Source organism: Spermophilus citellus, assembly GCF_964194105.1.
Source record: "Spermophilus citellus genome assembly, chromosome: 17".
NCBI classification, from domain to species: domain Eukaryota; kingdom Metazoa; phylum Chordata; class Mammalia; order Rodentia; family Sciuridae; genus Spermophilus; species Spermophilus citellus.
The window spans coordinates 76,214,505-76,283,512 of record NC_138199.1 but is presented as its reverse complement, the minus strand read 5'-3'; the positions used below and the strand labels follow the sequence as shown (position 1 = coordinate 76,283,512).

General features: G+C 54.8%; 3 protein-coding genes across 3 annotated transcripts in view; 2 read left to right on the top strand and 1 right to left on the bottom strand.

Annotated features, from left to right (window-relative positions):
• Positions 1–330, top strand: part of CBX4 (chromobox 4) — a 5,979-nt gene extending 5,649 nt beyond the window's left edge. Inside the window, exon 5 of the mRNA XM_081270510.1 lies at positions 1–330. This exon is cut by the window's left edge and continues 1,867 nt beyond it. The gene's annotated coding sequence lies outside the window, so the exon portion shown is untranslated.
• Positions 331–32,742: 32,412 nt separating this feature from the next.
• Positions 32,743–37,419, top strand: CBX8 (chromobox 8). Its single transcript, XM_081272809.1, has 5 exons — positions 32,743–32,951; positions 33,372–33,415; positions 33,597–33,662; positions 33,789–33,855; positions 34,301–37,419. Exons 1-5 carry the CDS (start codon positions 32,883–32,885, stop codon positions 35,192–35,194), a joined length of 1,140 nt encoding a protein of 379 aa, XP_081128935.1. The 5' UTR covers positions 32,743–32,882; the 3' UTR covers positions 35,195–37,419.
• A 4,381-nt stretch (positions 37,420–41,800) lies between these two features.
• Positions 41,801–50,698, bottom strand: CBX2 (chromobox 2). Its single transcript, XM_081271810.1, has 5 exons — positions 50,568–50,698; positions 50,449–50,492; positions 49,435–49,500; positions 47,168–47,273; positions 41,801–45,598 (listed from the first exon to the last, which is right to left on the bottom strand). Exons 1-5 carry the CDS (start codon positions 50,637–50,639, stop codon positions 44,288–44,290), a joined length of 1,599 nt encoding a protein of 532 aa, XP_081127936.1. The 5' UTR covers positions 50,640–50,698; the 3' UTR covers positions 41,801–44,287.
• Between the last annotated feature and the right edge of the window lie 18,310 nt (positions 50,699–69,008).

Genomic DNA, 69,008 nt, shown 5'->3' with positions numbered 1-69,008 from the left:
TTATATATTGAAATATAAAAACCTAGATTTATGGAGTTTTCCCTAGATCATGTTATATTCTATATCAGACAAACTATTTTCTGTTGACCTTTCTTGCCCTTCATTCAGTATTTCTGTTGATTTCATTTCCTCCCTCCAGGAACTGCAATACCAGGAACCTTGGTATATATTTTTTGATACTGTACACATGGATGTGTTGTTTCTATGTGCAAAAAAAAAAAAAAAAAAAGTTTGTTAAAAGGCTAAACGAGCTCTCTAGAACCTGCTGCTACTAGAAATGTCTAAACTATAAGCTTCCAATTATTACCTGCTTGAATGTAAATATTAAATGGAGATGTTGAAGGTGCATTTTTGTAGTTTTGAGGGGATGTCCAAGGTTGGGGGAAGCGGCTGGGCCTTAGTCTGGGAAGGAAACTGTCCAGTCCTGCGCTAAACCTTTGAACTATCAGAACGGACTAGTTTCGCTGCAGTGCTGCTGGCCCAGGATCCTGACCCCATTCCTGGGGAAGCAGGCGCTCAACTGGAAAGGGGAATTCCTGCCGGGGTATGCCAGAGCTATCCCTGTTCCCAGGACTTTCTGGCCGGCGGTTCCCCAGGAGCTGAGTAGCAGAGAAGGGGATGCAGCGGTGAGCGGCACGGGTGGGGCCAGCCCCTGTGCCATGCCTGCGGGCAACTGTTGACCTTTGTCCCCCAGAAACCCCTGGGGCGCCACATACCCAGCCGCAGCCGCAGGCCCAGACCGGCCAGCAATATTGTCTGTTAGTACTCCCCACTGGTAGGGCAGGTTTCGCGGGGAGGGAGCCTTACCCTCTCACTCCACTGGCATGGTCCGCCACACCGAGGAAGCCGCTGAGACTTCCTCTGCCAGGCTCTGTCCCCGAAACCACCAGGCCAGAGCCCCGACTGCAGACGAGCGAGCGAGCGCTGCCTCGGAGGGGGCGGGGGGGGGCTTCCTGCGGGATGGATGGGGGGGTGGTCGGGGACCAGGCGAGCAGGGCCTGCCACCCCAGTGCCTTAGTGAGCGGAGTGAGCTGGCACTCGTCTCCCATCCCCCTTGGGTGGCAAGGCCGAGGCGCTTGACGTCGCGAGGAAGGAAGGGGTTAAGGTCCCTGAGGGGGCGAAGGGTGCGGCTCGGCTGGCCGGGAAGCCGCGACCCGGGAATGCGGCGGTGGTGGCCGATTTTCTGCAGACACAGCGATCTTGCTCCTGGTCGGGATGCCCGGCAAGGCCGGGGACCGGGGGCCTGGTGGGCGAGGGGCTGCTCCGGGCCTCCAAGAAACCCCGTCGTCCCCCCTGGGACCGAGCGGGTGCGGGGAACCAAGGCTGAAGAAAACGTGCTTCCGAATGCAGGGTGGGGGGCGAGGTGGTAGAGGGGCAGAGTTGAGAAGGCAGGGGAGGAGATGGAGAGGAAGGCTGGGAGGGCGGGAGCCTGGATGCGCAGAGAGTGGCCAGTGTTGGCTGCAGGCCACCAGCGACTAGGGGTGGGGGAGGGGTGCCCAGGGGGGGAGGGGAGGAGGGAAGGGAAGCGCTTAAAAAAAAAAAAACCCTCAGGAGTTTCTAGCCCTGGCTTTTGTGGATTGTCCCTCCCACCACCCCCATCACCCCAAGCCCCCTTTGGAGTGAGTTAAACACCCCTCCCCCTCTGTGTAATGAAGGCCCTTTGCCACCCTGCGAGTGGAGGAGGGCGATCAGTTGCTGGCAAACTGCCTGCTCCACACTAGAATTGGGCCTGTCCTTCACTGGCTGGTACACAAAGGCCCATGCCAGGCAGGGACCTGGACTCCCTGTTCTTCAGCTGAGGAGAACTGAAACCTCCAGAATGTGAGGCAGCCCCTGTGCAAGTCTGCACAGTCGCCCTGGGGAGTGAGCCTGGCCCTGGGGGGTGACCTGTGCTGGACTAGGCATAGGGGAGGGGAGGTGGAGGATGGCACCTCCTGAGGGCAGGGAAAACAGCAGTTCTCCACCATTCCTGAAAAGAAGGCCTACTAGTGGCCTGAGACCTGGAAACCAGCCTGGTAGCAGGGCCTTTGGGGGTCGTCCTGGGCAGAGCCTGGAGTTGGAGGTGAGGTGACAGACAATGCAGCAGAGGCCATGCATCATCCAGAGCAGCTGCTGAGGTGGGGGTGAGCAGCCTGCTGCCCTAGAACACCCCCTCCCAAAAGAGACAGGAGCTGTGGTTTTACTGAGGTCCTCAGATATGTCAGGCGGCATTTGAACATCTTGTCCTGTTCATTCCCCCGGGGGGGGGGGGGGGGGGGCACTGAGCTTCCCCATGGGAGGAGTCTGAGGTCCTGATGGACAGACAGCTTGTCCAGGGTGCAGAAATAAGGTCATGGGCCCAAGCACTGGGACAAGAGAGTTTGTCTTCAAGGGCCTTTGAGATGGGAGGATCCACAAGCCCTAGCTCTCCTGGGTGTAGACAGCTCATGCGGGGGCACTTCACAAGCAAAGGGTCATAAACCCTGTCTTTGAGCCCAAGTTCAGGTAAGAGAAGAAAGGCAGTGAGTAGATGTCTTATCCCTGCACATTGGAACCCAAATTTCTTTGTTTTTTCTCCAAATGACCTTAATTTGGGGCTGAGCCTCTGGCATAGAGTCTAGAGCTGCCCTAGTACAAATGTACCCACCCTCCAGAGCCAGCCCCTCCAGCACCAGCCTATCCCTGATGGCAGCTCTAGGCTCCTTGTAGCCTGCCCCCTCTCCAGCTTGCTTTCAAAAGAGCCATTGAGGGCTGGGGATGTGGCTCAAGTGGTAGCACGCTCGCCTGGCATGCGTGCAACCCGGGTTCCATCCTCAGCACCACATACAAACAAATGTTGTGTCCGCCGAAAACTAAAAAATAAATATTAAAATTCTCTCTCTCTCTCTCTCTCTCTCTCTTTAAAAAAAAAAAAAAAAAAAAGAGCCATTGAGCCCTTCAGTGTCATTCCTGGACACCCCTGGAGGTGAGGTGGGTGGAGATCCACAATCCAGGGTGCTTTGTACACTAAGCAAATAAAAACTTAGGATGCCCAGTGAAGTTTGACTTTCAAATGTATAATCATGATTTTTAGTCTATGTAAGTCCCATAACATATTTGAGAAATACTTCTACTAAAAAAAGAAAAAGAATGCATTGTTTAGGTGAAGTTCAAAGGTAGCCAGACATCCTGAATTTTGTCTTGAGACTCTGTTTTGATCCTGAATTGTCAGTCCCTGCCCACTGGGACATTTTAGTCCAACAGAAGAGAGAGGACATAGAAAGCTGAAAATCACCTACCTGTAAGTCTGGCTATGTAGTCAAATAAAATACAGCAGTCGCTGGGTGACCTGGAGCACTGACCTGTGATTTAGTGTTGGGGGGGATTGGAGTTCTCTGGGCATGTGACACATTGAAACAAAGAGGTGGGGGGAGGCCAGAATGGACTCTGTCTTTTAGCATACTTTGGGCTCCCAAATTGAATCTCCTCTCCACTCCCAGCTACACCAAACAGGAAACTTCTAGAACGTACAAGGAAGACATCTGGTTGTGGTGCCCACTCCCCTTTCCAGAAATCTTTATCATTCTTTTTTTTTTTTTTTTTTTTTTTTAGAGTCATGGCACTATTTTTTTTTAAAGAGAGAGAGAGAGAAATTTTTTTAAATATTTATTTTTTAGTTCTCGGCAGATACAACATCTTTGTTTTTTGTATGTGGTGCTGAGGATCGAACCCAGGCCGCACACATGCCAGGCGAGCGCGCTACCGCAAGAGCCACATCCCCAGCCCATCTTTATCATTCTTATGCCTGTGTTTTTGGTTCCCTTGAAAACAGTCAAGATGAACCAAGTCAGGAGATACCCTGGAGCCCTTCTGGAAAACTCCCTACATAAACACACAGGTTATTATTATTATTTTTTTTAAATTAAACATGACAAGTCAGATGCAAATGTCTTCCATGGACTTCTGGCCTTCAGCCTTGGCTAGACCAAGGGACAGATGCACAGTGGTGTTTACCTCCAAATGACCATCCTGGCCACCACCCTTCTCTGCCCCGTCCTTGCTGGGTGGATTGTCTATGTCCCTGGGACCTCAGCCTCGGCCTCTCCTTGAATGGCTGGGCATGGCTTTGAGACAGGACAGCCTGCACTGGAACAAAACCAGATCCTCATGCTTTTTGAAACCAGCTTATTCTGTGTTCTGTTTGCTGCTCTTCGGAGAAGGTGAGGACTCTGAGGAGGAGATCCTTGGAAGGCTGTTATTCTTGGATACAAGTGCCTACTTCCTGTAGCCTCTGGTTCAGAAATCCACCCCTCCCCCACACTTCCCCCTCCTTGCCTCTTTCCTTCGCAGCTAATGATAATAGTTAACATTGATTGAGTGCGTATTATGTGCCAGGCACTTTAGGGGAATTATCTCATTTAATTCTCTCAGCTCTAGGAGGCAGTTCTCTTGGTGGCAAAATGAAGGTGTGGTGGCTAACCCTGCCCCAGGTCAAAGACAAGTTAAAGGGGAGACAGGAGTTCACAGTTAGCAATGTCTGTCTCCAGGGGACCTGCTCTCAGTTTCCAGGATTTGGTGGGGGTGGGCCCTCTCCCTGAGGCTGCTCTAAATCCTCAAAGCCTCTACAGGGGCCTGCCCCAGGAACTGCTGCAGTACTTGCAGATCCGCCCCACTTGTCCCCACTCCTGGCTGTCAGTCAGTGGCGCACTGCAGCGCACTTATTCCCCCTGGCCTGACCCTGAGCTCCTGGGAGGGCAGGGGCATGTTGGGGGCATCTTTGCCCTCCCAGAGCTGTGCACAGTCCCTCAGTAGAGACCTGGGGATCTGATATCTTGTGTGCACATCTGTGCATCTGTGTACCAAGTAGGTGGGGTGTGTGTGTGTGTGTGTGTGTGTGTGTGTGTGTGTGTGTGCGTGCAGGGCTTTCCGGCTCCAGCACTCAGGCATCATCCACAAACCAGGGGCCTGGCACTGCCCCAGGATCCCAGTGTTCAGGTGGCTGAGCTCCCTGAGACCAGGAGGCTGTTCTCCCCGACAAGGGCAGAGAGCAGACATGTGGCTCACCTGATCTGGGGTCCTGCACCCCTCATTCCTCACCTGATCTGTTTGTGGGAATTTCAAGAGACTCTAGTTAATTCTGTAGTAATTGGATGGAGGGAAACGGACCCTAAGGATAATCCTGGTGTTAGGAATCCCTCTGTCCCTCTGTCCAGGAAGACAGAGTTTCTGTGTTTAGCAGGTGAAATGTATTCCACATTTCCTGATGGGAGGGCACTGCCTCGGCCCCCAGACACAGTTTTCCTGTGTGGCTTAAGATGGGAGAGATGCTGGCATGCATGTGGCCCAACACACACACACACACACACACACACACACACACACACTTTTTTTCTTGGATTTGGTCTTGACACGAGCTGTGTAGATAGCCAGACACATGGGAAGAGCCCACTCAGTATGGGCTGTGATTACTTCTCTTGTCTGCAGGTTTTCAAATCTAGGCAGGGGCAGAGGGCTGGTGAAAGAAAGGATGTTCCCGGCGTGTGTCTCTGTGTGTGCATTTAGGGCTGCCACCGCCTGGGCTGGTGGGAACACCTCTCACTTACTGCCTGAGTGAAGTGCCAGGAATTTAATATTGCCAATAACTGGCCACAGATCCTTTCAGCCTACACCAGGTGTCCTGTAAACCTCCCAGGATTTCCTCTCTTTCCTGTTTCATCTGAGAAATTCTTCACTAATTCCACGGTATCTGGTTTCTCATTGTTTCTCTCTGCCTTAGACAGCCTGCTGGGGTAGGTTTTGGAAAGGTGTGCTTAGTGCTCCGGGGCCTTCCAAAGTGACACTGGCTACATACTCACTCCTGTCACCATCCAAAGAAACCTCTTCAAAGTGTCTGCATGATCCTCAGGACCCTGTTGGTCACAGCATCCTGGGGAAATGAGCAAAAACCTATCCCACAGTCTGATAATGGTCTTGGGAGGTACTTGCACTCTGGCAAAGCTCTTCCAAACCCAGAAGAGCAGGACAATCATGGATATAATGCTGCAATTAAGTGAAGGTCACAAAATAATGGTGTGCCATCCATGCTTTGTTAGGATGTGGGCTGTGGGGAGTTGAAGGGACAATGCAGGCTGTGGGAGGAGGTCTGAGTCCCTGGAGGAGGTGGGGTGACCTAGGAAAGTTGGGGGTGGGGAGAAAAGAGATCGGCCAGCAAATCCTTCCTATGGACAGCAGAAGAGAGAAACCTGATGGCCATTTCCTGCTTTGTTTATAGTCTCCCCAAACCTCCCAGCAGCTCAGGGAGGGAGAGGAAGGAGCCAGCGGTGCGGGCGGAGGCTCCCTCAGCCTTTCATGCGTCTTCCCACCGTCTCCTCTCCTGGCACTGAAAATTATTTATGTTTGCAAATTGCTTTTGACTCACATGAGTTATTCCTCTTGCCTGCCAACAGGTCTGGGGATGGGAGTTATCGAGCTGCAAGCTGAGAATCCAAGGGAGACAGATGAAGGAGCAGCGGAGTGGAAGTCCTGAGCCTTGGGAATCGGTCGCTGCCCTGCCGCTGCTCTGGCCATTACCGTCCCTGCCTGGGCCTGGGGCTGCTCATCTGCAAAACCAGAAGGCTCTCCCTGCTTCGTGGCTCTCATGTCCCCAGTGCCTGTGTCACTCAAAGAGGCACAGCAGAGGTTGGCACTGCCTCCTGGCTGCTCCCCAGCCTGCACCCCGCAAACCCTGCTGCCAAGGAGCTGGGGGCTGGTGAGGGCTGCCCAGCCCTGGTCCAGGAGGAAGAAGGCCCAGAGTGGCCAGGGTTGTCGCTCCTCTTCTTTGTCTTCTCCTTCAGGTGGTCCTCACTGATGCCTCATTCCGTAGATGAAAGCCAATGTCTGTGGAGGAACCGGAAGGGCGGAAAGTCCCTGGGCTGGTCCCGGGAGGGAAACACACACAAACACAGGAGGGCGGATGGAGCCACCTGTGCCTCTGTGGGGAGAGGGCTGGCCCTTGGTGGTGGCATCCTGGGCTCCTGGAAGTTCAGCGGGAAGGGCATCGTGGGGTTTCTATCCCAAGTCCTAGGAAAACTGAGCCCCCCGAAAGCAAAGCCACCTCAAGGTGGATGACTGACGCCATGCCGCAGGCCGCTCTCTGTGCATGAGTGGGCACCTGGGTCCCAGCCAGGAGCAGTGCTTACCAGGGCGCCCACTATAAAACTGGCTCTATTAGTAGGAGAGATGACCATATAATTCGGAGTCCCATGCCATGGGCGAGAGTGAGTGACCACGTGTGGCTGGTGGAGGGCCCTGGTCTGGCTTCTATTCTCTTGACTGTGGTTTGGGGCCTCCTCCAGGGAGCAGACGTGAGGGTCTGGGCTGCCTCCAATCCACTGACCACCAAGTGGAAACGAAGGCCCCTGTGGGTCCAGGTCTCTGAGGTGACGAAAAACCTGCTGACCTCAGAGCTTTGTGCTGGCTCCACCTTGGCAGAAAGACAGTATTTGCTCAGCTCTGGCCAAGCCACAGTGAGCCTCAGCTGTGGGTCTAGAGGGGAGTTTGGGGTCTGTGCACCCTCCCGAGGGAGAGGGCTTATGGGTGGGATGGAAGATGCTGGAGAACGCAGACAGGAGCTTTCCTGCACAGTACCTTTCCCCTGAAGCCTGGGCCTAGAGATGAGGTCCTGGTGTGGGAGACCCCACTAGGGCAGAGGTGATGCTCTCAAGGTCATGTCCTCAGAGGACACTCTTCTGAGGTCTCTTTGGCACCTTCCAGGAAAGGAATTATGCCAGGGTGCATCTGGTAGGACAGCTACCTGTGGGTTAGCTGCAGGGGGGTCCAGGGGCTCTTGCACTTGGGGGCAATTCAGTGATTTAGAGAGAGAGTGGGAAGGGGTCAGATGAGACCCCAAAGAAGGGAGGAGGCAGAGGACAGGGACAAGGAAGGGAGTGTGATCTAACAGAGACATAAAAGCAGGTGAGGAGAGAGACCAAAAAAGATAGGTCAGGAGATAGAGAGCCAAACCCGACTGGAAGAAATGGAGGATTAAACGCTGTCAGAGCCTGGTGCAGTGGCACACCTGTAATACCAGTGGTTCAGGAGGTTAAGGCAGGAGGATAGTGAGTTCAAAGCCAGCCTCAGCAATGGCGAGGGTCTTAGCAACTCAGCAAGACCCTGCCTCTAAATAAAATATAAAAAGGAGCTGGGGATGTGGCTCGATGGTTAAGTGCCCCTGGGTTCAATTCCTGGTCCCCTCCCCTCCAAAAAAAAAAAAAAAAAAAAAAAGTTGGAAGAGATCAAAGCAAACATTACCACTGACCGTCCTGGGACTCCTGATACCATGCACTGAGAAGATAATGGCCCCACAATGGGATTCCTGCCAAAAATGCAGAGCCGGATGCAGGGTATGGTGGCACATGTCTGCAATCCCACCAACTCAGAGGTTGAGGCCGGGGAAGCAGGGCTCAGGGTGTAGCTCAGTAATAGAGCCCCTATACCAAAAATACCCAGTGCAAAACAAAACAAAATGCAGAGCCTGAAGTGACCATGAAGAAATGTCAAATGTGTGCTCTTCAAATGTCAAGGAGCACAGAAAGAGGCTGAGAATCTGCCCCTGTGTCAAGGAGTCTAGAGAGAAGATGCTGGGTACCATTCATCGCCCTGGGTTGACTCTTGGAACAGGGGTGGGGGGCTAGTTATGAGGAGCATTATTGAGGAAATGGGCAAAAGTTCTAAAAGTGCTGTGGGTGAGAAAACCACATTGGATGGACGTAGAAGGCCTGATCCTGAGAACTGTACTGTGTGTAAGAAGGTATTTGTTCCTGGGACAACAGTTTCCTAAAGTATTTATGTGTGAAAGGGAACAAGGTCTCCAACTTACTCTGAAATAGTTCAGGAAAAACAGTATGGGGAAAATATAGAGAGAGAATGATGATATGGACAGGGCCAGTGTAAACCACCGCAGACTCTAAAGAGCACATGCAAGTGTCCTTATCAACCCTGCAACTTTTCTATAAATTGGCAAAAAAAAAAAAAAAAAAAAAAAGCTGAATTGGGATTTTAAAAGAGGTCCTTGGAGCTGCCCTGTGGGGTTGGAGTTAGGTGCCAGCCCTGGAGCCTCCTGGGTGGATCTGGGAAGGACCTCAAGAGCCTGCTCAGGTGGGCAAAGCCCAGAGCCTAGAACTCTGGCAGCTGTGCATAGGTGGGTTCAGCTGAACAGCTCTGTGCGCACTCGCAAACTCTAATCTGTACTCTGACACAGAGGAATGGGGGTCCCAGAGGGTGGGGGCAAAGGAGCCCTGACGACCCCCTCTTTAGCCTGTCCCTCCCACCACCACACTGGAAGCCCAGTCTTACCCTTTTGCCAAGGAAGGATGTGGCAGGAACCCAAGGACTGGTGAGCTGGGCAAGCCTGGCTGCATGTTCTAGCTTCTCTGCCCTTACCAGTTCTGTGCCCTGGGGCCAGTGGGGGTGGCCCCAGAGCTCCCCTTCTTCAGCCTCCACCCTGCCTTTTTTTTTTTTGGTACTGTGCATTGAACTCAGGGGCTCCCCACCGCTGAGCTACATGCCCAGCCATCTTTATTCATTTATTTACCTTTTTTAGATAGGCTGGCCTCAAACTTGTGATCCTCCTGCCTCCGTCTCCCAAGTTGCTAGGACAACAGGCATGCGCCGCTCGCTACCTGCGCCTGGCTCATTCTTGCTGTCTTCTCCACACTAACTGCTGAGAGAAGCCACCCCTGACCATTTGTCCAAAGCAAACTCTTATTACCCTGTTTTTCTTCTTAAGGAGCCAGAGTCAACTGAAATGATTTTGTTTACTTGTCTGCTTCCCCAGCAGAAAGTAAGCACGAAGAGAACAAGTCCTCAGGGTGCCGTTCTCAGCAACAAGCTGCTCAGGTGCCGTTCTCAGCAACCGGAACTTGATGGGTGCTCCAGAGGCACTTGATGATGGAGGGAAAGGAGAGAGGGAGGAAGGAAGGGAAAGGGACGGCGGGAGGAGAAAGGGAGGAACTCCCTGACTCTCTCACCAGTAAATGGAGACGATAATTCCCAGTGCAGAGCCTGATGGAGGTGGGCTGAAGAACACCCCACGGAGGCAGCGTGGGCCAGGAGTGATGGGCGGTGAGGGGCAGCCAGGACCACGATGGCCAAGCCTGCCTCAGCCCTTTCCAGGGCTGGTGCCGCCAGCAGCCCCCTGCTTGGCGATTCAGTCATTAGCCTGGCTACCCGGCGGTCGGTCATTTTTACCTCATCTGGGAAGGACAGATTAGAGAGTGTGAACCGTTTTGTTGTGATGGGGATGAGTGTGGTGCCCAGAGATACTCAGTCACACACCTGGTGAAGAAATTCTAAAACTGAGCAGCCCTGGCCTGCAGCTCGCCCTCCTCAGGCTGGCCGCTGGGTCTCCAGGCTGATGGTGGGCCTCTCTGTTCCCTGCCTGCCTCCTGGAATGGGAAGACCAAGATGAACAGGCACAGTGGGAGAGCTGCCAGGCCAGCTCAGGTGCTGAGGGGCCAAGTCACTCCGGTGGTTTGGGTCAGGGTGGCTCACAGTTTGGTTTGTCCCTGGTACACGTAGCACTTTGGAATCACTGGACAGTCCCCCTTCTGGGCCTGCCCTTGGTCTCCCTGGGAAGCTGGTATTAGGAGGGCTGCAGCACACCAAGCTTGCTAGAGGGGACATCTCCAATGAAACTGGTCCCTTCCCCAACTCAATTATGACCCAAGGGGAAAAGCATATTGAAACTCTGCCCAGGAATTCACCAGAGGTGCAAGAGAGAGACTTCGAGACAACGCTCACTCAGTCCCTGCACCACCCTCCACTGCTGGAGGGTCGGAAGGTCTAAAGCCACACGTAGGTCACATGCTAGCCATTTTCACCCACCAACTCTTGGGTGTCAGCCAGTAAGAACCATTATCAACACTGGAAACACCAGAGGTGGTCTGGGCTTCTCTGCCCACTGCCACATCGGATTCAGCAGGGTCCCCTGCAGGCGAATCACCTCTTTGTGTGGCCCATCCTTGTGCAGCAGGTGTGGAATTGTCATGCTGAGCAGGTTGCTGACAAAGGAAGACAGTGACTTGTGTCCTGATTTCCTGTCCTCAAGATGAGAGTGGCCAATGGACCTACAAATACTGCTTTCCAGGGAAGCCCTTCCTGCACCTGGCAGGCTCGGGGGCCTGGTGGTGGGTTCTGCTGCTGCAAGAAAACCCGTCGCTCTTCCCCAGCCTCTGGAAGCCCACAGTGGAAGAGCTGTCCTCTGCTCTGCACATCGAAGAATGAGGGTGCCCCCTTCAGCAGCCACCACACGATTCTCATCCTTCATCAGTCCCCACAGCCAGACTTTGGTGCAAAAGAGCTCTGAGTCGGCAGGGGGCGGGGTCAGATGCCCAGTTCACCTCACAAGGGTGAAGAGCTTCTGCCAAGCAACTGGAATGTGTCCAGGACTCCAGACCAAGGCTGTGCACTGGGATTCCCTGCAGGGATCCCTGGCCTGCCTCCCCACTCAGGGCACCTCTCTCCCTCAGAGACTGCGGACCAAAGGCCTCCCTCTCACCAGCAGGGGCTCCTTTCCCAGCACAGCCAGGCACAAGGTGTGGGAGGCCTGGGTAAATATTGATTGAATGAATGAGTTCTGTTGACAAGGTCTCTGTCCCAGCAGCTGCCTCAGGAAAGAGGAGAAACCCTGGGGGATCCTGACCACCGGAGGCTGATCTGGCCAGGGCTCCTGCACACGCCTGCTCAGGGGCCGTCCATCATTTTCCTTTGGTGGGTCTCATTTTCCTCCTGCTCTCTCTCTCCATGTCTGTGCCTTGTTGTTGAGCTTGGTCTTTATTCTTTACTCTCCATTCATTTATGAAATCAAGATTGCTTTTGTCACAGCTTGTAGGGTGTTGTGTTCTCTGTCTCTGATGATCACCGTCATCGGCTTGAATTTAGGAGACCCCAGAGTAGCACCAGCCCCTGGATCTGCACCAATGCCTGGGGTTCCTCTGCCCTCTTCCTCATGCTCAGCCACATGTGCAGCCTGCTCACGGAGCCAGCCGTGGTGCAAGAGTCCTTACAGGCGTTCTCTTGCGATAACTTGAAGTTGTGTGTATCACTGCTCCACCCCTGAGGAAATGGATGCTTTGAGAGGTCAAGTAGCTGGTCTGGGGGTTACACAAGCGTGAATGGTGGAGCTGGGCTTTAGGCCATAGTGCCATGTCACTGCCATCACAAGTCTGGATGGGAAGAGTGTGCCGGCCAGGCTGCCTCCCTGGCAGAAGGGGTGGCACAGCCACAACCACCTACCATTGGAGGCATCTGCTATGAACCAAGATGAACTCCATGAAGAAAAGGCCTTATAAGACCACAGAGTCACCACAAGGGGTGGAACTTGATGGAGTCTCGGTGAGGCTCTGGGATACCTCCCCATTTTGCAGGGGAAAGCACTGAGCCTGGTGTTCCATGCTCAGTCCATAGGGCACAGTATGGGGGTCCCCGAGGCTCCTCTTGGGGTCCACACTCAGTGTGGATGGTTGAGGCAGCCAGCTAGAGTAAATCTACTGAAGTCCCAGCTGAGACCCAGCCTCCTTGGCTTGTTCCAGAACTGGCTCAGCCTCCCACTCCTGGGGCCTCCCCAGGTGAGTCTGGCTCTAGGGTAGCCTCCGAGAGAGCCTGCTGGTTGCCACATCTGCTCAACAGAACCAGCTACTCCTTCTCTTCAACTCTGAGGTTTTGGGGTGCTGGGGATTGAATGCATGGTCTCTTGGATGTTAAGCTGCACCACAGCCCTATCCCTAAGTTTCTCTGCAGCCTTTTCTCTCCCAAAATCACCAGCTGCGGAGAAGGATGTCACTCACTGTCTTCACTTGGTGGTAGTTCTATTTCCATAGCTATTCTATAAGTGCTCCAGTTTTGGTCACATCCTGATGGCTAGAGCTGCCAGCTCTGCAAATCCTGAGACAGAAGCCCTAGATGGTTGGGCAGCCCCCAACTGGCCTTTCCTCCACCCCCAATCCCTGGGCAACCTCTTACATACACTCAACTGCACCCCATGCTTCCCTTCCTGGCACTTCTCAGGTTGCAAGTTATCTAATGTGTGTGACTTCTTCAGGAGTCTCCTCTTGTGCCAGCTGTAAGCTTCATGAGGACAGAAGCCAAGTCTGTTTTATTCATTAAAACACCCCTAACTAGTCCTGAGCACTGGCCAACACGGAGAAGGTTCCTAGAAGTCTGCTGGATGAATAGGGAGCGAGGGTGGGTGGGCAGATGGACAGATATTGGAGGAAGGAGTGGAGGAAGTGGGTGGGGGCAAAGGTCCACTCTTTCCTACTGTGGCTGCTGCCATGCTGCACTGGAGGGCCTCTTCTTCACACCCTCAATGCAGGGCCTAGCTCAGAGCCAGGAGCAGAGGAAGATCCAGAGCATGATAAGGAAGCTCTTCCATAACCCGGGGACACATCACAAGAACAGGGACACTGCTGGGGAAATGGAAGCCCTCTTCCCACACCCTGCTAGGGCTGCACCTGCTCAGTGCCACACAGGTGGTACTTCACCTGCACATTATGCAGACGGGGTAAGCAGAGACCTGGAGAAGCTAAGGCCCAGTGTGTGGACATGCTTCTATTTGGTTTGTTCCCTGGAGATCTCAAAAGTGGAGGCCACCCAGGAGGTGTTCCAGGTCACCTAGGCCACTCCCACCTAGGCCATTCCCGCCAGGATTTCCCAAGACCTAATAGGCCTGAGAGTCCTTAGGGTCTAACAGGCTCTCCCAGCCCAGGGAGGTCCCAGTTTTTGACTGCTCCTCCTAAACTACCTGGAACCCAACTTCCCTTAAGAGGCATCCCCAGAGCAGGGCTCCAAGCGCCCTGGGTGGCTGTGGTTGACAGAGCCTTGATAGAAGTGACTCCCCCCACCCCGTCCCTCATCCTGCCATGGCCTTTTCTACCTGGCCTGTACCCTCACCTTGGGCTCCAGTTCAACACCCCCACCCGACACTTTTGGAAGGAGACCAGCCTCTGCCCACTAAGAGTGAGAGAGCCGTGGCATTTCCTTGTTTGTCCCAATATCCCCCCACCCACCTGCTCTTTTAAAACCCTTCACCGTGCCCTAGAAGGAGTAAGCAAGCTGTTAGCCCCTCCTGGGGATGAGAATGGCCTCAAACAGTTCTCTCCACCTGCTCCCCAGGTTGAGGGAAGCCGAACTATACGGCAGCAGGGATAGAAGCCTGGAACCAATCGGAGGACTGGGCTGGCCCCAGAGGACCCGTGCACAACCCTGGGACTGCTCTCCTCTTGACACACCCCCACCACCAAGGAGCGCACTAGGCTGCTCCTCTGCTGGACTGACCCTGCAAGACTGGCCCCGTGGGTCTCAGCCTGGCACCCATAGACGTGCTCCCCCAGTGCTTGCCGTGGGGGTGGGGTGGGGCTGGCACCAGCAACTCTGGAGTCTGCCATCGGCTTCCCACCTGGGGGATTCCACCCCTTGGCCAGCACCCACCATCCTGTCTCAACCCAGGGCGGGTGGTTGGGTCCTCCCTGCCCTCTAGGGGATTCCCACAGACAGGGGCTCCTGCCCGACCCAGACGCTTTCTCTCAGCAACCCGGAGAATGCTGGGAGAAGCCTTTGAAACACTTGCAGGAGTGGGCTTCGGGGACACATGCCCACCCTCCCTGCACCGCCCGACGTCGGGCTGTTTCCCGCCACTCCAGCCTGGGGTCCGCTCCAGGCCGGTCCATCCGCATCCAGCAACATCTGTGCCGCCTTGTCACTCCGTTCTGGGTTCAACTCAGAGCGCCAGCCCGAATGTAAGCGCCCCCAGGGCAGCTGGCGCTCTGCGGGTGCCCACAGGACCGAGCGCAGAAGACCGCTCTGGTCGTCGTTGCGAGGCGATCCGGGAGGGGCTTACATCGGTTTTCGCTATGGGGATATCGGCGGGGAGTCGTCCTATTGCTCCCATCGTTCCGACGGAAGTGTCGGGAGTGTCGCTCGGACGCCAGCCTTCTGGGCAAACCCATTCAGCGCATGGAAGCCGAGGCGGCAGCCGAGCTCGGCTCACCCCACCCTGGGAGCCGGCCGCCCGCCGCCGAGGCTTGGGAAACGGGCGAAGTGGTCAGACTGGTTTCCGGAGCTGGTCTTGGAATCCACGAGGGCTGGCAGGCTTTGGTGGGAAGGACTGAACACCCGGCGGTGGTGGAGAGGGCACCCTTGGTGTTTTATTTCCGACCCTCGCAGGCGGCCCGGAGAGTTGAGGGGAGGGCAGGGGTGAGGTTGGGGAAACACAATTTCAGGTGTGGACCCACAGACTGGCCGACCCCCCCCCACCGCCCCCGCCACACCCATGCCCAGCCCCCTCCGGCCCAGAGCTCAGAATCTTGGCCAAGAGGACTGGGAGGGGTGAAGCACCAGGGCCTGCTGGGCTTTGATCTTGGGGGTGGAGGTGGGTGGGAAAGAGCTAGCTCTGCCTTAACTGGCCGAGTGACCTTAGGCCAGTCACCTGCATCTCCTGGTTTTTTTTTTTTTTTTTTTTAATCCACCACTGTCCTCTGCAGTAGGCAACTCCTGGGAGCCTAGGTGGAGAGGAGAGGGACGAACCTGGGTCGGTGGCCTGTGCTCTACCCGAGTTTGGTAGTCCCAAAAGGATGTTGGGAATCCTGGGTGATCCTATCCCATCAGCAGGCACTGGGGGATTGGGGGTAGGAAAATAGAGTCTGGGGGAGTAAATTGGCACTTAGCGCTTAGGCTGGCAGGCGCCAGGTTATTGGGTATTTCCGGGCTGAAGAAGGGGTGCCTCACCCCTCCCACACTCCACAGAGCCTAACTCTTGAGTTCCTGGGCAGGGACGTCGAGGGAAGGGGCTTAAGCAGGCGGGGGTGAGGCGAGAACTCCAGAAATGGAGTGCCAGATTTCTAGGTCTGCAGCGACGGAAGGGCACGGGGTGGGGGTGTGCCTCCAGAGCTGCCCTCGCCCATTTCAGTCTTAAGGATCTTTGTGGATTCTCCGTGAAAAAAACGGGGCGTGAGGTTGACATTACAAGTCGGCGGTGGGGACTCAGGACTAGTGACCCCCAACCCTTTCGGAAGAGAAGAACCCCCAACTAGAACAGTGTGCAGACCTCCTCTCTACCATGCCAGCAGGACCCCCTTTTATTCACGACCAGGGTGGGCTGGGGCGCGGTTCGTTCTGGCGAGTTGATGCAGAGGGCGATCCCCGTCTCCTCCGGGGCTGGGCGAGTGGCCATCGCCGTGGAGCCCCCTGAGGCGGGGCGCGCGGGCCCCCTGGGCGGGCAGGGTAGGGTGCGGGCCCCAGGGTCCCCCAGCGGCCCAGCCGGGGTGGGCTGGCGGGGCCCCGCCGGCCCGGGGCGGCTTTGTCTGCGCGGCTCGGCTCTGGGAAGGCGCCAGCCGGGGTACAAGATGGCGGGGAAAGGGTGGGATCGCGGTGCTCGCCACGCGGAGCCGCGCGCTCTGCCCGCACCGCGGTGGGGGCCAGCACCCGCGCCCCGAGCTCGGCGCCCCGCCACTGTCGCCCCTTCGTCCCCTGACCCCGCGCCCGCCGCTCGCCGCCCCTGTCCGCCCGGCGGCGGCCGCCCGCGCCTCGCTGCGCAGAGCCGGGGCCGAGGCAGCTGCAGAAAATGGCTGCCAAAGCGGCGCCAGTCGCCACGCTGCCACGGCGGGGGGAGCGCCGCAGCCCCGCGGCCCGCTCCCTCCCTTCGCCCTGGACTCTCCTCGCTCCCCGACATTCCCGTGCACCGGGGAGTGGGGGCTGCAGCGGGGGCGAGCGGGAGGGGGAGGGGCGGTTACCTGTGGGCGGAGGGCGCGCGGAGTGGGTGCGCACCGGGTGGGGGCGGCGGGTACAGTGCGGGAAGGGCGTATTCGATGGGTCCTCCACCCCATCCCGCCTGCCCGGTGCCTTTGCGAGATTCGGGCGCCGGGCTGGGGAAATACTAATGGGCTCTTGACCTCGGTGGCCGCATGCAACCGCACCCATCTAGATAACATTGCCCCCCGCCCCGGCACTGGAGACAGTGTGGGCACCTCTGATGCGCCCCACAAAAAAATTAAAAATTAAAAAAATAAAAATATAAACCTATGTGTGTGCCGACTACAGAACGATCCAAGCCCGGAACTCCGCCGAGAAGATCCGGGTGGATCCTCGGGCGCCATGAACCGCAGCCGAGGCGGCAACTCAGCAGGTGCCGAGCGCCAACCCTCCGCTCCGCAGGGAGCGGCTCCCGACCCCCACGTAGACCGGGTGTAGAGCCGCGGTGTCAAGGAGGTGCCTGCTCTAACCCCGCCGCTCCCCAGCCCACGGCCCCAAGCACTCTTCTCCGAGAGCCAAGGGGAACCCATAGCTCCGGGAGGGGTGTGTTGGGCGACCCGGAGACCCGAACCAGGCGTAGGCTCAGGGCACGGCCGGTGGCGCACCAGGGCGGAGAAGGGGTTGCCCCAGGAGCTGTAGGACTGAGGTTGCTGAGGAATAAACGAAAAGTGCGACCAAAGGATCCGTGGGTGGGGTCGGGCTCCGGAGTTGCGACCCCTTGGCATAGCCGCACGTATCCGTAGCTCCCTTTTCTCCCAGCCCGAAGGAACCCGGTAGGCACGGACAGAGAGAGGTGCGCCTGTAGCTTTGGGACGCCCCCCCCCCATGTGCAAGTTTCTCTATCACCCCTCCCGCCAGCCGCGTTCTTGACTCTTCTGGTGATTTCACCAGAATTGACTGGTAATTTCGAATTCCAGGAATAAGAGGACGGGGGCCAGGGACCAGGTGCCAACTGGACAAGAAAATGGGTTTCCAGATTCGGGAGCGGCTTCTGCTGCTGGGCTTTAAAAGTAGAGTGGAAGTCCACTTAAGGAAACACGTCCCTGTTGGGTGAGAACTGGGAGGACGTGTGGGTGTGGGGTTCCTCAGCCCACCAACATCTGGACGAAGATGTCTGTGTACCTAAGCACACAGGAACCTGAGGATGGGATTTAATATAAACGACCTCGCTAAATGGGCGTGAGGTGGGCGCGGGCCAGAGAAGGGTTATGTGTCCGGTCGCTAAGAGGCTGCATCCGGGCATCAACGGGTTTCCAGGGTTCGAAGACCTAGAAGGCAGAGGTCCGGCGCTGGGCACCGACCGGAGCAAACCCTCTGCCCTGAGAGCAACTCTGGTCCCTACTCAGGGGGGAAACTGTGCTTTCTGCTAAGCAAAATACCGAGGCAGCAAATCTCAGCCAAGGTCAGGGAGAGATACGTGCTGGCACCAAAGGCTGCTGCGGCCGCAGCGCTTCCTTCCGCAGACAGCGAGGAGGAGGAGGGGGCCCAAGCTAACTCGATCCCGCAGGCAGTGCCCTCCCCAATTTCGCACACGCGTACCCTGGCAGTGCCCGCTTCTGCCACCTTCCCCAGAGAGTGGCCAGATTCAAAAAAATTGAAATTTGGAGGGAAGAAAGGTGAAGGATTGGGCGGGGGAGGACGCCTGAGGCCCAAAAGAGGTCTTATGGGTCACCATGCCCTGGTCCCCTTCCCCCTCCCCAGCTGGCCCTCCCGATGACCCCCACCTGCGCAGAGTTCCAGGCACAGGCTGCCCAGTAGGGGGCATCGCTGGGCGACTCCAAAAGACCGCAGCCTTAGAGGCAAGCTCGGTCACAGGCAAAGTCTCCAGGGCGCTAGAGCGCCCATTGTCTTAGCTGTCACCTTTGGGTACCCTCGGGACAGGAGAGAGTCCCTGAAGGGTTGACTCCAGCCAGTGAGGCATCGCTATGAGAAAACAGGCGTCGGGATTGGAGACCGCCCCCCGGAGGGGTCAGCCGGACACCTGTGCGTGCGTGCGCGTGCGCGCACCTCTGCGCGTGGGGGAGGGGGTGAGACACCCCGGGATCCGCGCTGTCTATTCTGCCTGACTTTCAGGTGATTGAGAGTCTCATCTGCAGAGAAACAGCGACGGAGCGACGCCTTCTCTTTCCGCTGGCTCCCATCCCGCGGGTGGGCCCAGTGCCGGGCACCTGACCTGCATCCCGCAAGCATCACAAGCATCGCTCCACTGCATTCTGCCTGGAAACTCGAGTGGCTCTTCTGCAGCATTTTTCTCCCTGCACGCAGGGTTTCTTTTTTCTCAACAATTGGCAGGTTTTTAAAGTAACCTTTAAATGAGACATCGATTTATCATTATCATGATTGCATTCAGAAATCCAGCCCGAAGGGACACCCTGGGAGATGCTAATTTGATCGTACCTAGGGCTGTTGTGGTTTAGCACATCCCTAGCCCCGCTAGAGCATTTCTTCCGAAGCTCTGATTATCCGGGGGGTGGGGGGGAGAAGGTGAGTGCGTGGGGGAGGGGGTTCGGATTGTTCCCAGAGACCCGTGCGTGTGTATGTGCGTGGACCTGATGCTGCAGCAGCTATTGCGGCAGCGACACACACACACACACACACACACACACACACGGGTGCGCGCGCGCGCTCACTCGCCCCGCGCGCCCTCGCGCGCGCACACACACCAGCTCCCCTCCCGCATCCGGGCCTTCTCGTTCCTTCGCGTTGCTGGCTGGGTTTGAGGAGGGGGTGCGTGGGGTGGCAGTCTGCGCGGAGGGGGCGAGGACAGGCCGAGCTGCCACAGGAGGAGAATGACAACGAGGGGGAGGGGGAAGGGACGGCCGCGGGAAGAAAAATCGGGGAGAAGGTGCGGGTAAAAAGGGGAGTAAGCTAGGAAAGGGGCGCCAAGGCAAGAGGCGGGGAGACCAGGGGAGAAAGAAAGGGAGGGGGCGGGGAGCGGGCGGGGGCGGCTGGCTCGTTTCCACTCGTGAGAGCCGGTTGCCGAGAGACGCGCGGGCCAATGAGGGCGCACCAGCTCAGCCCGGCGCCCGCCGTGTGTCCTTATATGGTGCGGCCGCTCGGCGGGCGCTCGTGCACATCTCCATATAAGGGCAGGAACCTAAATACAGGCTATACCTTGTTCTCCGCTCTGGGCCGCGGCCCTGGCGATCGATGAACGCGCAGCCGAGTGGCAGCGGCGCGCGGGTTCTGGGAGTCGGCGGGGAGGGGGCCGCGGCGGCCACTACGCCTGGCCAGATGTGGTCGGCTCAGTGGCAGCCTGGCCAGCTGTGGCGCTCGGGAGATGTCAAACGTCTGGCTCCCCCCCCCCCCCCCGCCCCTTCTCTCCTGCTCCTCCCGCCCCTTTTCCGAGGTACAAATGCAAATGAACCAGGATTCAAATATAATTGCTTTTGTTTTTTTTTTTTAAAAGTGAGCTAATCTGTGTTAGGTTTGAGCAAAGGCTCAGGATCCCAGGAAGTGGAGCCAAATGCCTAAGGAGGAGGCGGAGGCCTAGTGTCTGATTCGTGGGTTCAGGGTCCCTCCAGTTGTCTCCTAAGGCCTGGCTGGTTCTGCTGTTATCTGAGTTCCAGAGCTCCAAATCCCGACCCCTTGGTTCCAGGCCTGGCCGTGGTCCCAGACAGGGTGCAAGGGTAGGGGCTGGGGCTGCGTGTGGCTTCCACAGTAAAGAGGCTGGGTGGGAATGGGAATGGTGGCCACAGAACCCCGGGAGGCACAGGCGTCCTGCAGCCGGCACCAGGAGTGTATGGGTGAATGGTGTTGCTGTTACACCTCTCTTCCCCGTGGTGGCTGTGTGCCTCTGCTTCCCCACAACCTGCTCTGGTGACAGGCAGGACTGGGCTGTGCCCAACTCAGGGATTGCTTCACCTGGGTAGGAGGATTAGGACTGCCTGAGAGGAGGAGGGGCCACAGGGGCTCTCTGCCAGAGATGCAGTTGGCCAGGATGAGCCTCTGGATATCCTCCTCGACTTTGTTCACGTGTCACCTCCCTTGCTGGTGACTCCACAGCCTGTCTCCAACTGGGGCTCCACTTGCTTTCTCCTTCCTCACTTCTGGCTGGTACTTCTGCTCACCTGAAGGGGAATTTGGGCTGCCCTGGGGGAAGGGTCTGAACATGAGAGTGGCCCCCAGCCGATGTCCAGGGACACTGTTTGAGGGGGGCTCTGGTGGGAGACAGTGATGTGGTAGCCCAGCTTCCCCAACCAGTCTGTTGCTCAGTGGCTCTTTGCAGTTCCCAAGACAACTTGTCAGTGGCCCACTGAGTGTAGACTGAGGCTTTTCTTTCCTATCCTTGGGTAAGAGAGACTCCAGGGGACCCCCCCAACGCTCCAGGCCCCACTGGTGGATGACCAAGGAAAAGCCTGTGGTACTGGGTCCAGTGACCTGAGAGATGCAGTGAACTGTCCCCTGGCACACTTCCCTGTGGCCCCTTAGGTGTCCCTCTCCATGCAATTTGAACTGCAGTGGTGTGGAACTTGCCTCTGCTTCCTAGTGTTTCCATATTGCCACCGGGAGAGCCTCACCCTCTGAAGCAACCATTTCCAGTAGCATGATGCCATCTATAGAATGTACCTGGAATTAGTCCCAGCTGCAGCTATACCATCAGCAGCGTGGAGCCTGAGGGAGAATTGCAGTTTGATAGGGCCCCCTCTGGGGTTGGGCCCAAAAAGGTAGTCTGGTCACCCAGAACTTCCTTCCGGACCCCTCCTTTTGCCATTTGGGGGTCTCTAGCTAGGTGTCCAGTGTCTCTGGGCTTGGCAGCATTGGAGAAACAGGCCAGCAGCTGGAACAAGAATCAGCTGCTCCCGCCTGGAGTCCTGCTTCCAGGATAAGTACAAACTGCAGAACTCTGCATGCTGTGTTAGTTGTGTGCATCAGGTCAGCAGCCAATGGTCAACAAGCATTTTCTAAAAGTTCTGGAATCCCAATAAACTTTAATGACACCCGGATGCATCATATGGGGAGACCAGACAGGTTGCGCTGAGACTGCCTGTTGCAGATGCTTGTTTTCACGGTGAGAAGCTGAAGTTGAGAGAGAGAGAGAGTGACTTGTCACTTCTGCAAGCCAAAGGTGGAGTGGGTCTGAAAGATACTGTATATCCCAGCAGGCATGAGTTTCTGTCTGTCAGTGTGGCTTCTGGCTCCAGGAACCCTAGCTTGGGAACTTGTGGTGGCTGTTAGATTGGTTGTTCCAGTACTTGAAATGGACCACCGCTGACCTCAGCTAGTCTCTCTCTCTCTGGGGAACCTCAAGACTGTGAGCCCAGCTGCAGAGCTCCTGCTGCCACCAGACTCCAATAACACCAAGAGCCCTGACCATCTCCAGACCTCAGCAGTTTTCTCATGCCAAACCTCATGACCTGGAGCAGCAGGGAATGTCTGGCTCTCTGGGCACCTGGTCCACACCAGTGAGAGCTATCCTGACACCTCCCCTTAAACTCCTCAACTATTAGATGAAAGATTTACGTGGAGCCCTGTCCCATGGCATAATATGGTCATCAGCAAGTTACTTAAACCTCTGAACCTGTTTCTTCTGGTTTAATGTGGTTAATATGCCTCCCTCAAAAGCTGTGATGAGAAATAAAAGTGGAGTCTGGGAGGCATTCAGTGCAGAGTGTGGGGTAGAGCAGCCATCAGTCAGCGGGTGACAGCTACACCTATCCATCCAGGTGCCTGTCAGGGCTTCCACTCCAGCCAGTGTAGTAACAGGCTCCGCACTCCCCAGCCGGTTCCCCTGGTAGGTTGGTGGGTATCAGCTCCAACCTCCTGCCCATCCTTGCATGATTTTCTCCAATCCTGCCTGTCTCCACCCTCTGCCCTGTGCCTTGCCCCACTTGCTGCTACAGTTCAAGTCCCCCCCCCCAAGCCCTTCATTCACAAGCCTCTGCCCTTCACATGACATTTCCTGGAGCCTGCTCTAGAGTTGCAGCGTCCACAGCCTCAGGAGTTTCCCCCCAACCCCCAGGGGAAGGGATGCCTGAACCTGCAGAGACAGAAAGAAGCACTGAGCCTGAACCCCTTTCCCTATCTTGGAAAAACTTCAGGTGCTTGTGAACCTGTACTTTGGAGTCCAGTGTTCCTGGACCCATTGTACTCACATGCATATCTGTGACAGATGCCTGTCACAACAAGATGGAAGAGAACCTGCCCAATCTGGAAGTAGGACAGTGATTTCCCAGAGAAGAACCTGATCTTGTGATTCAGGCACTTAAGAGGGTTCTCAAGTTCTGCTGAGCCCTTTCCCATACTTTGGAGGAATGGGCAGCCTTCAGAGTGACAGCCAGGGGCATTCAGGTCCCCTTACAGGTTTGGAGGACCAAAAGGTGTCAGTAGAGAAAGCAGCTTTGTCTTGTGGCTCCAAGTGTCCGCCCATCCACCTTTGTGCCCTTTCCCCGGGGTGGGGGGCTGCCATGCCTGTGAGCTCTGCTCACCCCTCAGCTGTATCAGGCACCATACCCATCTGCTTGTGAGCCCTCCTCCTTTAGAAGACTCCTTTAAAACCCAGCCGCTGCCTGCCTCCATGCCCATCTGAGTTTGCCCTTTCTATTTCAGCCACAGACCTGATGTGTGCAAAGTGGGCATGAAGTTTTCACCTGATAGGACTTGGGGATTGGCTCATAAAAGTTCCAGACCCCTGGGAGGGAAGCATGCCAACCCTCCCTGCCTCTCACTGGGGAGCAGCAGCGGTGACCAGAACAGAAGCCAAACATCCAGCAATTCCAGCCCTGTTGTTCTTTCAGCTGTGTGCTGGTGCCTCTTTCTCTACGGACTGCTCTGTGTTCTCCTTGGGCGGGGTCCCAGCTGGCTCTGGCTCAGAAAGAGCAATTGCTCTGGCCATCCCAGGTTGGATGGTGCCCTTGCCTAGCTCTGGTGGAGGTGGGGAGGGTGAACATCCAAAGCAGCCCACTGGAGAACAAGGTCAGCTGGATACCCTCTCCTGCAGACCTAAGAAGTTTCTGGTGTAGGGAAATTGGCAACGCTCTGGCAGGGCTCTCCACTGGCTACTCTCTCCCTGTTCCTCTCTACCCCAAAAGGAACTGAGGCTCAAATTCCAGATGGTGATTGGGAGGCCTGGGATCCCAATTCCTGAAATTTTCTGGCTAGGAAAAAACTTAAGGACTTATGGGTGGCTGGAGTCTTTGCTTTGGGTTGGTGTTCCAGGGTGCCCTTCCCCAAGGGTGACCCCTCCTCCCAGGGAAGCTGGGACATCTCCCCGCCACACACACACACACACACACACACACACACACACACCCTACTGGGAAAGAGATAACACCTCTACTTGGGACTGCACCAGTTGAGAAGGGGGTAAAGAAGTCAGGATGGAGATTGACTCCAGAACACACAGCAAAGAGGAAGGAGGCCTCCTCTGAGGACCCTAGACCACCCCACCTTCTTCCCACATCTCTTTGCACTCTCCTCCCTTCTCTCCAGAAGGGCTAGTCCTGCAGAAGGGAGTTCTTTGCCCCTTTCCCTTCCACCTGCCCCTGGTACCCTACACATCATTCCATCTCAGGACAATTCCTTCTACACCCCTGATTTTAAAAGGAAATCATGAATTCTGTTAGGCTTCTTGGTTGCAAGCCTAAGTTGTAGCCACCTCCTTCAGTAAACATAAAAGTTGTATCTTGTCAGTGGTCACCAGGTGTTCTTGTCCACAGAGGGGTGCAGGGGGGCAGAATGGATCTCCAGTCCTTTTCCCTCTTACTGTTTACCATGGGAAGGAAGATGGTGGCTTCAAAGGGGGCAAGTTCTGCAGCAAAATCCCCTGGAGCCCAGAATCACGGCAAAATGGTCCCAACATTACAATTTTGGCCCAAATTCACTTACCATATTTATTTGTGGATTTCCCCTTCCACTCCTGTTCATACTGAGAAAGATCAAGACAATTCTTAATGGATAAAAGATGTTTCTTCCCATAATGCCCCCACTACCACCCACACACCCCTTTACTCTGCTTTGAATCCAACGACTTCTCTTGCCTTAGCTCCGGTAGAGGCGGGGAGGGTGATTCCTGAGCCAACTACCCGAGGATTCAGAACATCCAGGGCAGCCCACTGGAAAACATGTCAGCTGGATACCCTGGGAGGGATTACCATTCCAGAGCGAGGAAGTGCTCTGTTTGGAACAGTTCAAAGGGTGAGGAACTGAGTCCTTAGTGGATCCAGACACAGGTAGGGAGAGCTGATCAGTGGGCACCTCCTTGATCCTTAGCCACTGAATTTGGGGTCCACCCCTCCCCACCTGGTCTGCCTGCCATCCACCCAACCACAGATCCCACTGGCCCGGTCTCCCGAGACTAGGAATTCCCCACCATAGATGGGGTGATGGACAGAGGTCTTTAGGGACTCTGGCAGCGCTTCACCCTTTTCCCGTTTTGCCAAAAAGTAGCTAAATTCTAAGGCTGAAAGAAACATACGGAAACAGTGTGAACATCACAGTGTGTGAACATCACATTGTGCTGCTTTAAGTTTCATCTTTTCCTGGTCCTGGACAAGAATCCCACACTCTCTGCAAAATTAGCCTTTGTTGCCCTAAGCCTGTTTTCAGGATCTCAAGGACGAACCCAAGAAAAGAAAATTAATTTCGCTTCTGATTGCTGTGTTATTCTAGATAAGCCATTATTATGCAAATGAGGGAGTTGGCTCTCAGGATGAATAAGAACCGTGAGGGCAGCGGCGCAGGACAGCCCCAGATGTTTGCATAATTACTTCTGCCCCAACTTCGGGAGTGCAAAATGTCAAGGGAGGAAGTTGTGCGGGTAAATACGGTACCACGTTCCCTGAATTTGATTTCCTAGAGATCGGCTGGGGAAGCCGATCCCTGCGTCTGCCAAGAGAAGAGGCGTCCCAGCTCTCTGGCCGGGGCGTCCGGGCTGGAGTTGCGGTCTGAGCCCTCTCCCAAGGGGCTGAGCCACCCCGAGGTTGGCCTTGGCGAGCAAGAGACAGTCAGATCTTGGCGGGGCGGTGAGGCGCTTGCCCCGGGACGGAGCCGTCGCTGGCCCCGCGCTTTCCGGTAGCCCCGGAACCCGCAACAAGGCTTCTGGGCGTGCGCGGAGCCGCCGCGCTCTGGCCGCTCATCCTCGACGCCAGCTGGGGCAGGTGGACCTTCGACCACACTCCCTCCAGGGAGGATGGCTCGGGGTGTCCCGAAGAAACCCCGTCCTGGGGTGTAGGGGGAGATGCGGACCTGGGTGCAGGGTGCCGGGGGTTTTGCCAGGACCAATCCGAGGCTACAATATCGCTCCTCTCCGGCACTATCACCTTTTCTCTGTCGATTCCTGCACAGCTGCCTTCGGGTTTGCCGCCCGCCACCGCAGGCCCATCTTTGCTCACTCCTGCGGGCGGAGGGCGAGCTGGTGGATGCCTCCGCACCCCGAGGTTCCGGGGAGGCCCAGCTTCGCTTTGCGATTCCTCTAATGACCGGGCAGGTTCCTGCACCTCGGTTTTTCCGACCTCTAAAAGGGGAGGCTGGACTTTGGCTCTTGGCGAGAACAACCGCTGGACTCAAAGTCACTGCTTGGAAGTAACCTGGAAGTCTCCAGTGTCCCGGCAAAAAGTCACTTCAATTTCTTCCGCTTGGGGGAGGGTAGGAAGTGAGAATGAAAGAGTCCGAGGTATCTCTGGAGTTTCCTGGGATGGGAAGAGCCTGTGTGGGGTCGAGGGGTGAGGGGGTGCGCTGCAGCGACCAACGTAGCTGAAGCGCCAGCCCTGGCGGAGCTCGGATTCAAGGAAGCCAGGGAGCCGAGCGAACTCGTTGCGCGCAGGCTCTGGTGCCACGACCATCTCTCACCTCTCCTACCCTCGTTCACCCGGTGATTTCCCGTGGGAGGGTGCGTGCTTCGGGATGGGCAGGGTCACCGGGATAGGGGATCACGCACCCACTATGCCGCACCCGCTAGGCCAAGGCTCTTTCCGTGCAGACAGAATCGGGGTCAGACTCTCCACTTAGGACATCTTGAACTACAAACTGGCGGATGGTTGAACTGTCGGGGCCAGCGCCCAAGCAGCGACAGAGTTCTCACGCCAGGCAGGGGGAGAGAAGGCTTCTGATTATGCCTTTGTCTAGGATAAAGCTCCAAGGCTCTGACCCGTATAGACCACCGCTTGTGTGTTTGTGTGTGTGTGGCGGGCGAGGGGGGGGGGCTCCGTCGCCACACCCCGTCTCCCTGCCCGTTTTTCTCCTCCTAGGGTCCAGACCTAGGCTGGGCGTTGCCATCTCTAGTACGTCCCGTCGGAGTCCTTTCTCCTCAGGAGGTAGGAACAGAACGACCGGACTCATCGGCCCCTACACCCTTCCCAGGGCGGGGTCGGGGGAGCGGCTGTTCATTTCTACAGGAAGTCTTCCCCTGAGTCCGGAGGGCGCCTCTGGGCTCCCAGGGCCGGCTTTCACAACCCACACCAGGCGCGCTTCCCGGGAAGAGTTGGGGAGGGGTCCACTTCTCCGCGCGCATGCGTGCCGGGCCAGCCGCTGTGCGCGTGCTCCAGGCGCACAGTACTCCTGGCGCACAGTACCCGCTGCGCTCTGGGTCTCCGCGCTCCCGGTGGCCGCGCGCGTTTCCTCAAGTAGCCGACCTGGCAGTAAACGCCCTGGGTAGACGCCCAAGGAGCGAATCTTAACTATGACTAAATTGGTTTCTCACGGAAGGTGGGTGTGCGTTGAGCTCCCTCTCTGTGGGTGTCCCCGTAGAGAAGTAGGAACAGTCTCTGCTGATACTAGGTTCCCTGGGGAAAATCACCTAAATCAGAACCGCCGGATCCTATTAGCCTGTTCTGGTCCCAGAATGTCAATAACAGCAGCCATAGAAAGATGATTTTAGGGGGCATTCGCCTGCGCCGGACAGCGTGAAAGTGCTTAAAGGATCTCACCTCTCCCGCGGATCATGGGATCCTGATGGTTAAACATAATGCGCCATACCACCCCCCCGCCCCCCACCAAAGTGATAGAAGGCAAAGCACAGAGAGGGAATTTGCAGAAAGGCACACAGCTAGCAAGTGAATTTGAACCCAAACAGCCTGGCCCCAAAGCTGGGTTTTGCTACCATACTGTAAAATAAAATCAAATATTTCCAGCAACACTCAGCCTCCAGGTGTGTGGATTGGGCTCTTAGAACACTTTCCCTTTTTTATTCCAGTCCCATCACTTCTGCTGAGGGCTCTGCTACAGGCACTGCTCTGCCAGTTCCACAAGGTTTCCACCAGTCCTTTCTTACTTTAAATTCCTTCCTCAAGCGAGAGGGGACTCCAGAGGGTCTTTAGACTGCTGTGGCCTATGAGATACTCCATCTTAGGATTTTTCAGGCAGAACTGCTGCTGTGTGCACCTGAGCAAGTTACTTGACCTCACTGTGCCTTCCTTTCATCTATTAAATGGGGATAAGAGAGGTGATTCTTCCTGATTGCTGTGACTTAAGTAGTGCCGGTGCTAAATGCAAGGAAGTGCTGGTAGATGTTTCTGAACTTTTCCTTCCTCTAGGGACAGGGTGGGGCCTTGATCTGGGTTTCTGTAGTCTAAGGGAGCAGAAAGCAAAGACCCAGAGGCTCCCAGTGTGCGGACCCTTGGGGACTACTGTAAAGTGGTCAACCCCTTCTCACTCTGTTCCTCCTGGCTTGCCCTTCCCTAGCAGGCAGGATGTGGCCGTCTAGGAGGGAGGACTAAGTGGAACAGGAAAGGAGAGCTATTCTGGCTTCTCTAACAACTAGAGGTTGGAGCCCCGGCCTGAAGCCCCCACAGCCTCCCTTCTAATCACCCACCAGCCTGCCCAGGCCCTGCCTTCAGAACCTTGTCCAGGGTGTTGGGTGATCCTTGCTGCATTCCCGCAGCGGTCCCGTTGCGGGCAGGCGCCAGGTAGGCAAGCTGGATGCCTCCCCCACCCCCCCACCCCACCCCCGGGCTGGACCTCCGAAGGTAAGCCACTGGCCACCGCTGCCGCTCACGCGGCCACACCTTGGAGCCGACCGCGCTCACTTTTGGCCTCCCGCTGGCCTGCTTGAGGCAAACGGTGGGGTTCCAAATCCTCCCGCGTCTGCGGCCAAGACTGGGCAGGTCCGACGCCCGCCAAGCCGCGAAGTTGAAATGCTCCCAAAGAACGAGCCGAGGCCCGGCCTCAGCCTCCAGCTAGAGGACGCGCTGGGGCTTGCCGCTCTGGCTGGCGACCCGAGAGCGAGAGCGGAGCGCCCCACCCGGCCGGCCCGCCCCTCACCTGCACCACTCCAGCCTCCGGACTCCTTCACCGAAGGCTGAGTCCGTGGGCGGCAGGCACTGGGAGGCCTAAGAGGGAACCTAGACGCTGTGCGACCTTCTGCAGGTTCTGCGGTGTAAAGTCGGGGCTCCGAGTTGGGTCCTGGCACTGGGTTCCTGGCTAGGGCCCGGGGATCCCTCGGGTTCCCTCCAGCAGGTTAGAGGCTCTTTTTCGAGAAGGGCATTGGGTCCAGTGCCCAGGTCATCACAGAAGTGAGGACTAGGACAGAGAGACTTGGGGTTCTGGAAGCAGGTGTCTACACGCGGCTGGAGCCTGCATTTCCGTAAACAAAGAAACAGAGCAGATCATCCCGGAGGGGGTGCAGGCTGTTAAGAGAACCACCGACAATTTCCTTCATAAAAATACGATCTAAGAGCATTTGATTTCCACTTTCACTCCACCCTCCACCCCCCCACCCATAACACAAGCACTGTCTCCAAAGACACTCAAATTGCAGCCATATGGGGCTAAAGTAATAGGAAGCAGTTACCTTATTTACTGCAGAGGCTGCGCATGCCAACCTAGGCGCTGCATTATTGGACTCCCAGAAGTGGGATTAAAAGCTGCGGTACTTTGAAAGTTTGTTTTGTGGTAGGTGCACGTGGGAAAATAAATTATCTAACTTGGAAAAAGCCGTTCTGTGGAAGAAAGAAGAGAGGTGAGAACTAAGTCAGTAGGGGAAGGAGAGGGTTCAGTAAGAAAAGTGGGGAGTGGGAATCCTCCTTCCAGTGGTTCCTGGGGCAGTGCCACCAGCTGACCAGTCTCAAAGGACCAGAGTGAGGGTGCTACCACTCTTATGTTAGCACCCTCTCCCGGCACCCATAGGTGTCCTCCCCTTCCTACCTAGCTCTGGGTCTTGTGGGACTGCAGACCCACTTCTCAGACCCCCCCACCTCTCTCTTTCTCTCCAAACTGTCCAGGGGTGTGAAGCTGCCCAGTGACCTATTTTCACACCTCCTTCAACCCTGCTGTTTCTGGGCAGCAGGAGGCAGGGTGTGCCAGGCAGGGCTGAAACAACCAGAGTCATTTCTCTGGAGGACAGAGAACTACTGCTACCAACAGGAGTCAGACTCCCCCAAGCCTCAGATTATTCTGTATTGCTGGTTTTCTTTTGAGCAGAATTCCACCTTTGACTTGGGCTTAGCATGAATCCTCGAAGTTTGCAAACTCAGACACCTCCCAAGTGCTAATTTTGTTGACAGCAAGCTATTTGGAAAGAATCATCATCAAAAAGACTGTTGGAAAAATGGGGCCAGGAAGCAGAAACCACCAGTACCCCTCCACAGAAGAGGACCCTAGCCAGCAACACCAGGGGTTTCCTTCTCACAGCAGAGCTTCAGGGGTATTTAGCAAAGAAGGAAAAATGAGAGAGAAGGAGGGGTTCATGTAAGGAAGAAAGGAGCACAGAACAAGAGGAGAGCTTGTTTCTTTTTCAGTGTGAAACTGAAACCATTCACCAACCTCTGCATGCCTCATCCTGGTGTCCTTATAGGCACCCAAGGCAAGCACAACTACAGAAACCCTATCTGAAGGGAAACCATCACTTTTCTCCGGCTCAGGCGAGCTTCCCAAGGGTGTGGGGAGGGTATAGGGCAGGGGGGTCTGGTGTTGGGCCGCTGGGGCAGGCTTCCTCCCTCTGGCTCCAAGGTGGCCCTGTAGCACGAGAAGAATGATGCAGGGCGCAGGGCTGCGAGTGGCCGGCAGCCGCTGGCAGCCGTAGCCGGGGGCAGGCAGCGATTCCAAGAGGGGCAGGCCCGGCGAGCAGAGAGACCCAGGCCCAGGGCATAGGGTGGGCTTTCTCTGGGCGGGGAAACCAGACACTTATAGGCGGCTGAGGCCAACTTTATTTTTACTGCCCAAACTGTTGGAAAGTATTTAAGCTTAAACAGAAACAGCTGTATCGCTGGCACCGGCCGACGAAACTATTTGTTACCGGGAATGACTTTTTATGATTAAGGACGCCACCGTCGGCGGCCTCTCATAGGCGGCGGGTGCGGGTCGCCAGGGCGATCCGGGCGTCGACGGTCGCCCTGTTCGTTGAGACGGGACAACCGTAGAGATGGGACTGCAGGCTAGCGCCCACCTTGTAAAGTCTGAGAGTAAGGCCAAAAACTGGAACCCTCCTTTCCAAGGGCGAGAGGACTGGGAAGGAGGGCGGGCCCGACGCTGTCTGCCTCGCGGCCCGCGTAGGACCGCCTCGCCCGCGCCGTGCACCTCGCTGCCGACACGAGGCCAGCTTTCCTCCTGGGCTTCCTGCCCTTGAAGCCAGACTACTTGGCTCGCTTCTCTTCTCTATCGTTCTTTCCCTTTTCTCTTTACCCTTCCCTTCATCCCACCCCATTCCACCCCTGGCCAAGGGAATCCGCTTTCAGTCAAGAAGATCATCGGTGTTTTAACTAAATCGTGGGTTCCAGAGAGCGGGATTTGTGATCTGGAGCTTAGGTGATAAGAGAAAAGGGTGGGAGGTCGCTGGGTCCCGACTACAGTTTCCGCTGCTGCCCTCCAACCCCTGCCACTGGTCACCGAGAGCTGTGCATATGCATGCAGCCGAGGCGTTCGCGGCCCGGTCTCGCCTCCTTTCCAGACCCGCCATCTTCAGAGACCCTCTTGCCAAGCCCGCACTGGACCCTGCGACGCCCCTAACGTCGAGATGTAGTCATTTCTGGCCGGGTATCAGTCAACGCACGTCTGGAAGAGTGGCGGACAGGAAGTTCGCGGGCCGGGTGCCCTAGTCTGCAGGAGGCCCAAGGAGTCCCCATCCACGCACTCCCAAATTAGCCAAGCTCCGGACTCTGACCCATGGTCATCCACGCCCTTAACAGACCCAGGCCAAGTCAGGGGCGGCCGCGGCCTGGAAGGAGAGGACAGCACCCTTCTAGGGACAGGGGCAAGTGGCTCCCGGCTCGGGGATGGTCGGGGGAGAGCGGGCGCACGACGTCCCCGTCCCCGCTGTCCCGGGACGTGGGAGGGCTCGAATGGGAGCGCCCAGCCTCCACCCGGTCTGCGTTGGGCTTCGGAGCCGAGCCAGCATTCGGACAAGCCCCCGGGGTGGGTGCGGGCAGCTCTGGGAGACCGGAGACCGAGGCGCAGGCACAGCGGTTCGTTAGCGGGATGGGGCTGGCGACGGCGGGGGGGCGTTGCCATAGAGACCGAGGGTCGGTGTGTGGCGGGGGAGGGGGCTGGCAGTGGGGGGCAGCCGGGGCACTCGCCGGGACCCGGGATTCGGGCGCGGCTCTCAGCGTCCCAGCACCTGTGCCTTGTGCATTGTGCAGCTCGGCAGCGGGGGAGGGGACAGCGCGAGTCCCGGGCGCTGGAGGTGGGGCGGGCCGGGGTCTGCCGAGGGGGAGGGGCCTGTCTGAAGCCGCCGCGAAGGTCCCAGCGAGAGCTGTGGGGGACGCCGAGCACCGGAGGGACAACTTGGTGGCGGGGGAGGGGGCTCGGGTGAGGACAGAGGGCAGCCAGGCCCCCTCTCTAGCTCCGCAGACAGACAGAGGTAGAGCCCGCCCTCTCGTGGCGTCACTTCCGCCGGCGGCCCCCTCCTCCGCGCTCGGCCTCTGGAGTGGTTTCAGACTCCTCCCCCTGGCGATTGGAACGCGGGTCACGTAGCAACGCGGGGGAGACAGGGAGAGGGGCGTGGCCCTGAGCTCGCCCAATCAGCGCGCGAGGAGCAGACTTCAGCCGTTCGGCTTTAGCAACGTCGTTAGCAACACGTGGGGCGGGAGGAAGCGAGGGGCGGGGTAGGAGGGAGAGGAGCGCAGCGGCGCGGGCGGGGGGCCGCAGGAGGGAGCGAGCGCGGGGAGGGAGGAGAACTGACGTCAGCGGGAGAGTATTATGGTCTGTCGTGCGCTGGCTGCTGCTTTTCTGCTCCTGGAAGCGGCCGAGGGGGGAAGCGGCGAGTCAACATGGAGCTTTCGGCGGTGGGGGAGCGGGTGTTCGCGGCCGAAGCCCTCCTGAAGCGGCGCATACGGAAAGTAGGTGCCCTGGGCCTCAGGCCTCGGCGCGGCCGGGCCCTCCCCTTCGGGCCCTGGTTCCCTCCCCCTGCTGCAGGCAGCTTCCCTTCCCCCAGGTCCCAGCAGCGGCCGCGGCCGTGGCGGCGGCGGCGGCGGCGGCGGCGGCAGCAGCAGCAGCAGCAGCCAGCAGCTCTGAGCCTTAGCGCTCTCCTTAGACTTGCAGCGATGCACAGATTGCATGGGTGGGGGGCGGGGTGGGGAATGAATGCCGGTGCATTCACTTAGTGCAGCGTTTCTTGCAGGGGTGATGCAGCGGGCGCGTGCCTTTGGCTGTGGGGTTTTGAGCATTCATTTGGTGCATGCATTTTCGTATGTATTTCTTGTGCCCTCGTCATGCATTCCTCCCCATGCACACATACATTTTCCCGTTTGCATCCGCAGGGACGCATGGAATACCTCGTGAAATGGAAGGGCTGGTCACAGAAGTAAGTAGGTTATATGTAATTCTCACACCCAGACTGTTATTCGGGAGGTTTCTTTCTTCCTCTTTTCCCCATTACTTTAAGATACAATGCAAGGCAACAAGAAAAGTTACACACACACACGCCCTCTGCTCTTTCTCTTTGCTCTGGGGACTGACGCCCACTTCTTCCTGATTCCTTTTAGGTACAGCACATGGGAGCCAGAAGAAAACATCCTGGATGCTCGTCTGCTTGCAGCCTTTGAGGAAAGGTACAGACCCTCCTAAACTCCCTCTACTCACTTGGAAAGATGCAGGGTTGCCCCTCTGCAGCCTGCACTGGAGCCTCACTTGGTTTCTTTACTCACACACCCCTTCTCCCTCCTTCCTTTCTCTAGGGAACGAGAGATGGAGCTCTATGGACCCAAAAAACGGGGACCCAAACCCAAAACCTTTCTCCTCAAGGTAGGATGGCAGTATCCAGGGATGGGCGCAGTGATGTGGAGTCTGTGCAAAGGGGGTGGGTCTGAGGGCTTGTGAAGCAAAGGGGTGTCCTCATACATGAAAATTTGTAATGTGGGAGGGAATCCCCTGACAGCTAATTCAGTGGGCAGCACCAACGGGTGTCCGGGTGTCCGGGGGAGGGATTTAACCATACAAGAATGCCTTTGTGCTCCCCCCCAGCCATCCCAATGAATATATAATGAAATATAAGAAGTGTGCTGGCTACAAATGGCTGCTTCCAGACAAATTCTTTCCCATTCCCTGAGACTGCCACCACAAGCCCCACTTCCTCCCCACCCATATAGAACTTCCCAGGAATCAGAGGGTGAAGCTGGGAGGTGAGGCTGGAGGAACCTGGGTGTGGGTGAGGCCCTTCTTCCCTCTTGACACCACCTTTTCTCTGCAGGCCCAGGCTAAGGCCAAGGCCAAAACTTATGAGTTCAGAAGTGACTCTGCCCGGGGCATCCGGATCCCCTACCCTGGCCGTTCACCCCAGGACTTGGCTTCCACTTCCCGGGCCCGAGAGGGCCTTCGGAACATGGGTCTGTCCCCACCAGGGAGCAGCAGCAGCACCAGCAGCACCTGCCGAGCAGAACCCCCTCGGGACCGGGACCGGGAGAGGGAGAGGGATCGAGAGCGTGAAAGGGAACGAGAACGAGAACGGGGCACCAGCCGAGTTGAAGACAAGCCCAGCTCACCAGGGGACAGCTCCAAAAAGCGAGGCCCCAAGCCCAGAAAGGAGCTCCTGGACCCTTCACAGAGGCCCTTGGGAGAATCCAGCGATGGCCTCGGAGATTACCTCAAGGGCAGGAAGCTGGACGACACCCCTTCTGGGGCAGGAAAGTTCCCAGCTGGACATAGTGTGATCCAGCTGGCCCGGAGGCAGGACTCGGACCTGGTGCAGTGCGGTGTGGGTGTGACCAGTCCTAACTCAGCAGAGGCCATGGGCAAGCTAGCTGTGGACACCTTCCCTGCCAGGGTCATAAAACACAGGGCTGCCTTCCTGGAGGCCAAAGGTCAGGGTGCCCTGGACCCTGGTGGCTCCAGGGTCCGGCATGGCTCAGGCACCCCAGGCTCTGTGGGTAGCCTGTATCGGGACATGGGGGCCCAGGGGGGTAGACCCTCCCTCATTGCCAGGATCCCAGTGGCCAGAATCCTGGGGGACCCTGAGGAAGAATCCTGGAGCCCCTCCCTGACTAACCTGGAGAAGGTGGTGGTCACTGATGTGACCTCAAACTTTTTAACCGTCACCATTAAGGAAAGTAACACGGACCAAGGCTTTTTTAAAGAGAAAAGATGAATTACCCGGTGGGAGAGCCCGGACAAGCAGGCGAGTGGGCGCAGACTTGGCATAGTGCTTTTGATTTCTGAGTGGGATGTGGCCTTCTGGCTGGTCCTGTCCCTGACTTCACACCTCTTCAGCCCCTTTCATTCTTCCTTCCTCCCCTTCAGTTTTGGTTGGAAAATTATCTCTAGAGTTATATTTTCTATTAGATGTAAATATGTTATTTAAGAAAAATATCTAAATATATATATTTCAACTCTTGAAGTTGTTTTATTTAAACAGGAGAAAGAGTGTGGTTTGGTGGGACATACAGGCTGAGTTTGGACTGGAGGGGGTCCCTTACCCCCGACCCCAGGGCTCTAGGGAAGTTGGGGCCTGTGCACCGGGTTTCTGAGGTGCCTGGAGGAACTCAGCCTGCCCACCTCACCCCTCCTCCTTTCTCCACATTCCCAGTGCCAGACTCCTGGCACCGAGGCAGGGCCGGGATTTTTTCTCTTTCCCCATTGGCCAGCCAGGCTAACAAAAGGTTGGCTCCCCAATCAGAAAAAGGGGGGTGGGGTCAGTCTGGGTTTTCTTTTTTCTATTTTTTTTTTTTTTTTTAAGATTAAGAAGTCTATTAGGGGGGAAAAAGTATTAACTTGAATAACTTTTTTTTTGTGTGTGATGTTGAAGGCAGAAAGTCGCGGGTGGGTGGGGAGCAGTCCCCTCCAGGACCACACCAGGAAATGCACTTTATGGGAGGTGTGTGCGCTATACACGCAGATCGTGTGTATGTCTTGTGGATAAACTCTCCCCGTTCCCTCCATTCCTTAACTTCGCAGAGAGAAAAGAAATCCAACGAATCTGTTTACATTCCCGAAATGCCAGGATAAATTGGGAGGATTGCGTGTCCGTGCCCAGAGCTCCAGACGGTTGTTTTACAAGAAAAGTGTTCGGGTGGACTTTTCCTTTGCGCGTCCTCTAGCCTCGCCAGAAGAGACGGTGGCCCCACCTCCCAGGAAGACTTGGACAAGGCTCCCTCCCTCGGGGAGGGCGGGCCCAGCTCTCAGAGGGACGCTCGGCGGGGCTGGCCACCCTGCGGGACCCGCGGCGGGAGCGCTGGGAGAGGGCAGCGCACCCAGGCCTGGCCGCGCCGCACTGGGCGGTCCGGGCGGGCCCGGTCGGGGTCGCCCGGGCGTAGGACTGGCGGCCCCGCGCGACCAGGGGAAGGAGGGGCCAGGCGGAGTTTTCGTCCAGGAACGCGCATCAGAACTTTTGCCCCCCCCCCCTTCTTAAGAGCAAAAGCTGTAATTTATAGACCTTTTTGGTTCGCGGAGTGTTCTCTCTGTGAACTCGACATTCAAACTCCGCCAAAGGGGGAGGAGGAGCGAGAGTTGGGAGTGCTGGGGGCCGCGGCGGGGGAGGCGGTGGCGACGCCAGTCCCGCGACACCCCCGCCTAGGCAGACTCCCGACGCGGGGGGCGCAAAACGTGCGCCTCTTTTTGACTCAAAAGCACAAACTTGACACCCCCTTCCCCACCTCCCGCCTCACCTCCGTCCCTTCTAGCCCTGATCCTGCAGCCTCTCCGCCCTCCCTGCCCTTAAAGGGCCAGCGAAGCTCTAACTTTCACGCTCGTCAAGGGAGGGCACCGGGGGCCTTGAGCGCGGGACGAAGCACAGATTAGGGCGATGGAGAACTGGGCTGCGGGAGCTTCGCGATGGGGTGTGTGGAGGGACCCCAGACTTGTCCTCCTCCCGGCCCTGGCCCTCCCGCCCGCTTCTCAGCCTCTCTCCCCTCCAGACTTTCTTGCCTTTAAAGAGGAGAGAAAAAGAGGGAAACGGTGTACTACGTGATTTTGTTTTTTAATATCAAATTGCGCCTAAAGAGAAACTCCCGGAATGGGGATTTTTATCTGTTCACATTTGTAAAACTGGTATTTTAGACTTTGTATAAAGAAGCGCCATTGACCAAGTGTGTTTATTTGAATGTCGACGCTATTTTCAGATAAAACTGCATTGAAGGGGCATGTCGGTTACCGAGTGGACCAAAACTCTGGGGACATGCGTCTTTACCTGGCAGCGCCTTCCCTTCTCCTGTCATTCCTGGGCCGACTTTGACTTTGGCCTTCCTCTGGCTAGCCTGGTTCTGCCCACCGTCCCCTCGTCCTGTCATCTCCGTCCATCACGGTCGTGTGTGTCTCCTTCGCTAGCTCGTTCTTGAGACGCTGACCCCGGGGGTGGGTGGGCAGGGGCTGAGGGCCATGGCTGGGAGTCTGCAACCGCGTGGGTTGTACGCGTGTGGGACTTATTTAATTCTCAGATTTGTACAAATCTCGAATCGATATCCGCCTCAACGCGAGTGAAGCTTCGGTACCTTTCTTCTTTGGTTGTGAATGTCTGTATCCAATACCGCTTTTTACGTGTTTAAATATATACTTTGTAAATAGACACACGTCTTGGTTTTATTATTTTAATTTTTTTTCTCTAAACATGGTGAAGAAGCTGCTGGAAAGGGATGACTTGTGCTTCCTCTCACCCCAGGTCTCACCTTCCTCCCCTTCCGCCTGGGAAGAGACGGAGTCCCCGCGAAAGCCCATCCCCAACGAGGGCACCCCCACTTAGGGGGGCTGGGCTTGGGAGGGAGCCGGGTAGGACTTTCTTCTGCCTCCCCGGGGAGGCTTCTGACTTTCCTGACCTACCGATTACACTTCTTTGGGACCAGGGCAGAAGTCGGGGACCTCGGGAGGATGCACGCCACCCTGGGGTTCCCTTTTTCTGGCGGGGCTTCCCCCTTCGCGTCCCACCCCCAGGTCCGACGTCGCTGTTCTCCGAGGCCCAGGTGCTTGGTAGCCTTGCCCCCAGCCTCCCCGGCTTGCTCCCTAATACCGAGGGACCCGTGTCCCAGTCCCACCCAGTCTCAACAGCGCTCCCCGAAATGCAGAGCCTCGCGCCTATTGATTGAGGAATTGAATCCGCGGGCATTGCTAGGCAACTGCCTGCTCGGAGCCGGCGCAGAGCGAGCTGATGTGATTAGTGAACACGGAGCCGCTGCGCCGCGGCCGCGCGCCCTCCCGGTCCCCACTGCCTCTCCGCCCCTGGTCTTCTTGGCGGCGGACACCCCAGGGCTGAGCCAGGGACCGTCGAGAGAAAGAAGATTGAAGGGTACTGGTAGGGAGTGTTCCGGTCTTTCTGGGCAGCCGACTGAGCAGGGGGGCGGGGTCGTGAAGCCGGCACCGAGGAGTCCCCTCCGGTTCCCCAAAGAGGCCATTGCATTGAACCTAGTTCCCCCTCTAAAGTCCTCCGCAGACGTCGCCCCGCCAAGAAGCCAAGAATCCGAACCCGGAGCACCCGCCGAGCCTGAGGGGAGGGCGTGAGCACCGTCTTGTCTTTGGCCACTGGCGGATCCCTCTTCACCTGCCTCCTCCATCTCAGTGACCAGATGGAAGGTCCTAGGGTTCAAGAAGCGCCCTGACGCCAGAGGTCGCTGAGCGTTGAGTGCCCTTCCTGTGCCAGCAGACTGCGCCCAGGGACCCAGCGGCCCAAAGTCTGCGCCTGGGCTGGGCAGGCTCTGTCCTGGGCTCTTTGGCGGGCGAGGGAAATCAAGGAGCAAAGAGGACGAGTGGGGTGGCCCGGCATCACAGGGCCTGCCGCCCCGCCCGCCGCCGCGACGCCGGCTCTTTCTGGAGTCCTCTGCTAGGGAAACGCGAAGGCGCCGACCCTACCCTTTCTTTAAGTTCGCTGGCCACCTTCACCCTTAGCTTTGGCAGGGACTCCTTCGGCGGGCTTGTTTCCCGGGCAGATACTCCCCGGAAAGCGGAGATCAAGTGCGGAGGGTCTCTGACCGGGGTGCCACCTCCGGGTCCCTTGCGTCCCGAGGGCAGAACTAGCTTAGGTAGCCGCTACCTGAGCCGAGCCTGGTCCAGGACAAACTTGGTTGAACGGAATGTTTGTGGCTCTTCGCGGAGTGTCGGATAGGTCTGTTTTGTGCCTATGATGATTCCCGCGCAAGGGTTCTGGTGGAGACCCAGTGCTGTGCGCAGAAGGGGAGGCGGGAGGCGGATAGAACTGTGCCCACTGGCTTTCCTCTTCTCATCAAAAACTCCTCCACGCCCAGAGACCCATCTGGAGTCCGAGATGGGGGTGGCAGAGGATTGAATTCAGGCGGTCCCAGGTAGATGACTGCCTGAAGTCCTGAGCAGACCGTGGCGAGGCGTGTGAGGCTGTAGACTGGATCCCGGGCTTTCCTTTCAGTCTTCTGAGACCCGGATGGCAGGGGGCCACTCAGGACGGCAAGGTAGAGGGGTGCAATAAGTTTAGGGGCAGCCTGTAGCAACCGGTACTGAGTGATGCCGCACGTCCAAAGCTTCGGCGGCCCCGAAGTTCATGGGACGCGCGCGCCCTCTAGAGGCAGCAGCTTCTGCCTAGGTCCCAAGAGCCTCCCCTCCCCCCCAGAGAGACCGTCATATTTTCTGGTTCCTGTCACCTCCACCCCCACCATAAGCCAAAGGCACCCGGGGGTGCTCGGTACCGAGCCCTCCTTGAGGCCAGCGCCTCGATCCGCAAGAGTGGAGGGAAGAAAGAAAGATGTCCAGCTGTCCTCCAAACCCCGCTGCCCTAGTCGCACCAGGCGCCCTCCGGTAGGTCCGGGTGGCGCGTGCGGCTGGGTTTTCTAGACGGATCCGGCCTCTTTGGGCACAGCCCATTCTTCTGGGAGGGCAGTGGGTTAGATGATCAGATTAGCAGGGCTGAAACTTACATAAGCCTGTGTGGTCAAGGCCCCGTACCTGTCTGGCCAAGTCCTGTAGAAATGGGTTCTCACGAAAGTGTGGCTTCTCCACCTCTCCAGAGCCGGCTCCCGCTCCTGCTCCGCTAACTGGCTCCTTCCAGGACGTCCCCAGGCCTTCTATGCAGTTGGAGAATCCAGAGCATAGGACAGCTGGGATCCACCCTGCTCACCTTCTCCAAAATAAACGGCCTCAGGAAGCAACCCAAATAAATGGCACCCAGTGCCGCCTGCCTCTGAGATTCCAGGTGCGCAGGCCTTTCTGGAGCTGGGAGCTGGGGTCCCCCCTGAACTAAAACACTCAGGCTAATTTGCCCAAATTAGCCTTTCAGCCAGGGGCATCCAGACTCCAGGCCCAAGTTCTCTTCACTTCAAAGGAAGCTCCATTCTCCCTGGAGAATGAAATTTATGAATAAATTCATGCCGAGGGTAATGCAAACCTTAAAGGAGCAGGGAAGGCTATATAATAAGCACATCATCTCTTTATTATGAGCCATGGGGTAGGAGCCACAGTGAGCGGGCTCTCCAGTCTTTTGGCTTCACAGAGACTCTCCAGAACTTTCCAGGGGTGCAGTCCAGTAAGGCACTGGAAGGAGGGGCAGAATTTTGGTTTTACTTTTGATATGCCTCTAGGAGATGTCTCCGTGTGTTGCAGCAATCTTGTCCTCTGCCCACTTGGATGCCTGTAGCATCCCTCCTCCCCTCTGCTCCATCATTATTTTATTAGTGTTTTCTGTCTTTCCTATTAAATCAGGGTTTCTCAAAAAACACCAGTGACATCCTGGGAAAGCTCATTTTTGTCATGGATAACTGTCAAATGCATTGCAGGGTATTTTTGAGGCATTCCTGGTCTCTACCCACTAGATGCCAGTAGAACCCAACCTATGTGACAACCCTCTCCATTCACTGCCAAGTGTCCCCTGAAATTGCCCTTGGTCATGGACTGCTGGTGTAGAGTCTCTCTTAAATATCAAACACTATTCCTTGCTTCCTCAAACATTTTTTATTTTTTGTGCCCTATGAAAACAATTAAGTCTAATTCCAGCGATTTGGAAGGCTGAGACAGGAGGATTGAAAAGTTCAAGGCCAGTCTCAGCAATTTAGCAAGACCCTTTCTCAAAAAAAAAAAAAAAAAAAAAAAAAAAAAGAAAAGAAAAAGAAAAAAAAGAAAAAGGTCCGAGGTGCAGCTCAGTGGTAAAGTGCATCTGAGTTCAATCCCCAGTACCAAAAATAAACAAGCAAATAAATATTTTTGAAAACACTTAAGCCTTTTCCATGCACCAACTATTCAGTCTGTACCCAGGTGAATATTTTGCCCCAAGACAGGGAAAGCAGTCTGTTCTGTTTCCAGACATCACTCATTATGTACCAGGTTAAAAAGTTAAAAAAAATATTTATTGATATACTAAGGGTTAACAAAAAGACAAGTATCTTCTGGTACCATTTATTAAAGTCCTTCTCCTGCAAAATAAATTAATGTCAGACTAAAGCCCCCTGCCATCTATGCTAGTGTTAGTTTTCCAATAAAGTACTAGAAAACTCTATAGAACTGTGAGATGGACTTGGGTAAAAATCTGGTCATCCAGGGACCACCTCTTCCCTGCTCAGACCCCTTCCCCACACCATTTCCTTGTCCCATTGGAAGAGGGGCCAGGCTGCTGTCCTGTTTCAACACAGAGCTGTCAAGTCAGGGTGACGACACAGGACACACTCATTCTGCTCCTTCTCCTTAAGAAAGCAGACACAGCTAGAGATTAAGCAGTTGCAAGAAGTATACAGGATTTGGCTTTTTTTTTTTTATTATTAAAAGACAAATCAAGGGCTGGGGATATAGCTTAGTTGGTAGAGTGCTTGCCTTGCATGCACAAGGCCTTGGGTTCAATCCCCAGCACCACAAAAAACAAAACAAAAAAACAAATCAAGCCATTGCTTGACCTTGGTTAGAGCTCCGGTTCTCTCCACAAGCTTTCCTCTGATGGAGCCTCAAGTCCAGAGCTTAGTGGGGTCAGAATTTGGAGTGTAACTAAAGCAAAGAGCACTTTTTTTTTTTTTTTGGTACCAAAAATACATATAAAAATATGCCAAAGTCTCTAAGAGGACAAGCTGGCCCCTTCCCACCCAATACAGAAGCAACAAAAAGACAAGGGCTAAAACATCCACTCAGTACACACCGTGGTACAGTTCACCTGGGACCCTTAGGAATAAAGCAACAACGAATCTTAAGTCAGATGTGTGACCAATGCCTAGCTCTACACACACACACACACAGAGCAGCAAATGAAAATATAAAAAGAACTACTTTTATTTATTGGTAAACATAAATGACCAGCTTGGAGCTTCTGGTGCACCTCTCCAGCCGGGACTCTTGCACCCGCACACACGCTCTTTAACATAAAACACTGGGGTCACAACACACAACACAGCAAGAAGGCAGAGTGGCTGGGAAGGTGTTTGCAGATTTAAGCTTTGGGATTGAAGTAGCTGGTAAAAAGAAAGGCACCAAATTGGGGTCTGGAGAGACTTGGCAACTGGGGACAAAGCTGGTCAGCCCAGACACCCAGGGACAAACACCCCTACTTTGCTAACAGCTAGTGGGACTCTAGGTTCCTCTCAAGAGCTTAGAGGAACCTCTAAGGCAGTACAGTGCCTGGCAGAAAAGAAGCTGCAAAGTTTGAGTCAGCCAAGGAGCCCGCAGGGTGGGCTCCATCCCTGCTGCAGGCAGCACTTCCTGCCAGCTGGACCTGGATGACCCTCAGTGCAGTGATGGACATGTTCTGTCCCCAAAGGCACACTGTTGAGGTCAATCTGGCTGCACAGAGGCCATCTCTTCCTATTTGGTGTGGGGGTGAGGATCTGGGGGTCCTGAAGCCTGGCAAGCCCCTAGGCAGGCTGGCTTGAGGAAGGACAGCTCCTCTCTGCAAGGTGGCTGGAACCAAGAGGACCTCTGCAGGCTGGTGACAGTTCCACACCTCCCCCAGACTTTTTTTTTTTTTTTTGGCATCACAAAATCATGTCAATCAGATTGCCTACCACAGCCACCTCCTGCCCACCTTTCTGCTGTCATCCTGGCACAAAAATCCCGACATTGACCAGAAACCTAGCAAGGCAGCTCTGAGACTCAGCACTGAGGCGGGACAGGGAGAAGGCCCTGGGGTGGGTTCAGAAATCTTGTTTCTTGGAGGGGACGGAACAGGCCCTCCGCTAGGCAAGCTGCTCAGACTTTGTCTCACATCCACAATGGCACTGGGAGATTGCTTCTCAACTGGGAAGCAGAATATGAAACCCTCAAAGGTGTGTCTGTGTGTGGGGGGATTGTCAGGGAAAGTGGCACCTGAGGAGTGGCCTATCCACTGGGTCAGGGCCATGGACTTGGGGCAAACATTTGCACTTCCCATTGTCCTGTGGCTGGCAGCCAGTCCATGGGCCACAAGCCTAGGCTGGTGAATCCAGCTGCCTGCTAAGGGCCCCCCCTATATAAAGCCTCTTGGCCCAACTCTTAGTCCCAGCTTCTTGGCCTGTGTCTGTCCCCTCCCCCAGGCCAGCAGCTCCAACCCTGGGAACTAGCGTGTACTCTAGAGGACCCTGAGGCACAGGCTGGCAGGAGGCAGCAGTGCCATCTGGTTCAGACTCCTGGAGGATCCTCAGATGTACCTGGACCCTTGCTGGACTCCAGAGGCCAACTCGGGCTGGAGATGTTACTCGGAATCAGGGTCAGAGGGTGCTAAATCCAACATCTTTGGGGTCCCTGACCCTGTCCTTGCAGTTCCTGGGGCAGGGTCTCTACCTTGTCCTTAAAGGCTCAGGCACAGCTCTGGCTGGGTTCCTGCCCACAGGCCCCTTCTCCGCCCTATTTGATCTTCTGAAGGCTGGTGCCAGGCCTAAGGATGCCCAGGCCCCCCATCCCACTCTACTTTGCCCACCCCTGTGGGGGAACAGTGAGCTGTGCCAGAAGCTCCCCCCCCACCCCAATCCCTTCCCTGGGAACAAGGCAGGTCTGAGTGCTGTCATTTTAGGCTCGGAAGGGGCACCCAAACTCATGTGGAGACCTGCAGTGAGCAGGCAGGGGGCTTGAGTCCCAGGGCCACTTGGATCTCCTGAGGCGATGGGAGCGAGGGAGGCCTGAAGAGGTAGGAACACAGGGAAGCCAGGCCCCAGCAAGGCAAGGAAGCAGCCCCAAGCCCCGGGGCAGGGTCTGGAGGGAGGTCTTCAAGCCGGGGGTGCAGGAGACCCCTGCAGACCTCCCCTTAGCTGTGGGGTGGCAGGCCGCCACACTTCACCAAAGGCAACGAAGGAGAAGGGGTCAGACCTGGGTGGGTGGGAGCTCTGGGTAAGGGTGGCCCAGGGCCTCAGTAATGTCTCAGGTTGAAGAAGCCCACGCTGGTGGGGGACTCCTTCACTGTGACAGTGATGAGGTTGGCTGTGACATCAGTGACAAACACGTGCTCGATGAGGCTGCGGGTCGGTTTCCAGTCCTGGCTGGTCTGGACGGACACTGACAGGCTCTGCCCGGCACCTGGCATGGAGGCCGAGTCAGGGTCCGAGTCGGAGCTGCTGTTCTCCTCACCAGTGCTCATCTCCGACAGCACGGTGGCCTTGCGGACTTCTCCGGGGGCTGCGTGGCCATCCTGCCCACCGGGGGCAGAGCTGTTCTTGATGTTCTCCCTCTTGCCTGAAGGGGTGGGTAGTGCTGCTGCTCTGGAGGCCAGCTTCTCCCCTTTGCCCGCCTCAGTGGGCATGCCGGCTGCACTCACAGCACCGGGGCCACCCCCAGTGCCCTTCCCTGTGCCTGGGTGGGGTGCAGGGACGGCCTTGGTGGCTGTGGCATGGCGGGCAAGCAGGCCCACTCCAGGGATGCCGTTCTTGACACTCTGTAAGTCCAAGACCTGCAAGCTCAGCTCCTGGGTGGGTGCCAGCTGGGAGCCTGGGCACCCGGTGGGGACCTTGCTGTTGCCATGGGTGTGGGGTCCTCCCCCTGCGCTGCTCCCTTTCTGCTCCCCAGCTCCACTGCTGGGGGCCTTTGGGACTTTGCTTCCTGGGGGGCTCATCCCCAGCTCCCCTTTCTGCGTCCTCATCTTTAGGTCCAGCCCCAGGCCGCACTTGCTGGAGGACTGGGTCTTGAGTGCCAGTCTGCTGGCCGCCTGGGCCTGGCTCTGGCCCACACGGTTCATGTAGTGCACAATGGAGCTCTGCCAGCTGATGGCACCACGGCTGGGGCTGCCCGTCACGCCCTTCATCAGGCTGGCCAGGTTCTCCGGGGTGGCCATGGTGCTGGGGCCGCCACAGGTCTCTTTGGCATGGGCCTTTAGGGCCGCTAGGCCTGCCACAGGGGCGCTGAGTGGAGGGGGCAGCTTGCTGGCTGGGGCCCCCAGCTCCTTTCGGGCGGTCTTCAGCACCTTGGCCAGGCTCACAGGCCGCCGGGCAGCCTTCTGCTCCGGGGGCAGGGGTTTGCGCCCCCGCTTCTTACGGATGGGATCCTTGAGCTCGGGCTTGGCCACCAGGATCTGGGCCTTCTTCTGAGGTACTGGGTGGGTCTCACGGCCTCGGGGACCCCTTTTGGCATCTAAGTCACTGTCGTCATCTTCATCTGAGGAAGACGAAGATGATGTGGAGGAAGAGGAGGAACTGCTGGACTTGGATTTGGAGGGTGCATCGGGTTCCTGGGAAGACAAGAGGAGGGAGTCATTTCTCTGCTGCCTGGTGCCAAGGTCAGAGCACCAGGCTTCCTCAAGGGACGTCAGCATCTGTAGCCAGCAATTCGGTGGCTTCCCAGACCAAGGAGAAGTGACCGTTCACCATGTGGTCCCCAAAAGATGTAACAGGCTTTACATGAAATGTAAAATTAAAGGCAGAGTAGGAGAAAAACAAAAACAAAACAGGTTGTTTGTAAAATTAACTCAGAGTAATGAAGATACAGCACAGAACTTTCCACACACCACTGGCTTTTAAGGAACACAAGTTTTGCTCTAGATATCTGGCAGACAAGTCAAAAAGGGCATTGTACCCAGAATGGCATAAGCCACTGTGCTAGAGGGCTGAGCCTTAGAGCCCAAGGGCTTCGATCACAACCAAGCAGATTCCTGCTCCAATCACCCTATTTCCAAATCTGACCCTCAGAGCATTCTAGTGCACAGGTCAACACACCACCCCCTCCTCCTCTTCTGAATGTCATCCCAAATGCCAAAGTATGTCCCCCTGTTTCTTAGGTACCCTGCTGCCTGCTGGGCAGAATCTTCTAAGGTGGTTAGGGAGATGGGTTTCCTGCTCTTGTTTCCCTGCAGCGAAGCTCTCCTGATCTGAACAGGAACTGAACCTGTCAGACCTGGAGGGTCTCCTCACTCCAAAGAAAGCCTTTTACAATCCACAGGCTTCTGTAGCCTGCACTGTCCTGCTGGAGAGGAAGATTTGAAAGACAAAAGAACCCCCCCCAGGCAGACCAGTCAGCAAGATTCCAAGTAGGGATCCACAGTCCCCTGGAAGTGGTACTGGAAGTGAGCGAGCTCCTGGCCAAGGCATGCCAGGGTCCACAGCAGTTCACTGAGAAGACAATCAAAGACACATCCAGACCAAGGCCGGACTCCCCTCCCGTCTCGCCTCTGGTTTGTTGGGAGTGGAGGGGTGACGTCAGGGACTCTGGTGCACACATGCCTGTGGTGTGGGAAGCCCACCTTGCTGTGGTCATCATGGCAGGGAGGGACATTCCCAAGAAGACACCAGCACAGCATGGCCCCCTGCCCTCCTGCTGGCTCCTGGGCCTTCAGCCAGCCCTGTGTTTCCTGGCTACCTTGATTTAAGGTGTACTCAGGGCTGGGTATGGAATGGCCCAATATCTTGGGCCTGACTAATTACCCTGTTGGTCCATATCTACGTGGTAAACCTCTGAGCACCTCCATATGGACGCTTCCCATTCTTTTCTGGTTTTTGATGATAAGTCCCCGGGAGCAAGACGGAATCACAGGCAGTGGCCAAGTTTGACCCTGCTACCCAGAAAAAATGTATAGAAGCCCAGAGAAACAGGGTCAGGAGACTTGGCCCTGCAGGACGCCAACAGGGTGGAAGGAGAGGCAGGACTCTGTGGCTTGCTAGTGCCCCTACTCAGAGGCTTGGAGGCAGCACACAGGGGGATTCTGCCTTCTGAGCAGACGAAAACTTCTGCAGAAGTAACGTCCCCACCCAAGAGCCCTGAAACCTTTCCTCTGCCCAAAGAGGTCTTAGAAGCGCACACTCACCTTGAGCTTGGAGCGACGGCTGCAGGAAGACGTGACCGTGTGCTTCCTGGGCCTACCTCTGGGCCTCTTCCCCCTCTTTCGGTTCTGTATCTCCTTCTCGTGTTCCCTGAAGACACACACTGATCAGCGTGGAAAGGCACTGCTCACAACCTCCCCTAACACACAGGAGCCCCACGGCTTCTAACACCTCATGTGGCCCCCGAGGTTCTCTGCTGCTCTGGTCTGTGGCAGCTTGTTGACTATTTTGCTGCAAAATTGCACTGTGTCCATCAAATGCCCACAGCAAAGGTCCAGACCTCATTTTTTTTGTGTGTGTGTGTGTGGCAAGGGTCATCTTTATCTCCACAGGAACGCCAGCTCACTGGCATCTGGCTAAGACAAGTGGAAGAGACCCAAGCAAAGCGAGGACAGGCACAACTCTGGTTTACGCCTACAAACTTTCTGCAGGTGGAATGTCTTGCAAAAATCCAGCTTGGCTAACGGGAATCAGCTTTTGGGGCATGTGGTGCAAACTCTCATTTTAATAGAAGAAAGACCAAGGCAAGGAGACAGCAAAAAAATGCTCCCACCATCAAAGTCCTACCTCTGCCTGAGAATGTTCCCCAGGATCAGTTTGCTGGCCAGGCTCTCCTGAGTTCTCCTCTCTAGTCACTTGCTCTTGACAGAAGTAACGGAGGTGCTCATCGGTGAAGCAGTAGTGAGGGCTCAAAGCCTGCACCTCCTGCAGCCCTCCTGCCTCAGGGGTCAGGAAGCACTTCCAAGAGCATGGCCCCTACTCATACTTCAGGCCACCCCATAGGAAGGGGCCTGACCTGGAGAAGATTCCCGTAGTTAAACAAACAGGGCTGGGCTGGGGCTGAGCAGTAGAGCGCTTGCCTAGCTTGTGTGAGGCCCTGGGTTTGATCCTCAGCACCACATAAAAATATAGATATTATGTAAAAAATAAAATAGATAACGGGCCTGGAAGGTGACCCCCTACAGAATCTGATTAGCACTCCCAGGCAAGGCCCACCTTCCTGGTTTTATGTCTTCCACGATATAATCCTAGCCACCCACAGTTTAAAAACTCTCGAAACTCTCAGATATTTTGGCTCTTGTCTGTTTAACCAAAAGCTAGGTCGAGGACATGTGCCGCTCAACAGTTGGAATGCTGTCTGCTGTCTTTGTGGTGCTGGGGATCAAACATGCCAGGCAAGCTCTCTACCACAGAAGGTCACTGTCCTAGGACACTCTCATTTTTTCACCTGGGCTGGTCTTAAATTCCTGGGTTCAAGTGATCCTCCTGTCTCTGCCTTCAGAGTGGTGAGACTACAGAAGGATGCCACAGCACCTCACCCAAGGGGGCCACCTCAAAGGCAAAAAAGTGAACTCAGGTCCTGCAATGTGTCAAGCTGACCTCCTTGAGGTTCATAGGACCAAGTTATGAGCTAAATAGAAGGTAATGAGATTGCTGATACCAGATTTTCCAAAGCCAGCACCTGCATCTACTTTCTCTCGTCATGCGAAAACCTACCTGCTACATTGTGATGTGAACACAGCTTGGATGACCTGAGAACTAGCCTGTCAGAGTGACCCCCGCTGGGAGGCTTTGAGCACCAAATCATCTGCCTCTGAACACAGGAAGCTCCTATAAGGGGGATGCCATCGGGCTGCCACCCACAATTTGCTACCACATGGTGTTCACACCTGGATGAGTGGGCACACCATTGCCTTCCCTCACCACCTTTCCTCTAGAACACCTCATGGAGGCCTGTCTCTTAACCCAGGTCTCCTACCTATAGGTGGAAATGACATCTTAGAATTACATAAGCAAATCCAGCCCAAGCCTGCAGACCCCTGCCCCGAGCTCTACCTCAGTACTGTTTGGCAGGTCAGAGCAAAGTTAATGTACTGCTCTGGACACAACAGGTGAAACTGTGTTGTGACGTCAGCTCACTGTCTGAGCCTTCTCCTACCCATGGACACTTCTGTAGGGGCAAGAGGACAGGCCTGCAGTTTTGCAGCAAACCTTTGCAGGAAAGAACAGAGGAGGTGTGCTGTTGCCAGTCTGTCCACCAGAGACCAAAGCAGCACTTCCTAGTGACTCCTCAGATAGGGAGAGTGCTGGCTGGGGACCTTGGATGCTTTGCTTTTACAGACAGCCAAGGAGATGGCACAAGAGACCTGGGGACTGTCTTGCTATGAGACCTAAAATCAGCCCAGCCCAAGCCCTCTAGGGGGCCACTGGCCCCAACTCTCCCCTCCTCCTGTACAGTTACTGGTCTCACTTCTTCTGGAAGGCCAGGAGCAGCCGTGGGTCCAGGATGTTCTCCTCTGGCTCCCAGCTGTTATGTCTGGAAAAGCAAAGAGTAGGTTGGTGCCGGAGACCCAGCCCTGCCGGGGTCACCACTGCTCCCCTAGCACAACTGGACGCAAGGACACCTTGGCTCAGTGGCCCTTAAAAGGCCCAACCCAGATGCTGGAGGTCCTTGAGGCCAGTGTCCTAACCTCAAATCCACAGAGAAACTGCCACTTCAAGCCCTCAATTAAAAAGGCCACAGGAGGACTCCAAGGACTCCAAGTCTGCGCCTGGGAGGAAAACAAATCCCCCCCTCCAAAACCACAAAGTTGCAGAAAGGGAATCCCCCAAAACCTGGCCCGGAGCCAGGGAGGGAAGGGAAGGCAGGTCCAGGACGCGGGGAGGGGGAGACTGAGGGGCACAGACAGCCCAGACAGAACAATGTGGCTGGCGCCCCAGCCAGCGGGGGCCAAGCACCGGAGTTGGAGCAAAGAAAGGGTAGTCAGGGTAAAAAGGGGTGCGGAGCAGCTGCGGAGGCAGCTTCAGGGGACTTTAAGTCCCCTCCCTTCCATTAAAGGAAAGAAAGAGGGAGGGGGGAGTTCTACATCCATCAATAGGAAGCTCAGGTTACAGCGGGGGAAAATATGGATAGGAGGAGGGGGGCTCGCGTCCCGCGCCTGCCCCGCCAGGCCAGGAAGCGGTGAGCCGGGCGGGGGTGAAAGCAACAAATGGGCCCCGGGGAGCGCGCGGCGCAGCGGTGGAGGGCCGCAGGGGGATACGGGGAGGGAAGCCACCAGCTCCGCTCCCCGCGGGCTCGTAAACAAAGGACGGCCCCAGGCCCGGCTGGCGCCCCCACCCACGGAACGCTCGGGGACCTCTCGAACTTCCCGCCTCGCTCGTGAACGCCCCGCTCCCTAGACGGCGCGACCTAGGGTCCCCAGGCCGCCCCCACCCCCGGCGAGGTGGCGAGCGCGGGAAGGCGGACCCGCATCGTGGGACTCACTTGGAGGACCAGCCGCGCCACTTGACCAGGTACTCCAGCTTGCCCTGCGGGGAGAGAAGAGCAGGCGGTGAGCCGGACACAAGGGCGGGCCGGGCGGCGGCGGGCGGGGTGGCACGCACCTTGCGGAGCCGCTTGCTCAGGATGCACTCAGCGGCGAAGACCTGCTCGCCCACGCTGCTCAGCTCCTCCATGCCGCCGCCCGCCCGCGGCCCCGCGCCCAGCGCCCCGCGCCCGCCGCCGCACACAAAGCACCGCCCCCGCCCGCGCCCCGCCCCGCGCACGCGCGCCGAGCCGCCCGCCGCCCCGCGCGCAGCCCAATCGGACCCGGCCAATGGGCGCGCGGGGCGGGGCGCGCATTGTTCGTGGCGGGCTGGGCCTGGACCCCGACTGGGGTCCGCACGGCAGAGGGCGGGAGTGTGGTTCCTGTCGGGGGCGCGGCTGGGGCTGGGGAGCGGAGTGGGACCGCGGGTCGGCGGGCGGGCCGGGCCCGCGCAGAAGGAGGGCGCGTCTGGCGGCCGCGGACCTGCAGCTTGCCGCAAGTGCCACTCGGCCCGGAGCGCGCCGGCCTTCCTCCCAACTTCGTTTTCCCGGCAAAAAGCTATTGTTTTGCCAGAAGGGAGGGAAACGGGAGGGCGCGCGGCGCTTCCTGCCCCCGCCGTAGAGGGGCGCTGCTTCGGCGCCCCCGCCTTGAACTGGGTCTATGGGTCTGGTGGGACAGTCCTATTTTGCAAGGGAACAAAACGGGCCAGGAGTGGGGAAGGGATGGAAGATAGGTACGGGCAGCGGGGGTGGGGCTCTAGGACAAAAACAGCGTCCGAGGCTTCCCCCAACCCCAAAGGCAAGAGAAGAAAATGCATGAATAACTAAAAATGCCAACCACTTGAGAAAGAAATTATACGAATTTAGTTCTTACTAAATTGCAGTGACAGCGAGACCCAGACGCCAAGTTTCAGGATACCTGTGGGGAGAAAAGCAACTGCTGTTCTTAGTTCGTTTGATTTTGGTTACAGGAACTTGGGACGGTTTGCAGAGATGCGTCCAATTTAGGACTCAGATCATTCAAGGGCTTTCAGGGTCGGCTGTCAGCAGCCTCCGGATCAGTCGCCAAACGGAAAGGACCCCAGATTGTCATAGGAGAGCGCCCTGGTCCTCCCTGGCCACCGTGGGCAGGCGACCCTACACTTTTATTCTCCCCAAGATTCTTTCTGCTCAGCAACTCACCCTTAGTATTTGCGTTTTGAACCAGAAGGAGTCCAACACGGAATGAAGATATACATTAGCCTTAACTTTGGGTTTAATTCTAATTCCATGAAAATTCATTTTCTGGTTCTGTTTTCTCCCTACAGTGCAGTTGCAAAGCTCCCCCTCTTTTGAGCAAATCCCAAAGCCGATTCTCGTAGGAACCTGCTCAATGTAATTGTGGTTACCATCATATTTATGAAGGGTTCTGGAGGAGAACTGTATTTTTAGTTTTAGCAGAAAGACCTACTGTAGAAGAGGAACTTTGTGAATGCTCCCTCCCCCAATTTATGGGACCTTTTCCTGTTTATTTGATTAAATGGCTACATATATTTGATATGGTGGAGAGAACTCACAAAGGCAGATTCCATTTGCAAAGGGACAGGAAAAGAACATTTTTCTTGAGGCCAGTGACTTCTCACTTAGGGAGGCTGTGAACGAAAACCCTGGTGGCAGAGAAAAGGAGCGCAGGTGGAGGGAGCTGCATGCCATCTCTCTGCCAGCCCTTTCTGTCCCTGTCCTGGGCAGCTAGGCAGTAAATTGCCAGCCAGGGCAAAGGTGGGTTTATTGTAATCCCAAGAGTAGTTGGATCCGTTTCAAGGATGTTTTTTTGCAGAATTCATCTTGGGTGTAAGGTTTTGCCCTGAACGTTTTCAGTTTCTTTGTTGATACACAGAATGCTGAGATACTTGCTTTGATTTTGTTTCTAAGAACAAAAAGCTTTAAAGGGGGGAATTTTTTCTTGCACTAAAAATTAAGTTAGTTTAGAATCTGACACTAAAGCATTGGGAAAAAAAAATCCCTGGAAGGCTCAATATATCCTCTACCCACTGCAGATGCCCAATGGGGAAAAACAACATTCAGGTAATTTATGTAGAGAAACATGACAAATTTGATTAGAATGAAGCCATCAGATAAATATGGTGAGGGTGTGATCCAGAGTGGGTGAAGTTTTCTATGTGATAGTGGGCAGAAAAGGAGTGACCCCAGTCAGTCCCCATGTGCCAGATTGTGGGTTGTGCTGAAACAGATTCTCTTTTCTGTTTGACTCATTTGAAGAATTAATAGGACAAGCCTGGTGCAGTGGTATACTCCTGTAATCCCAGCGACTTGGAGGCTGAGGCAGGAGGACTGCAAGTTTGAGGCCAGCCTAGGCAACTTGGCAAGACCCTGTCTCAAAATTGGAGGAAAAAAAAAAAAAGAACCAAGTTAGAACTAATTCTTTAAAATTCATTCAACAAACAGTTACTCAGTATTTACTGTCACGTAGGGACTGTTAGATATGGGAGAAAGTCTACAGCAGCTCTGCCTAGCAGAACTTGCACAAACACTCCAGTATGGTGGCCATTGACCACCTGTGACTAATGAGCACCCAGAATGTGCCTAATACTACTGAGGAATTGAATTTTACATTTTATTTAATTATAAACAATTTAAATGCTACTTGAGGGGCTGGGGATGTGGCTCAAGCGGTAGCGTGCTCGCCTGGCATGAGCAGGGCGCTAGGTTCGATCCTCAGCACCACATAAAAATAAAATAAAGATGTTGTGTCCGCCGAGAACTAAAAATAAATATTGAAAAATTCTCTCTCTCTCTCTTTCTCTCTGTCTCTAAAAAAAAAAATAAAAAATAAAAATAAGTGTCACTTCAGGCTGGTGGTCACTGTACTGGACACCAATGCAGGTCTATAATAATCCAAGGGATATACTGTAAAGATATTTTTCATGAAAGTTGTAAGGTTCCTTAAATTATTCCTGGGGTAGGATAGTTTATGTACACTCACATTTATACTTAACTGCCTGTAAGAATATTTAAAGCATATACCAAGCATTATTAAAGTACCGGCAGGAAGGGATGCATCTCGGGTGTTCTGTTTAGTAACACTTTCTCTTTTTTTTATGTTTAGTAACACTTTCTATGCAAGCGACACGAGAGGATAAGTATTTTCATGATGCACTGGACTATCGAAAATCAGAGATACTGAGGTGGGGAAGGACATGCTGGTGTCCTTCTGAAGTCAGCAGAAAAGTCAGGATTGAGATCAACCCAGTGACCCTGGCTTTGGTTAAAACTAGATTACGGCTTGTCACTGTGGAACATGCCTGTAATCCCAGTGACTTGGGAAGCTGAGGCAGGAGGATCACAAGTTTAAGACCAGCTTCAGCATTTTAGGGAGACTCTACGATGAGTCAGCTAGATACTGTCTCTAAAAAGGACCTAGAATGTGGCTTGGTAGGAAAGCACCCCAGGGTTCAATCCCTAGTAGCAGGAAAGACCCAGCTGGATGACATAGGTATGTCTGTAGCAGTTCCATGAGCACTTAGCTTATCTAAAAGTACTGTCTCCTCACTGCAATCCAAGAATATCGGCCTCAAGCAGTCACCAGACTCCTCTCAACAGGTCTGCATGGGATGAACTCAGAATCGCACAATACTTAATATTTAATGGAACAATCGGGCCTCCTCCCCTCCCGCCAGCTTCCCTCCACCTTTGCAAACAAAGGTGTAACTTACAGGCCACTGGGTCATGTTGTGCCACTGCTGTGTATGTGGTGGATGAATGTTACATATCAGAACTCAAGTTCTGGAGCTTTCAGATGGCCAAGCGCCCCTGGGCCTGCCATGTAAATATTGACCCCAGAGCCCCACCTTGAGTTCCTGGCCCGGGACGGTCTGCAGCTCTCACTGTTCAAGACACTTCTTATAAAGGGCGGCCTTCCCAAGCCCCCACCTTACAGCTGAGGAAAAGGAATCCAGGAGGGCTCCTAGTATAGGCTGTGGAGCCCAGCTCTGCCTTTTCCCACCTGCCTGGTGGGGCACTCAGACCACTCCAGCTGGCACGCAGGCTGTCCAAGGTCAGACACAGTAGAAGCAGCAGGACTCCTGGTACTGTCCCCCTGGGCTGCCTAGTCCATTGCATCACCCCAAAGATTTGCCCAGACCTCCCTCGGGGGAGGTTAAGGTATGCAGACAGGAGGTGGGAAATAATTGTCCCTTTGATTGATGTTGCTTTGGACACAGATTGCAGCCCCCTACAGGAGGTCTCCAGTGCATGAGTGTTTTATTTCAAATGGTGTCATTTATTCATTTTGCAATCACATCAGTCCTGGGTTCCAGTTTCTTGAAATTAAAACAGTGTCAAAGTGGACGTCTTTTCAGGGCATTTGCAAAGAGCTAGTGTGTCTCCAGAACAGCATGTGACACTGTTCCCCAGGATTTGCACTCACAGCTTAGGTGCCGCAGGTGCATCTGTCCTTGATTTCAGAAGCCCCGGCAGTGGTGGGTGGATCCCGGGGACTTCAGAACACACTTGCTGGTTAGCTGGTTTCGGTGGTTTCCTAACACGAGCTAACTGTGGCACTTACACACCCTCCCCTGCTCTTTCCCAGGACCTCTGCAGAGGTGTTGTGGTGTAAAATGGTCTAGTGAGAGCAGTTTTCCAGTGTGAACGGCATTATTTTCACAATTTTAAAATTCGCACTTACGAAGTTCTCAAATCCAGGGTGAAGCCCTTACTTAAGAGCAAATAATTACTTTAGAGATCCGCAGTGCTGCCCCGATGCACGATTCATGAGTCTGCTAATTGATCTTCCTCCATGCCGGAGGTGGTCTCAAGCATCCTCTGTAAATCCTTTGGACACGTCAGCCATCCAGGGGTTTTGAGAGTGATGGATTAGAGACCCGCAGCACACACCCTCTCCCCACTCCACAGAATGTTCTGCTTCCCCCTTTCATCGGCTGGGCCACTTCTCTTCTGAAAGAACCCAAGCTCAGAACCGTCGTTCAGGTCACACACACACAGAGAGACTGTCAATCCTGCAGCTTGTTAATGGAGAGTGTGAGGGTATGCGCAAAGAATTCCCATTAAGACAAGACTTCCTGCTTCTGGTTGGCAAAAATCTGTCACGATCCGAGGAGTTCCGTTTGGAATCAGGTCATTTCAAAATTAGAAGGGACCATGAAAACCCCATTTTGTAGGTGAGGATGGGCTGGCCCAGGTGGACTGGGCGAGCGAGGGCTCTAACCCAGCTCCCTCCAGTACAGGGCAGTGTCCCTCCTGGGCCCCTCCACCACCATCGGCTGCTCACCCTGGGTGGGGCGTGCCCAGGCTGCCAAATCCAGACGGTTAGACGGTGTGAACTGGAACCCCCCTGCCCTCCCCAGCAGCAGGGTCCCTACTCTGGAGGCAGCGAAGGCCGTGTCGTCCCCCCCCCCTCCCCCCCCCCGTTCCCTTGCCAGTCCAGGGAGTGTTTGGTCGGAGCCACCCTACTGCTTGACTGCTTGTCCTCTCACAGACGGTGGCTCACTGTGTGCTGCCTAGAGCTCTGCAGGATGCCCAGGGGTCATGGCCCACCAAGTGGTGCACTGACCCCCTTCCTTTGAACCTCTTGGCGATATTTATTCCGGGTCAGGTGTACTGTAGTTCCTGTGACTGGACCCGGGTAGACGGAGGGCGAGCTGTGTCCGTGTCTGGCTTGTGCAGCAGTGAGCAGCGCTGGCTCATAAAGTCTGGGCGCTGGGCTTGGGGAGGCCAGACCTGCAGCAGAGGGGTGTGCGGTGCACACGGAGTGGAGATCCTGCAGATTCACACACCATCCAGACACATCCTCCGCGGCCTAACTCTGACCTGGGCCTCCTGGCGGGACTCCATGTGCATTTGGAAATTACTGGGTTCTCTCTTTTTCCTCTCTCTGGGCACCCAGGGCCTTGCACGAGCCAGGCAAGCACTGTGACCATGAGCCACAGCCACACCCTAACAGGCTCTCTAGAAAAGTAGTGAATAAAATAAATAAAATAAAAGATAAAAATGAAAAGAACAGAAATTTAAAAAGAGGGGCTCAGTGCTGCCAGGGGGTGGTCACTATGGGACATGCTAGCATCTGCACCCCACTGCCGGGGTAGGAGGGGCTGCTTTTGATGTCACCATTTGATTCTCTGGGGACAGCCCAGGTTGTGTTCTCCCATTACTGCCTTTTGGAGGCTCCTGTCCTGACAGGACTGATGCTGATGGGGACAGATGTCCTCTGGAAGGGCACAGCGACACACACTGGATTTCAGTAGGTGGAGAGGGACAGAGTGGTGAGGACTCATCTTGAGAAGACCCCCCAGGTGACCTCTGGGCTGAGGGGCGGTCCTGACCTGCTCATGTGGCAGGAATGTCCTGAGCGGCTGCTCCTTGCCAGGCACAGTGTTGGGCTGGTGCCCCAGGGATGAGACAGCTGAGGGGACACCTGAGGGGCCAGGCAGGAACCCAGGCCAGCAACCAGGACCCGAGTGATGAGCACATGCCAGGGCCTGGTCTAGTCTGGGGTGGGTGGTATTGGACCAACATGCGGCCACCCCTTGGTGTCCACGGGGATTGGGTCCAAGACCCCCTGGGGATGTGATGCCAGGGATGCTCGACGAGTACCTTACCCGAGGAGGTGGTGTGACATTCACGCAGAACCCACACTCCCCACACACACTTTTAGGCATCTCTAGGGTCAGCTCTTGAAGGTCCCAGCACCTCCCAACACTGTCACATGGGGGACCAGATTTCAGCAAGAGTCTCAGAGGGGACAAGCCGTGTTCAGAACACAGCTCCCTGTACAGTCAGGAATCCAGGATCTTGGGACCCTTATTGTTCCCGAAGGTCATGCAGCAGATGAGATGTGGAGCGGGAGAGAGTCCCTTGGTCACCGATGTCTGTGTCTCCATAAAGGCAACCCAAGAGCTCCAGGGCTGGGGCTTAGGGGACAGATAGTTTATCTGGGCCCCAAACTCAAGCGTTGTGCTCAGACATGGTGGCCAGTGAGACAGCAGAAGCAGCTTTGCTCTGTCCTTAAGTTCAAAGGGAGACGGATTGACAGCCAGAGAGCCCGACTGGGTGAGGAGGTGCAGGCTCCACTAGAGGGAGGGAATGCCCGACCAAAGTGGGCTTGAAGCGGGTGTGAAAAATAGTACCCATACAGTGTCTTCAGCCCTAGGGTTGAACGCCGTCTCTGGATCACCTGTGGTCCCCAGGGCAGGGGACCCCACTCCATCTACGGGATTCAGCCCAGTACTCTGCACAGAGCAAATTCAAAGTTTTGCTTTTTGGAATTTTCTGGAAAAATAACAACAACAACAACAACAAAGTTTTAATCTGCAGCTGTTGAATCCAAGGGTGTGGAACCTGCAGCTGCGGCTGGCTGACTGGTCATAAATACCAGTTTATAAAGAGCCTCATTGAAGCACTTGATGTAGGCTGTTGTGGGTGCTGGTGGGTGAGTTGGAAGCTGCGGGGCAGGCCTTCAGGAGGGCTGGCCAGGGACACTTGGGCTGCCCCTGCAATCCACAGGGCCAGTTTTGGCTTCCTCAGTTTTGTCTGTAGGTCTTTCAGCTGACCAGATCACTCAGGGTTCTCCACTCACACCTACAGATGCTGTCACAGCTGTGTGCGAGCTGTGTTTGGTGGCACACTGCGGGCTGCAGCCTCCCCAGGGATGTGTCACGTCACCCCTCCTGGCCATGTGAGGGTCACTCATGTGGCTGGCTTGACTGGGGCTGAGTGACCCAGGACGGCCTTCCTGCATGGCTGTGGTGGCTGTGGCGGGCTGCCTGGCCACAGGACCACCTGTGTGCTCAGGCCTGCTCAACCGCGTGCCTTTGGGGGCCGGGCTTCAGGGTGGCAGGCCCTGCAGGCAAGACTTCACATACCCTGCCTGTACCGAGTGCTGAGGCCCCATGGGCCAGAACAAGTCACACCGAAGTCCTCTGGAGAGGTAGGCTGCCTCTGTACCAGAGGGGTAGCCAGCAGAGGACCTAAGGGGCTGGAGGAATGTGTAGCCACTTTTGATCCTCCAGAGGGTAGGGTCTAGAGTGGTGGCCCCTGAGCCCAGCACCTCTACAGCTGTGACCCTGGAAACGTCTCTATTTCCTGGGTTTGCAGGGTGGTGCTTGAGCTGTTAGCCTGGGGTGCACGTCGGGACAGATTGCCTCAGCGAGCACCACAGACTGGATGGCTTCAGCAATTTTTTTTCTTTTTTGGCACTGGAGATTGAACCCAGGGGTGTTCTACCACTGAGCCCCATCCCCAGCCCTTTTAATTTTATTTTGAGACAGGGTGTCACTAAGTTGTCCAGGCTGGCCTTGAACCGTCCTCCGGCCTCAGCCTCCCGACTTGATGGGGTTAGAAATCTCCACCCCCACGTTGGCCGACTCAAACAATCAAAATTAATTTTCCTACAGTTCTGGAGGCCAGAAGTCCCAGGTCACAGCGCAGGCCTTTCTCCTTGGCCTGTAGATGGCCGTCCACTCCCTGTGTGTCCACAGGTTTGTCCCTTTCTGTATTAAGTCACCTGGGATAGATCTATGTGGTTGAAGGTGGTCCATGAGATTGTAAGTAAATATCTCCAAGGCACCGCGGGGGTCCCTCCCATCAATGGGGGACCCCCAGTGGATGCCTGAAACCGAGGAACACTGTCTTCCTTGTTTTTTCTTTTTCCTGTGCATACCAATGATAAAGTTTAATTCACAAATCAGGTGCAGTAAGACATTAATAACATTGATAATGAAATGGAACAATTATAGCAACATACTCTAATTAAGATGAAATTAACAAAAATGGACAGTATCACAAATCTTGGGCTTTGGGGCCATAATTAAGAAAATCACAGCTTACTTGAATGCAGGCTCTGCAGTCCCTTGACAATCCATCTGATAAACTTCATAGCTACTAAGTGACTAATGGGCAGGTAGCATATATAGGGTGGACACTCTGGACAAAAGGATGATTCATGCCCCAGGCAGGATGGGATGGGAAGGCTCCAGATGTTATAGCTCCGCTCAGAATGGTTCACAATTAAAAATTTGCAAATTGTTTATTTCTGAAATTTTCCACTTAATATTTTCAAATTGCAGTTGACCTCAGGTAACTGAAACTGTGGATAAGGGGGGACAATTGTATGTTATCACAAGCAAAAACACCAAGCGTGGAACAATATCATTTGCTTTCTGTGGCTGCTGTAACAAGTTGCCACAAACTGTGTGGCTCGAAACAATAGAAATATATTCTTTCCAAGCTCTGGAGTCTGGAAGTGTGAAGTCAGGTGTGAGCAGGGCCAGGCTCTGGGGAGAATGCGTCCACGCCTGTGACTGCCCACAGTGTTCCCTGGTGGTCCTTGGCATGACACAGCTCCACCTTGCCTCCTCCAGCCCCTGGTCTCCTTCTCCTCTCTTAGTGTCACCAGCCATTGGATTTTGGGTCCTAAGTGCAGGGTGCTTTCATCTCCAGGTCCCTGATTTGCTTACATCTGCAAAGACCCTCTTTTCACGTGAGGTCACGCTCGGGTATTGGACTGGGACATTCTGTGTTTAGGGGGACACTATTCAAACCTACAGATATTTAGGGTGTCCATTCTGTGCCGTGGTCAGAAGGGACTTGTGTGCTCATGGGTGTGCAGACATCTTCAGAGAAGAAACCCAAGGCACCAACAGTAGTGGTAACCTTTTGGGGGCATTGAAGAGAGTTTTACTTAGTGATTTGTGGCTTTGTGAACTATTAAAATATTTCACTGTCAACATGTACAACTTTATGCAGAGTATCATTTCCAGAGTTGTTATTTTTTTTAATATATTTTTTTTTAGTTGTAGTTGGGCACAATATCTTTATTTTATTTATTTACTTTTATGTGGTGCTGAGGATCGAACCCAGGGCCTTGCATGTGCTAGGCAAGTGCTCTACCACTGAGCCACAACCCCAGCCCCAGAGTTGTTATTTTTAAGCTTGAAGATAGCTTTAATCTTTTAAATATTTTAATCTATATTTTGAAATGCTGCTTAATATAACAAAAATGTTTAAATATCAGATATATATATTCTGATATCTTTATTGCTGAGAGAAATGAAAGTAAAATAGGGAAGACTATATTTATGGGCTAGAAGATTGACTGTTTTTTTTTTTTTTTTGGGGGGGGGGTACCAAGGATTGAACTCAGGGGCTCTCGACCACTGAGCCACCTCCCCAGCCCTATTTTGTATTTTATTAGAGACAGGGTCTCCCTGAGCTGCTTAGCGCCTTGTGTTGGCTGAGGCTGCCTTGAGCTCACGATCCTCCTGTCTCAGCCTCCAGAGCGGCTGGGATTCAGCGTGGCCACTGCTCCCAGCAAAGATTGACTATTTTAAAGATGTCAATTATTCCCAAATTGGTTTAAGGATTTAATGCAATCCTAAACAGAATCTCAGGATCTTTATTTTGAAGGAAAAAAGGAAGGAAGAAGGAGAGGAAGGAAGGACAAGCTAATTAGAAGATTAAAGGACTTGGACTCCTCTAAAACCATCCCTAAAAGAACAAAGTCGGAGGACTCATGGGCCTCGTTGTCACTGTGCTGTGGGTTGGTGTGACAAGTCCTGTTCATGGAGCAGGAGGAAGAGTCCAGAAATAGAGCCACACAAGGACATGGTCATTTGATTTTTTTTTTCCTTTGACACTGGGGAATCTAACCCAGGGGCACTTGACCTCTGAGCCACATCCCCAGCCCTTTTTGATATTTTATTTTGAGATAGGGTCTCACTGATTTGCTGAGTCTGGTCTCAAATTTGCAATCCTCCTGTCCTAACCCTCCTGTCTCAGTTGCTGGGGTGGCAGGTGTGCACCCCCATGCCTGGATGGTCATTTGATTTTGACAAAGGCACCAAAGAGACAGACCTTTTCAACAACCTGTGGTGAACAGCTGGTTGTCTACACAGAGGGGAAAAGACCCTCAGCCCCAACCCAGATGGCAAGTGGAAATTAATTTGAGCTGGCTTGAATCTAAACACAGAAATGAAGATGGTAAAGCTTCTAGAAGGGAGCACAGAACAGCTTTCAATCTTGAGGTTGGCAAAGATTTTTAGATGGGGACTAAAAAGTACTGTCTTAAAAAATTTCAATTAAAAAATGTTTTTTGAGACAAGCAAGGTGGTGCACTCCTGCAGTACCAGCAGCTCAGAAGGCTGAGGCAGGAGGACCATGTTCAAGGGCAATCTCAGCGATTTAGTGAGGTTCTGAGTGACTTAGCAAGACAGTCTCAAAACAAAATATAAAAGGGACAGGGGATATAACTCAGTGGAAAAGAAAGCATCCTTGGGCTCAATCCCCAGCCCCCCTCCAATAAATAAATAAATAAATAAATAAATAAATAAATAAATAAATAAAATTAAAAGTTTAAAAAAATTTTAAAAATCTTGTTTGTTTATTTTCATGTGGTGCTGAGGACTGAACCCAGTGCCTCACATGCGTGAGACAAGTGCTCCACCATGGAGCCAAAACCTCGGCCTGCTCTGAAAAAGTCCCTATTTCTGCAGTTCTGGGATTGAGCCCAGGCCTCTCGCGGGCTAGGGTGACCTCCACCACTGAGCCACATCCCCAGCCTTTTGTTTTGTTTCATTCCGTCTTGAGACAGGGTCTTGCTGAATTGCCCAGGCTGACCTTGAGCTTGCGGTCCTTCTGCCTTGGCTACTTGTCTGGCTGCACTAGTTACATGTATTTTTAAATTTGACAAATTAGATTTCATCAAAATGAAAAACTTGTGCTCATCGAAAGATACCACGAGGAAAATGACCCAGAAAGTCTTGGGCTGGGGGAAAATACTAGTAACACAGAGAGCCTGTGTACGGACTGTAGGGAGGGCTCAAATGGACAATTAAATCAATCCAAGGTCGCGGGCCTTTCCACTTGGGGAGGGACTTCAGTGATACTTCCTAAGAGATGGGGTCTGGCGGGCCAGTCAGCGTGCAAGAGCACTGAGGGGCAGTCGGTGAGCCATCGGGGCCCGAGGAGGCCGCAGTTCCACAGGCTGACCACTGCAGTGGCGAGGCTGGAGCCAGCGGACACCTCACCAGGGACAGGCTGCCCTGCAGGACAGCTGGGCAGCTTCTCCGCAGGTTCACGGCACCAGAAGCCCCGAGTCCCTCCCGGGAGAAGGAGCACGTAGCTATGAAGAGGTTTGTTCAGGAATGTTCTCAGGAGCGTCCCTGCATCGTCCCCAGTTTGAAAGCACCCAAACGCCTGTCAGCGGGAGCACAGACACCCAGGTGTGGTCTGTGCCTGTAGGGAGCCCTGTGCCCCCAGCCGTGAGCAGGATGCCCCGGCCTGTCCCCAGGGAGGCATCAGCTCAGCGTCCTCCACAGCAAGGAGCCAGACGCAGCAGCGCCTCCGACCCCGGGCTCCTCGGCCAACGCGAAGGGCCCGCGGCAGCTCTCCGGCTGGAAATGTTCCCCCTCTTGCTAGGAGTCGGCATCACTCAGGTCCGTTGGCTGGTCGAAACCCACCCACGGGAACACGCAGGCTCCTACAGGTCACTCTGTCGATCATGCCTCAATATCAAATAGGTCAAGAGATAAAAGAAGAAATCTGGAATCACACGCAAAACACCACTATTATGACGGCTTTGTTGTATTTTAGTGGTAAGAATTATTAAGTTTCACATCACGAAGCTACAACACCAATTTCTCCAGCTGTCAGCAGAGGGTGACAGGTGCCGTCCTTCAACAGAATCCCGAGGGCTGGGTGCAGCTCCGTGGTGGCAGTGTTGCCCGACATGCCCCAGGTCCCGGGTTCGACCCTCAGGACCCCACACCAAAACCCCACCCCGGAGCAGAAGCACATGGCCCTAGGCGCCTTATCTTTTAGCCTGTCTTATTTGTTTTTAATGTTTGTGGTGTTAGGGTCACTGATATGTTATTTATATTGCTTTGAATTTGTCTTCTTTGGGGAATTTTGAGCTGGCAAAGCTGAAACTCCTTAACTTTTTTTCTTATGAGAATAATTCCAAAGTAGGAATGTATTTTTTTTAAATGAATGGCTTAAATAGAGCAAAATAGTTAAAACATATTGCACCTTACACTTTCTGTTTTTTTTTCTTTAAGGGCATGAACGTCAGCACACGTGATCCCAGTCTGGCCGTTTGTGGCAGTAGGTCAGCCCTGCACTGTGGTCTGTTGTCCTTTGATCCTCCTTGTTTAACACCAGCCTATTGGGCACGAATCCCCAGGACACCTCTCCGCATTCCCTGCTTGGCACAGAGCTGAGTAGGTCTGCTCAGGCCAGTAAAGACGTGTGGTTTGTACTCAAACATCATTAGAGTCATTCACCCCAGGACAGTGTATTTGTGATTTTAAGCCCTTCTCAGTGAAATTCCAAATCGGCTTAAAAGATCCTGGTAAGGTGGGTGCAGTGGTACACGCCTATAATCCCAGTGGCTCAGGAGGCTGAGGCAGGAGGATCGAAAATTCAAGTCCAGCCTCAGCGATTTAGCAAGGCCCTAAACAATTTGTGAGGCCCTGTCTCAAAATAAAACATAAAAAAGGCTGGGGATGTTGCTCAGTGGTTAAGTGCCCCTGAGTTCAATCCCTGCTACCCACCCCCCTCCATAAAAAGGCCCTGGTATGGTCGGGCGAGCATACAGGGTGGTGGGTGCTGTGGTGCCCTGGGTGGGAGGGGATATCTTCGGTGTTTCTGGAGGGTCATTTGCCAGTGCAATTCTGGATCCTCAAGACCACATGTCCTCTTTTTTTTTTTTTTCTTTTTAATGTGGTGCTCAGGATGGAACCCAGTGCCTCACATAGCCAAGGCAGGCACTCTACCACTGAGCTATAGCCCCAGCCCCCCACCCCACATCCTCTTGTTAGGAATTCCAGTCCTACAAGGAGTAAGAAAGACATCTGAGATGCCAGTTACTTGGTGCATTGCTGTGGAGCTTATAAGTGAATCAGACACAGCTCGGTGTCTATTGTGGGTGGTGACTTGGTACAGCCAGGTGTGCCTATAAGAGGGAGCTCCACCATCCTTAGAACTCAGGTTTGAGATCTTTCGAACGACGTGGTGTTAAGATTCTTCATGTGTTGCAGGGTCCTGTGTGCAGCTCGGGAGGCTGAGGCAGGAGGATTGCAAGTTCAAGGCCAGCCTCAGCAGCTTAGTGAGGTGCTAAGCCACTTAGTGAGACCGTATCTCTAAATTAAAAAAAATTTCAAAAAGGGTTAAGGATGTGTCTAGGTGGGTAATAAATAAATGAATAAAATAAAATTTTTCATGTGCGGTGTTAGATTTAAAAAGGTGTGTAAGGAAAATAGAACAGCATGCTCCCAGTATTGTAAGAACATCCGTGTAGGTGTTCAGAGAAAGAAAGAATACAAATCTGAAGTGGCATCACTGAGATGTGGGATAAAGTGAATTTTTGTTTCCTTCTGGTACATATTGCTCCTATGGTGGGAATTTCTAAGCTCACACACGGGACTCCTGGGGCCGGAGCTGTGGAGACCAATGTTTCAGGCTAAAAGAGGGGATGATGAGGGGGAGGGAAAGTGGGGGGGGGTCATCAGACCAGAGGAAGGAAGCTGCTGTGTTTTGTGTTTAATTCGTGTCCCTTGGCCCCCTGCCGCCCCATACTGGGGGTGGAACCCACAGCCTCACAAATGCCAGGCAAGAGCTCCACCACCGAGCCACACCCCCAGCTCCCACCTGGGGACCTCCGCTCAGGAAGGCACAGGACAGTGTGGCCAGGGATAAGAGAACCTGACGGATGGGGAGCGGCTCATGTGCACCCCACCCTGAGTTCCAACCCACCACAGCCCCCTGGACCCCCGAAGTGGTGGTGACCCTGCCGTGGTCACTACCTATGCACAGCGGCCCAAGGAACTGGATCCGAGAGACTTTGTTTCACAAATGCAGGTGAACAGAAGGCACCCCTTCACTCACTGAGGGAGTTCCAGAGTTTTTATTCATGGGCACAAAATCAAGGCTGGGTGACGCACTGAGTGTAAGTTGCAAAAAGTGCATACAACGAAGGAGAACCCTGTGGGTCTGCACGTGAGCGCACCCCCGGCGCCCGCCCGAGCCCGCGAGAGGAACCTGAGCACAGCGCATCGTAAAAAGCAATGTTCAGCACATTTTAAAATCGTGGGGAAAAGCTAAAAAACCTGAAAAGAAGAAGAACAGGCCTGGGGTAGATCCGTGGTAGAGTCCCTGACTAGCATGTGCCAGGCCCGGCTGGATCCCCAGGACTTAAACAAAAGAGGAAGCTGTGAGAGAAGAGGAGGAGGAGGAGGAGAAAAGAGGAAACCCCCTAAAGGTACTTTGTTTTGCCAACACTGGAATCAAAGGTGGGGCCTCCTGCCTGCGAGGCAAGCGCTCTACCAACGAGCTCATCCCCAGCCCTTAACAGGAAAGTCTGACAAACTAAGAGCACATCACAGGGTGGATCACGGCGGCTGTGCGGAGGTGCTCCCCGGGACTGGCCGACTTTCAGGATCGTTAACCGAGGTTTGAAGCGTGCGTGGTGATCAATAGCTGCGTGGTGATCAATAGCTGCGTGGTGATCAATAGCTGCGTTTTCCTTGTGGGTCTTGGCTCTCCTTGGAGAGGACATTCCTATTAGTTTCCTTGCCCGCTCTGCTCCCTCTGCAGTTCCTGATGCGAGCGGCCCTTTCACATCCCCGTCTTCTGCGCCCTGTGGCTCCGCTGCCGTCTCCAGTGCAGGGGACCCAGGCTCCTGGTCCCTGCTCTCCACGGTGTGGAGGAAGCAATGTGCTGTGCAGTCAGCAGCACCGTGGCCTTTCCCTGGCCTGCCCTGCCGGAGGTGTTTGAACCGGTCAGTGACTTCACTCTTCAGGCAAATGCAGCTCTACCCATCAAAACCTCCTGTCTCTCTCTCATCAGCTGGGGGAGAACCGCTCAGGCTGAGGGCTGACGGCTGAGGGTGGGACCCAGGGGCGCTCTACCACTGAGCCCCATCCCCACTCCTTTCTATTTTCTATTTTGAGAGAGGGTCTCACTATGTTGCTTAGGGTCTTGCTGAGTTGCTGAGGCTGGCCTTAAACTTGCCATCCTCCTGCCTCAGCCTCGGGAGATGCTGGGATGACAGGCCTGTGTACGTAAATGGCACATTTTTGAATGAGAGTTGCCTCTCACGGCCAATCCGCTCATCTGACTTTCTGCCACGTGGTTTGGGCTGGGCTGAATGGGAAAACAACTTTCCTGGTAACATCTCAGAATCCACTTTGAGGAGCCTGGGGCACACCTGACTTCAGATCTGGCATTATGATTTGGGGTTCAGTTGAGATTCTTTTTCTTCTGCCAAGTCCACTGAACCTTCAAACAAGTGTTTACAATGTTCTTTTTTATTTTTATTTTTGGTCATGAATACACAAATGAGCAGATAAGTTGTAGAATTTTTGGATCCAACAGGAGTGTGAATTGTATATATTTGATAAAAAAAAACAAAAAAACTCACAGTGGAACACTTTTGGAAATGCCATCCATTCATCAAAGAGGAGAAGGTGCCGGCTTTCCTTAGATTTGGGGGTGAATGTGAGTCTCTTTGTTGACGGTCAACTCCCTGACCAAGAACGGCTCACCACCTGATGTGCTGGTGACCTGGCAGAAGTTTTGTATCAGTGTCTTTGGTTCAGAGTTGCTCAGCTCGTTGGTCCTGCTACTCCCTGATGAAAGGCGCTGTTACATGCCAGCCTGCTCTGAACCGCTGACGAGGGAGATTTCTTGTCTCTTCTATAAGGTACAGACTAGGCCATAAAAGGTGTTGGACCACTCCGTCATCCTTTAGGAAAAAAAATAATAAGATTGTACACTTCACAAAATAAAATAATAAATATCAGATGGATTAAAGGTAAAATTTAAAAATAAAGCTATCTTAGGAGAAAATATAGGAAAGATAAATTTGCGAGTCGTTGGGAAGTCTTTTGTGAGCCTGCGCGAAGTCCATCTCCATTAAAGAAAAAGTCTGAGGAACTTAAGTGCCTACAGAAAGAGAACCACTAAGGACAGCGGAAGAGACAAAGGACCCACCTGGGATGGACTTGCCCCAGGACTGTTGTGGGGTGGGGTCCAGGCAGTCCCCTCATAAGGAAGCTCATGGCTGGCAGCAGAGCATCGCCTCGGCTGGGAGGGCAGGAACTAGGGTCCATCCTACGTCAGGACCAGGAGCTCGCCCTTTGCTGCCTGCACCATGGAACCCAGCTGGGCCTTGGAGAGGACAGATCCCGTGGCCCTGCTGGGGCTCTGAGGTCAACAGCTCTGGTCAGCAGCAGCAGCAGCAAGGTCTGCAAGGTCGGAGAGTGGGTGCCCAAGGGTCCCCGAGGGCCTCCTGTCCTGGGGGTGGCCTTCAGGGGCACAGAAGGTCCCTTACCCACTGGCAAAAGGGAGTGTTGAGAGTAGGGGGCTTTGGGCCCAGGAGGCTGGATTCAGAGGCTCACAGCTTGGGGGAGGGCGCTGTGGCGAGGCCCCTGCGGGCAGAGGTGTGGACACACAAAGGCAGGAGGCGGGCTTGGCCTTGGGGTCAGTGTGCCCCAGAAGCCATCTGGAGGGACCTGGACAGCAGGGAGGGGCTGTGGGGTTCACCTGAAAAGCAAACAGTCTTCCTGATTGTAAAAATAAATCCTTACAATAAAATTCCCCTTTGAGAATACCTGAAAACCGATGCGGGGCAAAGGTCACCCCGACAGGAAACATTTTTATGCAGTTTTCCTCCCTGGCCCTTTTACACAGATGATCCCCGGGGTGATCCTTATCCTTTCTTCACCCACCTCACGTCCTGAGCACGTCCTGAACACGACCTGAGCACTGCCCCATGCAAATGAAGCTCCTTGTAACCTGACTTTCAGTGATGAGACGACAGGTGCTGGGTACAGTCATTATTAGGCTCTGGTTATGCACTGGGGACTGTGACGGCCGCTTTACAAAGACGTTTTCTGTTTTGGCTGGATCTGGAATGTCCCGCGGAGGATCATGTGCTGCAGGCTTGGTCCCCACTGCAGCGGTGCCCAGAGGTGGGCCTGACCTCACCAGTGGATTAGTCCAGTGACAGGTGCCTGGGCCACCGGCAGGCGGTGGAGGCGGCTGGAGGGAGTGGGCCCTGGGGGGCCTACCCTGGGGAGCTATACCTTGTCCCGTCTCTTCCTCTCCCTTTCTCCTGGCTGGCGTGGGCCGAGCAGCCTTCTGCCTCTCCGGAGGCCCAGAGCGCTGGGGCCGGCTGGCCTTGGATTGAAACCAGGAGCCTCCGTCAAGTTGTTCGCATGGGGTGTTTGGTCACAGCCTCGTTTCACACTTGCTCTATATCAATCCAAGAATCAGGTGAATTTCTCACTTGGGTTTCAGAAATGAAACCTAAGGAGGTTAAATATGGACACAGCCTCCCCAGCTAATGTCAGGTGTGGGCCCCCCTTGTCTGTTCCCCACACTTTTCCAGCTTCTTAAATTCCCTTGCCACGGCCCTCGGCCCCTGTCTTCATCTTCAGAGCCAGCCACAGTGGCTTGCGTTCTCGTGTCTCTGACTCTGACCATCCTAGAGGATCGGGCAGGGTTATTTA

Excerpts from the sequence above, each read along its gene's own strand:
- CBX8 (XM_081272809.1), top strand. The coding sequence starts at position 32,883 with ATGGAGCTTTCGGCGGTGGGGGAGCGGGTGTTCGCGGCCGAAGCCCTC. Across the intron at positions 32,952-33,371 it reads TGAAGCGGCGCATACGGAAA|GGACGCATGGAATACCTCGT; the intron begins GTAGGTGCCCTG and ends TTGCATCCGCAG. Across the intron at positions 33,663-33,788 it reads CTTGCAGCCTTTGAGGAAAG|GGAACGAGAGATGGAGCTCT; the intron begins GTACAGACCCTC and ends TCCTTTCTCTAG.
- CBX2 (XM_081271810.1), bottom strand. The coding sequence starts at position 50,639 with ATGGAGGAGCTGAGCAGCGTGGGCGAGCAGGTCTTCGCCGCTGAGTGC. Across the intron at positions 50,493-50,567 it reads TGAGCAAGCGGCTCCGCAAG|GGCAAGCTGGAGTACCTGGT; the intron begins GTGCGTGCCACC and ends CTCTCCCCGCAG. Across the intron at positions 47,274-49,434 it reads CTCCTGGCCTTCCAGAAGAA|GGAACACGAGAAGGAGATAC; the intron begins GTGAGACCAGTA and ends GTGTGTCTTCAG.